Source organism: Bos taurus, chromosome 1 (assembly GCF_002263795.3).
Source record: "Bos taurus isolate L1 Dominette 01449 registration number 42190680 breed Hereford chromosome 1, ARS-UCD2.0, whole genome shotgun sequence".
Lineage (NCBI taxonomy): Eukaryota > Metazoa > Chordata > Mammalia > Artiodactyla > Bovidae > Bos > Bos taurus.
The window spans coordinates 1504016-1562783 of NC_037328.1; the positions used below are offsets into that span (position 1 = coordinate 1504016).

The following is a 58768-nucleotide window of genomic DNA, read 5'->3' on the forward strand; positions in this document are numbered from 1 at the left end:
GCAACTAGTGAAGCTGCTCTAAACTATCTCCACTTTAATCTTGTGTGACTTGGTCCAAATTTCTGGGCTTGGTCCTTCCTTCCTCCCTCCCTCCCTTCCACCTTTGTTTAATTTTAGTTGTGCAAGTGATACATACAGCATCCACACACCAACAAGGACTCAGGCCTCTCCCTAGAAGTCACCACTGTTTTTAGATTTATATAAATACTTCTGAAATTATTTCTATGTACTATAGAAGTATATGTAGTTGGATATGTATGTATGTACTACAAAAGTGCATGTATGAATGTACATACAAAAATATATAATAATGTTTTGTTTTGATATAAATGTATCACATTGTGTGCATCATTATGAAATTTGCTTAGTTTTCTCAAGGTTAACAGTATGTCTTCAAAAGCTCTCCAATGTCAGTATGTATAATTCTACTTCATTTTGTTAAACTGAGGCTCAGCATCACTAGACACTGTAATTTACATGTATCTTAACATATTTAATAATTCTTTTTTCTTTTTGTAATTGTGTGTGTGTGTATGAGAGAGAGAACCCAAGTACAGAAAACGAAAAAAAAAACAACAACATATGGCTTAATTGTTTAAGTGAACATCTCTTTAGTTCAAAACAGAATATTACCAGCCGCCTAGAAGTCTCCTCAATACCCCAATCATCATACCTGTTTGATAAGAGTAGCCATTATCCTGGCTTTTATGGAAGTCACTTCCTGAATTTTAAAAAGTTTTTAACCTCCTAAGCTTATATCCCTAAACATTATAGTTTAGTTTCACTTGATTTTTGAATTTCATATAAATGGAAATTTGTAGTATGCCTTCCTTTGCATTTGGTTTCTTTGTTTATGACAGTAATCCGTGTTGTTACATACAGCTGAAGTTCATTCATTTTCATTGCTCACTTTATTTTGTGAATATGTTCTCATTCAGTTATGCACCCCACTGTTATAGGACTTTTTGACTGTTTACAGTTTGAGGTTCCTGGGAACTTTTTCCTGGACATTCTTGTGCATACACATGTGCATGTATTTCTATTGGGCATAGATATAGGGATGGAACTGTAGGAATATAATGTGTGTGTACTTTCAAATTCAGAAGTAATGCTAACCTGTTTTTCAAAGTGGTTGCATTTATTCTTTTATTAGCAATGTATGAGAGTTCCCTTTGCTTTATTACTTCGCCAACACTTAGTATTATCAGTCTTTCTAATCGTAGCCATTTTGATGAATCTGTTGATTCTCACTGTGGTTTTAATGTGCACCTTTTTGATTTAGAGGTACATTGGCCATTTGGATTAATGTCTTTTGCCCATTCAAATTGTTTGCCTCTCAGTTATCTTTTTCTCATGTGCACATGTGCTCAGTTGCTAAAACTCTTTGTGACCCCATGGAATATAGCCTGCCAGGCTCCTCTGTCCATGGAATTCTCCAGGAGAGACTACTGGAGTGGGTAACCATTCCCTTCTCCAGGGGATCTTCCAGATGCAAGGATCGAACCCAGATCTCTTGCATTGCAGGCAAATTCTTTACCATCTGAGCCACCAGGGAAGCCTTTTCTTATTGGTTTATAAAAGTTGCTTTTAAGAAAAATCTTGAATGGTTGCTTGCCCTTTCTCTATGTTAATGGTATCTTTGGTTGAACAAAAATTCTTAATTTTAATAAAGTACAATTTTTTAATCTTTATTTTGATGGTTAATACTTTATGTGCCCTCTTTAGGAAGGTTTTTTTTCTCTCTCAAAGTAGGAAAAGAGTATACTCTATTATCAACTAAAAGTTTGGTTTTATCTTTCACATTTAGATCTAGAATACATCTGAAATTGAATTTTATGTATGATGTGAGATATGGGTTGAACTTTTTTCTTTCCATGTAGATACTCTTTGTCCTATATCATTTGTTGGAGAGAGCTGTGTTAAATACCCAGGCTCCAAATATGCATGAGTGTGTTTCAAGGTCTCTTTATATTGTGCCATTGAAACACCTGTCTACCCACCCACGAATACACAGTATTTTAATTAATGTGGTTTCATAACTTGATATCCAGTAGAGCAAATCCTTCTGCCTTATTATTCTTCTTAGGAAAGTTTTGCAATTCTCTGTCCTCTGCATTTCAATGCCACTAGATCTTTTTGACACATGGTATGATATTATTTATGAATAATGAGATTTTTATATTTTCCTTTCTAATTCATCTCTCTTTCATTTCCCTATCTTGTTTTCTCTACATTGGCTAGGAGCCCCAGCATAATGCTGAATAGGAGTAAGAGTGGACATTTGTGTCATATTAACATCTTCAAAAGGAAACCTTTTAACATTTCATCCAATAAGTATGATGTTTGCTACTGTGGTTTTTTTTCCTTAGATAACTTTTACCACCTTGGGGAAGTTCTCGTCCATTTCCAATTTTCTAAAACAAAATTTTATGGATGATAAATTTTATCAAAAGATTTTTTTCCAAATCCCTGAGGTAGTCATAATTGTTTTAATCTCTTAATGTAGCAAATTACACTGATTATTTTCTAATGTTATTCACAGAATAAGTTTAATTTAGTCAAGATATCATTTTTTCATAATGCGAAATTTGGTTGGCCAGTGTTTGGGTTTTTTTTTTTTTTTAGTTTTGTCAACTTTATTTATTTTTTAATATAAATTTATTTATTTTAATTGGAGGCAAATTACTTTACAATATTGTGTTGGTTTTGCCATACATCAACATGAATCCACCACGGGTGTACACATGGTCCCCATCCTGAACACCCCTCCCACCTCCCTCCTTATACCATCCCTCTGGGTCATCCCAGTGCACCAGCCCAGAGCATCCTGTATCATGCATCAAACCTGGACTGGTGATTCGTTTCACATATGATATTATACATGTTTCAATGCCATTCTCCCAAATCATCCCACCCTCTCCCTTTCCCACAGAGTCCAAAAGACTTCTATACATCTGTGTCTCTTTTGCTGTCTCACATACAGGGTTATCGTTACCATCTTTCTAAATTCCATATATATGCATTAGTATACTGTATTGGTGTTTTTCTTTCTGGCTTACTTCACTCTGTATAATAGGCTCCAGTTTCATCCACCTCATTAGAACTGATTCAAATGTATTCTTTTTAATGGCTGAGTAATACTCCATTGTGTATATGTACCACAGCTTTCTTATCCATTCATCTGCTGATGGACGGCTAAGTTGCTTCCATGTCCTGGCTATCATAAACAGTGCTGCGATGAACATTGGGGTAAACGTGTCTCTTTCAATTCTGGTTTCCTTGGTGTGTATGCCCAGCAGTGGGATTGCTGGGTCATAAGGCAGTTCTGTTTCCAGTTTTTTAAGGAACCTCCACACTGTTCTCCATAGTGGCTGAACTCGTTTGCATTCCCACCAATAGTGTAAGAGGGTTCCCTTTTCTCCACACCCTCTCCAGCATTTATAGCTTGTAGACTTTTGGATAGCAGCCATTCTGACTGGCGTGAAATGGTACCTCATTGTGGTTTTGATTTGCATTTCTCTGATAATGAGTGAGGTTGAGCATCTTTTCATGTGTTTGTTAGCCATCTGTATGTCTTCTTTGGAGAAATGTCTGTTTAGTTCTTTGGCCCATTTTTTGATTGGGTCGTTTATTTTTCTGGAATTGAACTGCAGGAGTTGCTTGTATATTTTTGAGATTAGTTGTTTGTCAGTTGCTTCATTTGCTATTATTTCCTCCCATTCCTCTCATTTCACCTTACTTATAGTTTCCTTTGTTGTGCAGAAGCTTTTAATTTTGATTAGGTCCCATTTGTTTATTTTTGCTTTTATTTCCAATATTCTGGGAGGTGGGTCATAGAGGATCTTTCTGTGATTTATGTCGGAGATTGTTTTGCCTATGTTCTCCTCTAGGAGTTTTATAGTTTCTGGTCTTACGTTTAGATCTTTAATCCATTTTGAGTTTATTTTTGTGTATGGTGTTAGAAAGTGTTCTAGTTTCATTCTTTTACAAGTAGTTGACCAGTTTTCCCAGCACCACTTGTTAAGGAGATTGTCTTTTCTCCATTGTATATTCTTGCCTCCTTTGTCAAATATAAGGTGTCCATAGGTGCGTGGATTTATCTCTGGGCTTTCTATTTTGTTCCATTGATCTATATTTCTGTCCCTGTGCCAGTACCATACTGTCTTGATGACTGTGGCTCTGTAGTAGAGCCTGAAGTCAGGCAGGTTGATTCCTCTGGTTCCATTCTTCTTTCTCAAGATTGCTTTGGCTATTTGAGGTTGTTTGTATTTCCATACAAATTGTGAAATTATTTGTTCTAGCTCTGTGAAAAATACCGTTGGTAGCTTGATAGGGATTGCATTGAATCTATAGATTGCTTTGGGTAGTATACTCATTTTCACTATATTGATTCTTCTGATCCATGAACATGGTATATTTCTCCATCTATTAGTGTCCTCTTTGATTTCTTTCACCAGTGTTTTGTAGTTTCCCATATATAGGTCTTTAGTTTCCTTAGGTTGATATATTCCTAAGTATTTTATTCTTTTCGTTGCAATGGTGAATGGAATTGTTTCCTTAATTTCTCTTTCTATTTTCTCATTATTAGTGTATAGGAATGCAAGGGATTTCTCTGTGTTGATTTTATATCCTGCATCTTTACTATATTCATTGATTAGCTCTCGTAATTTTCTGGTGGAGTCTTAAGGGTTTTCTATGTAGAGGATCATGTCATCTGCAAACAGTGAGAGTTTTACTTCTTCTTTTCCAATTTGGATTCCTTTTACTTCTTTTTCTGCTCTGACTGCTGTGGCCAAAACTTCCAAAACTATGTTGAATAGTAGTGGTGAAAGTGGGCACCCTTGTCTTGTTCCTAACTTTAGGGGAAAGGCTTTCAATTTTTCACCATTGAGGATAATGTTTGCTATGGGTTTGTCATATATAGCTTTTATTATGTTGAGGTATGTTCCTTCTATTCCTGATTTCTGGAGAGTTTTTATCATAAATGGGTGTTGAATTTTGTCAAAGGCTTTCTCTGCATCTACTGAGATAATCATATGGCTTTTATTTGTCAATTTGTTACTGTGGTGTATAACACTGATTGATTTGCAGATATTGAAGAATCCTTGCAACCCTGTGATAAAGCCCACTTGGTCATGGTGTATGATCTTTTTAATGTGTTGTTGGATTCTGATTGCTAGAATTTTATTAAAGATTTTTGCATCTATGTTCATCAGTGATATTGGCCTGTAGTTTTCTTTTTTTGTGGCATCTTTGTCAGGTTTTGGTATTAGGGTGATGGTGGCCTCATAGAATGAGTTTGGAAGTTTACCTTCCTCTGCAATTTTCTGGAAGAGTTTGAGTAGAATACATGTTAGCTCTTCTCTAAATTCTTGGTAGAATTCAGCTGTGAAGCTGTATGGACCTGGGCTTTTGTTTGCTGGAAGATGTCTGACTACAGTTTCAATTTCTATGTTTGTGATAGGTTTGTTAAGATTTTCTATTTCTTCCTGGTTCAGTTTTGGAAAGTTGTACTTTTCTAAAAATTTGTCCATTTCTTTCAAGTTGTCCATTTTATTGGCATATAATTGCTGATAGTAGTCTCTTATGAGGAGAAGGCAATGGCACTCCACTCCAGTACTCTTGCCTGGAAAATCCCATGGATGGAGGAGCCTGGTGGGCTACAGTCCATGGGGTCACTGAGGGTCAGACATAACTGAGCAACTTCACTTTCACTTTTCACTTTCATGCATTGGAGAAGGAAATGGCAACCCACTCCAGTGTTCTTGTCTGGAGAATCCCAGGGACAGGGGAGTCTGGTGGGCTGCCGTCTATGGGGTCACACAGAGTCGGACACAACTGAAGTGACTTAGCAGTAGCAGCAGTCTCTTATGACCTTTTGTATTTCTGTGTTGTCTGTTGTGATCTCTCCATTTTCATTTCTAATTTTATTGATTTGATTTTTTTCCTTTTGTTTCTTGATGAGTCTGGCTAATGGTTTGTCAATTTTATTTATCCTCTCAAAGAACCAGCTTTTGGCTTTGTTGATTTTTGCTATGGTCTCTTTTGTTTCTTTTGCATTTGTTTCTGCCCTAATTTTTAAGATTTCTTTCCTTCTACTAACCCTGTAGTTCTTCATTTCTTCCTTTTCTAGTTGCTTTAGGTGTAGAGTTAGGTTATTTATTTGACTTTTTTCTTATTTCTTGAGGTATGCCTGTATTGCTATGAACTTAGCTCTGCTTTTACAATGTCGTGTTTGGGATTTTTGCTTGTGGATTCTAGAGTATAATTGACTTGAATTTTCCTTTCTCATAATGTCCTTGTCAAGTTTTGACATCAAGGTTGTGTTTTACTCATATAACAAGTTTTGGAGAATTCCTCCTTTTCTATTTTCTAAGACCATACATATAAGACTGGTGTTATTTCTTCGCCAAACATTTGAATTCACCACTGAAGATTTCAGGGAACAGATTCTGACTTTCAGGACTGTGGAATTATGTAGTGACTGTTTGAGTTTTCTCAATTTAATCCACATGACATCATATCTGGACAATATTATTCAGAGTTTATATTATGTTAGTGAAAGAGTAATTGCAATTTTGGATTATGAATTTTAAATCATTGTAACTAGGCTCAAACACATCTTTACTAGTCAAAATAGGATCCATTACAATGAACACATTTTTGCCAATGAGAAATAATTTTGTTTATTCCTGTAATGTAAAAAAAGCATTTTTAGCATCCTGCTAACTGTGGAAGCACTTTTCTTACAAAAAGTTGTAGAGATGCTTGAAGAAGAGGTAGTTGGTTGGTGAGAGATCAGGTGACTATGACAGATGAAGCAAAACTTCACAGTCTAATTTGTTCAACTTTTGAAACTTTGGTTGTGCAACATGCTACGGTTGGGTGTCATTGTGGAGAAGAATTGGGCCCATTTCGTTGACCAATGCCAGCTGCAGGCATTGCAATTTTCAGTGCATTTCATCAATTTGCAGAGTGTACTTACCAGATGTAATGGTTTAACCAGGATTCAGAAACTTGTAGTGGATCAGACAGGCAGCAGACCACCAGACAGTGACCATGACCTTTTTTGGGCACAAGTTTGGCTTTGGGAAGTGCTTTGGAGCTTCTTCTCAGTCCAGCCACCGAGCTGGTGGTTGCCAGTTGTCATATAAAATCCACATTTTTGTCGCCCGTCACAATCTGAGAAATGGTTCGTTGTCGCACAGAATAAGAGAAGACAACACTTCAAAATGACATTTTTTTAAATTTCCAGTCAGCTCACCAGGCACCCACTTATTGAGGTTTTTCACTTTTCCAATTTGCCGCAAATGCTGAATGGCCATGGAATGGTCAACGCTGATCTCTTCAGGAGCATCTCGTGTATTTGTAAGAGAATCAGCTTTGATGATGGCTCTCAGTTGATTGTTGTCAACTTCTGATGGCTGGCCACTACACTCCTCATCTTCAAGGCTCATTTCCTTTGCAAAACTTCTTGAACCATCACTGACTTGTACATTTGTTAGCAGTTTCTGGGCCAAATGCATTGTTGGTCTTAAGAGTTGTCTCCGCTGCTTTAAGACCCATTTCGAACTAAAAAATAAAATCGCTCGTTTGTTTTTTCTTTTTCTAACATCATTTCTATAGTCTAAAATAAATACAAAATAAACATCAGGTAACAAGTTATTAGCGAAAACAAAGCTAGAAATGCACATTAAAATGATGTGTAACATAATCGCATATATTTTAAAATGTATTCCAGTATCAAATAGCAAATTCAACAAAAAAGGGAAATTTTCTTCATCCAGTTAAAAGTAATTTCTTCTGTTTGCTTAATTCTTCCTCTACAGTTTTTTAAAGTAAACTGTATAGTTAACCTTTTACTACATAAGCTTATTAAACTTATGCCTTAATTTTTGTGTCAACAGAGACTACAGTGGAGGCTAGTATGATGTTTGGCAGAAACCAACACAATTCTGTAAAGCAATTATCCTTCAATTAAAAAAATAAAAAATTTTAAAGGGTGATGGGTTTTTGTGATTCAACTAGGCCTAGTGCAATGGGACAGGCAAACCTATTTGGAAACTGCTGGAGAAGGAAAAACAAAAAGTCACTACAGAAAACATGAAGGAACTTTCAAAAACATTCTTATTTTCATCCTTATCTTAGTCTGTTCAGGCCACTAAAACAAAAACATCATAGCCTCATCTTCCCAGGTAGCACTAGGGGTAAAGAACCCAATGTAGGAGACGTAAGAGATGTGGATTCAATCCCTATTCAGTGCTCTATAGTGACCTCCATGGGAATGGAGTCTAGAAGAGAATGTATATATGCATACGTATGGGCTTCCCAAGTGGCTCTAGTGGTAAAGAACCCACCAGCCACTGTAGGAGATGTAATAGCTGTAGGTTCGATCCCTGGGTCAGGAAGATGCCCTGGAGGAGGGCATAGCAACCCACTCCAGTATTCTTGCCTGAAGAATCTCATGCACAGAGGAGCCTGGCAGGCTACAGTCCATGGGATTGCAAAGAGACTCAACGGAAGCAACTTAGCATGCACACATCGCTGATTCACTTTGCTGTACAGCAGAAACTAACACAACAGTCATGAAATTAAAAGACACTTACTCCTTGGAAGGAAAGTTATGACCAACCTAGATAGTATGTTCAAAAGCAGAGACATTACTTTGCCAACAAAGGTTCGTCTAGTCAAGGCTATGGTTTTTCCTGTTGTCATGTATGGATGTGAGAGTTGGACTGTGAAGAAGGCTGAGCGCCGAAGAATTGATGCTTTTGAACTGTGGTGTTGGAGAAGACTCTTGAGAGTCCCTTGGACTGCAAGGAGATCCAACCAGTCCATTCTGAAGGAGATCAGCCCTGGGATTTCTTTGGAAGGAATGATGCTAAAGCTGAAACTCCAGTACTTTGGCCACCTCATGCGAAGAGTTGACTCATTGGAAAAGACTCTGATGCTGGGAGGGATTGAGGGCAGGAGGAGAAGGGGACGACAGAGGATGAGATGGCTGGATGGCATCACTGACTCGATGGACATGAGTCTGAGTGAACTCCGGGAGTTGGTGATGGACGGGGAGGCCTAGCATGCTGCAATTCATGGGGTCGCAAAGAGTCGGACACGACTGAGCGACTGATCTGATCTGAACACAACAGTGTAAACCAACTATACTCCAGTTTAAAAATCAGTTTAAAAAAAGAACACTAATCATATTCACGAAGGATAATTAGGGAGTTTGGAATGGTCATGTACATACTGCTGCTGCTGCTGCTAAGTCGCTTCAGTCGTGTCCGACTCTACGCGACCCCATAGACGGCAGCCTACCAGGCTCCTCCGTCCATGGAATTCTCCAGGCAAGAGCACTGGAGTGGGTTGCCATTTCCTTCTCCAATGCATGAAAGTGAAAAGGGAAAGTGAAGTCGCACAGTCATGTCTGACTCTTCGCAACCCCATGGACTGCAGCCTGCCAGGCTCTTCCGTCCATGGGAGTTTCCAGGCAAGAGTACTGGAGTGGGTTGCCATTGCCTTCTCCACATGTACATACTACTATATTTTAAATGGATAACCCACAAGGACCTACTGTATGGCACAGGGAATTCTGCTCAATGTTATGAGGCAGCCTGGATAGGGGGGGATTTGGGGGATAATGGATACGTGTAAATATATGGCTGAGTTCCCTTGCTATCCACCTGAAATTATCACAACATTGCTAATCAGCTATACCCCAATATAAAATAAAAAGTTCCAAAGAAAAAAAATCTTAACAACAACAAAAAAAGCCAAATTATAGATCCGGGGTAGGGGGGCAGGGAATGGCTCATCAGTTGAAGAACTGAAGCCTCCAGCCAACAGCCGTGGGAGTAAACCGGGAAGCCAATCCTTCAGTCCTAATCAAACCTTCAAATGAATGCAGTCCCTGCTGAAATCCTGAGCCAAAACTACCCAGCAAAGCCGTTCCTAAATTCCTGGCCACAGAAATTGTGAGATAATAAGTATTTGTTGTTTTCACTTCAGTTCAGTCCCTCAGTCATGTCTGACTCTTTTCGACCCCATGGACTGCAGTAGCCCAGGCTTCCCTGTCCATCATCAACTCCCAGAGCTTGTTCAAACTCATGTCCATTGAGTTGGTGATGCCATCCAACCATCTCATCCTCTGTTGACCCTTTCTCCTCCTGCATTCCATCTTTCCCAGTATCAGGGTCTTTTCCAATGAGTCAGTTCTTTGCATCAGGTGGCCAAATTATTGGAGTTTCAGCTTCAGCATCAGTCCTTCCAATGAATATTCAGGACTGATTTTCTTTAGGATAGACTGATTGGGTCTCCTTGAAGTCCAAGGGACTCTCAAGAGTCTTCTCCAACACCACAGTTCAAAAGCTTCAATTCTTTAGAGATCAGCCTTCTTTATGGTCCAACTCTCACATCCAAAAATAACTACTGGAAAAACTATAGCTTTGACTAGACGGACCTTTGTTGGCAAAGTAATGTCTCTGCTTTTGAATATGCTGTCTAGGTTGGTCATAGCTTTTCTTCCAAGGAGGAAGAGTCTTTTAATTTCATGGCTGCAGTCACCATCTGCAGTGATTTTGGAGCCCAAGAAATAGTCTCTCACTGTTTCCATTGTTTCCCCATCTATTTGTCATGAAATGATGGGACCAGATGCCATGAGCTTTGTTTTCTGAATGTTAAGTTTTAAGCCAACTTTTTCACTCTCCTCTTTCACTTTCATCAAGAGGCTTTTTAGTTCCTCTTCACTTTCTGCCATAAGGGTGGTGTCATCTGCATATCTGAGGTTATTGATATTTCTCCCAGCAATCTTGATTTCCCCTTGTGCTTCATCCAGCTCAGCATTTCTCATGATGTACTCTGCATATAAGTTAAATAAACAGGGTGACAATATACACAGCCTTGACATACTCCTTTTCTGATTTGGAGCCAGTCCCTTGTTCCATGTCTGGCTCTAACTGTTGCATCTTGATCTGCATACAGATTTCCCAGGAGACAGGTAAGGTGGTCTGGAATTCCCATCTCTGTCAGCTTTTTCCACAGTTTGGGACTTCTCAGGTGGTGCTAGTGGTAAAGAATCCATCTGCCTGCCGATGCAGGAGATCTGGGTTGGATCCCTGGGTCAGGAAGATTCCCTGGAGAAGGAAATGGAAATCCACTCCAGTATTCTTGCCTGGAGAATCTTATGGACAGAGGAGCCTGGCGGGGTACAGTCTCTAGGCTCGCAAAAAGTGAGCCTGAAGTGACTTAGCCCTTAGCACAACTGAAGTGACTTAGAACAGCACAGCACAGTTTGTTGTGATCCACACAGTCAAAGGCTTTGGTGTAGTCAGTAAAGCAGAAATAGATATTTTTCTGGAACTCTCTTGCTTTTTCAATGATCCAACAGATGTTGGCAATTTAATCTCTGGTTGCTCTGCCTTTTCTAAATCCAGCTTAAACTGGATTAAACTTAAGTTTAAACTAAATCCAGCTTAAACTTAAAATGGAAGTTCTTGGTTCATGTACTGTTGAAGCCTGGCTTGGAAAATTTTGAGCATTACTTTGCTAGCGTGTGAGATGAGTGCAATTGTGTGGTAGTTTGAGCATTCTTTGGCATTGCCCTTCTTTGGGATTGGAATGAAAACTGATCTTTTTTTTTTTTTTTCTGTTTGTTGTCATTGTTTTCTTTTTTTTTTTTAACTTTACAATATTGTATTCGTTTTGCCAAATATCGAAATGAATCTGCCACAGGTATACCTGTGTTCCCCAGTCCTGTGGCCACTGCTGAGTTTTCCAAATTTGTTGACATATTGAGTGCAGTGCTTTCACAGCATCATCTTTTAGGATTTGAAATAGCTCAATTGAAAATTCCATCACCTCCACTAGCTTTGTTCATAGTGATGCTTCCTAAGGCCCACTTGACTTCATATTCCAGGATGTCTGGCTCTAGGTGAGTGATCACACCATTGTGATTATCTGGGTCGTGAAGATCTTTTTTGTATAGTTCCTTGTATTCTTGCCACCTCTTCTTAATATCTTCTGCTTCTGTTAGGTAGCAGAAAGATATTAATAAAGCATGTTTCTGTCCTTTATTGTGCCATCTTTGCATGAAATGTAACCTTGGTATCTCTAATTTTCCTGAAGAGGTCTCTAGTCTTTCCCACTGTGTTGCTTTCTTCTATTTCTTGCGTTGGTCACTGAGGAAGGCTTTCTTATCTCTCCTTGCCATTCTTTGGAACTCTGTGTTTAAATGGATGTATCTTTCCTTTTCTCCTTTGCCTTTAGATTCTCTTCTTTTCTCAGCTATTTCGAAGGCCTCCTCAGACAACCATTTTGCCTTTTTGCATTTGTTTTTCTTAGGGATGGTCTTGATCACCATCTCCTGTACAATGTTAAAACCCTCCATCCTTACTTCTTCAGGCACTCTGTCTATCAGATCTATACCCTTGAATCTGTTTGTCACTTTCACTGTATAATCATAAGGGATTTGATTTAGGTCATACTTGAATGGTCTAGTGGGTTTCCCTACTTTCTTCAATTTAAGTCTGAATTTTGCAATAAGGAGTTCATGATCTGAGCCATAGTCAGCTCCTGGTCTTGTTTTTGCTGATTATATAGAGCTTTTCCATCTTTGGCTGCAAAGAATATCTGATTTTGATATTGACCATCTGGTGACTTCCATGTGTAGAGTTTTCTCTTGTGTTGTTGGAAGAGGGTGTTTTCTATGACCAGTGCGTTCTCTTGGCAAAACTCTGTTACCCTTTGCTCTGCTTCATTTTGTACTCCAAGGCCAAATTTGCCTTTTACTCCAGGTATCTCTTGACTTCCTACTTTTGCATTACAGTCCCCTATAATGAAAAGGACATTTAAGTCACTAAAAAAAAAAAAGCAAACAAACAAAAACACTAATCATATTCACAAGGATTCCACCACAATGACTTAATTGTCTCCCAAGGGCCCCACCTCCCAATATACTGCACTGGGGATTATTAGGTTTCAACACATGAATCTTGGGGAGGACACAACCATTCCATCTACAGCAAATTTTTTGTTCACAAAGCAAGCTGCTATAAAAATGAAGAAGATATCTTAGAGGCTTTTTTTTTAAAGTACATCAAAATAACTTCAATGGGGATGCTGAATAGTATAAAGAACATATCTGAAATCCAATGCATGAATAACTAAAAAAAAAATTTCAAAAAAACAAAAGTCAAAGAAATAGACATTTTAAGACTAAGATAAGAAATATGAGGAAAGATCTAAGAGAGTCAGACACTTAAATGGGTTCCAATAGACAATAATTTACTTGGAAGAGAAGCCATAATCCAGTAAGTAATAAAAGAAAATTCCCCTGTGCCAAAGAAAGACTTGCATTTTCACATCAAAGGAACACAACAAACACAAGTCAGGAATACTAAATAGAAGACGGTCAACCGAAACTGCCATGGTGAAATGTCTTTCATTTCCCCCAGTTTCTTTGAGGGATAATTAACAAATAAAATTATACATATGTAAAGTATACAATATAATGAGTTGATAGATGTGTACACTGTGAAATAATTATTGCTCTGTCTTGGGTTTGGAGACAAGATCGTAAGGAGGCGAGAGAGAACGAACCAAGATAGAGTCTACTGCAATGATCCAAGAGATATGTGTTTTGGACAAGGATGGTGTTAGCAGAAGAAGTGGAGATTTACACTGAAGACAGAAACAACAGAATTTGCTGGTGTATTGAATGTGCAGGGTATAAGAGACAATACAAGTTTGATTCTCAAGTTGTTGACCTGAGTAACTGGATTAATCATTTAATTAATTAACATAAAAACTGGATTAATAAGGTGTCATTTTCTGAGATGGTGAAGAAGAGAGGAAGACCGAGTCTGGATTTGGTTTTGGACATGTTAAGTTTGAGATGCTTACTGAACATCCAAGTGGAGACGTCAAACTGGCAGGTGGAATTTAGGAAAAAGGTCAGGACTGAGGATACAAACTTCAAAATCTGCGAAAGATGTTGTTTAAAGCCATGGGACCGGGTGAGATCACTTAAAGTGTGAGGTACATGAAGACCAGAGGTCTGAAGGCTCACTCTTGTGGTATTCCAGTATTAAGGAGTTCAGAAGAGAGAATCAAGCAAAAGAGAATGAGAGGAAATATGCTAGAAGTAAGAGAACAGTGGGATTCTATGTTGTCATAGAAGCCACAGGAGGAAAATGACTTTAAGAAATCAATTCAGGGACTTCCTTGGTGATCCATGGTTGAGAAACTGCCTTGCAATGCAGGGACAAGGGTTCGATCCCTGGTTGGGGAACTAAGATCCCACCTGCTGCAGAACAACTCAGTCCATATGAGCCACAACTAGAGAAGTCTTCACACTGCAACAAAGATCTGGCATGCCACAACTAAGACCCAACATAGCCAAATAAATAAATAAATGTTGAAAAAAAAAAAGAAATCCGTACAAAAAATCATTGACAGTGTAGTTACACGACTTAATTTAATATTGTTTGAAGGAGGCTTGAAATAGAAGACAGTGTTTTTTCAAAAAATTTTCTGAACAGTCTGAGGAGTAGTTTGCTGCTGCTGCTGCTGCTAAGTCGCTTTAGTCGTATCCGACTCTTTGCGACCCCATAGACAGCAACCGACCAGACTCCTCCATCCCTGCAATTCTCCAGGCAAGAGTACTGGAGTGGGTTGCCATTGCCTTCTCTGGAGGAGTAGTTTGAGGTGGTAGTTAAGAGCTTGGGGAAAATGAGACAAGGTGTTTAAAACAAACAAGGTACCTGGCACGTGACACTCAATAAGTAATACTTATATTTCCACTATCATTATCAGCTACAAAATCTAGGTTGTAGAGAGGTGAGTAGGGAGAATAAGAACATTAAATTCTCAGACTGTGGAAATAAAGAAAGGAAGGTGATTTATAAATGCTATTTAATTCTTGATGTTGATGGATAAATGAAATGTGGCTTAAAATAGGTTTGTTAAAAACTTAGAATATCTAGGGACTTCTCTCGTGGTCCAGCAGTTAAGAATCCAGCTGCCAATGCAGGGGAGAGGGGTTCAGTCCCTGGTCCAAGAAGATCCACATGCCATGGAACAGCTAAGCCAGTTCCACACAACTATTGACCCATGTATCCTGGAGCCTGTGCTCGCCAACCAGATAGGCTACCATTGTGAGAAGCCTGAGCACCGCAACTGGAAGGGAGCCCTCGCTTGCTGCAGCTGGAGAAAGCACACATGCGGCAACAAAGACCAAGAGGGGCCAACATTTAATTAATTAATTAAAATTTAAAATACCAAAGAATAAAATTTTCCCCCACCTTTTTAACATTTTCTTTTCTTATTTTTATTTAAGTTTTATTGTGGTTGTTCAGTCCCTAAGTCATGTCCAACACTTTGCAACCCCATGGACTGCAGCATGCCGGGCTCCTCTGTCCTCCACTATCTTTGGAGTTTGCTCAAACTCATGTCCATTGAGTCAGTAATGCTATCCAACAATCTCATCCTCTGCTGCCCCATTCTCCTCCTGCCCTCAATCTTTTCCAGCATCAGGGTCTTTTCCAATTAGTATTTTTGCATTAGGGGCAAAGTATTGGAGTTTCAGTTTCAGCATTAGTCCTTCCAACGAATAGTCAGTGTTGATTCCCTTTAGGATTGGCTGGTTGGATCTCCTTGCAGTCCAAGGGACTCTCAAGAGTCTTCTCCAACACCACAGTTCAAAAGCATCAAGTCTTCGGTGCTCAACCTTCCTCATGGTCCAACTCTCACGTTTATACATGACTAGTAGAAAAACCATAACTTTGACTATACAGAGCTTTGTCAGCAAAGTGATCTCTCTGCTTTTTAATACCATCTAGGTTGTCATAGCTTTTCTTTCAAGGAGCAAGCATCTTTCCATTTCATGGCTGCAGTCACCATCCAAAGTGATTTTGGAGCCCAGGAAAATAAACTCTGTCAATATTTTCCATTGGTTCACCATTTATTTGGCATGAAGTAATGGAACTGGATGCCATGATTTTAGGTTTTTTTAATGTTGAGTTTCAAGCCAGCTTTTTCACTCTCCGTTTTCACTTTCATCAAGAGGCTCTTTAGTTCCTCTTCACTTTCTGCTATTAGAGTAGTATCATCTATATATTTGAGTTTATTGATATTTCATCCGACAATCTTGATTCCAGCTTGTGCTTCATCCAGTCTGGCATTTCACGTGATGTACTCTGCATATAAGTTAAATAAGCAGGGTGACCATATACAGCCTTTCTTAATTTGGAATCAGTCCATTGTTCCATGTCCAGTTATAACTGCTGCTTTTGACGTACATACAGATTTCTCAGGAGGCAGGTCAGGTGGTCTGGTATTCCATCTCTTTAAGAATTTCCCACAGTTTGTTGTGATCCACACAGTCGAAAGCTTTAGAGTAGTCAATGAAGCAGAAGTAGATGTTTTTCTGGAATTCTGTTGCTTTTTCTATGATCCAGCATTTGTTGGATATTTGATCTCTGGTTTCTCTGCCTTTTCTAAACCCAGCTTGAACATCTGGAAGTTCTTGGTTCACATACTATCGAAGCCTAGCTTGGAGAATTTTGAGCATTAGTTTGTTATCATATAAGATGAGTGCAATTGTGAAGTAGTTTGAACATTCTTTGGCATTGCCTTTCTTTGAGATTGGAATGAAAACTGATCTTTTCCAGTCCTGTGGCCACTGCTGAGTTTTCCAAATTTGTTGGCGTATTGAGTGCAACACTTTCACAGCATCAGCTTTTAGGATTTGAAATAGCCCAACTGGAAATTCCATCACCTCCACTAGCTTTGTTCATAGTGATACTTCCTAAGGACCACTTAACTTCACATTCCAGGATGTCTGGCTCTAGGTGAGTGATCACACCATCATGATTATCTGGGTCATGAAGATCTTTTTTGTACAGTTCTTCTGTGTATTCTTGCCACCTCTTCTTTATATCTTCTGCTTCTGTTAGGTCCACAACGTTTCTGTCCTTTATTGTGCCTGTCTTTGCATGAAATGTTCCCTTGGTATCTCTAATTTTCTTGAAGAGATCTCTAGTCTTTCCCATTCTATTGTTTTCCTCTATTTCTTTGCATTGATCACTGAGGAAGGCTTTCTCATCTCTCCATGCTATTCTTCGGAACTCTGCATTCAGATGGGTATAGCTTCCCTTTCTTACTTCCCTTTTGCTTCTCTTCTTTTCTCAGCTGCTTGTAAGGCCTCCTCAGTTAACCATTTTGCCTTTTTGCATTTCTTTTTCTTGGGAATGGTTTTGATCACCACCTCCTGTACAATATTACAAACCTCCATCCATAGTTCTTTAGGCACTCTGTCTATCAGATCTAATCCCTTGAATATATTTGTCACTTCTACTGTATAATCAAGGGATTTGTTTTAGGTCATACCTGAATGGTCTTTCCCTACTTTCTTCAGTTTAAGTCTGAATTTTGCAATGAGAAATTCATGATGTGAGCCACAGTCAGCTCCCGGTCTTGTTTTTGCTGAGTGTATAGAGCTTCTCCATCTTTGGCTGCAAAGAATATAATCAATCTGATTTCAATATTGAATATCTGATGATGTCCATGTGTAGAGTTGTTCCTTGTGTTGTTGGAAGAGAGTGTTTCCTATGACCAGTGCATTCTCTTGGCAAAACTCTGTTAGTCTTTGCCTTGCTTCATTTTGTACTCCAAGGCCACACTTGCCTGTTACTCCAGGTATCTCTTAACTTGCTACTTTTGCATTTCAGTCCCCTGTGATGAAAAGGACATCTTTTTTTGGTGTTAATTCTAGAAGGTCTTGTAGGTCATCATAGAACCGTTCAACTTCAGCTTCTCTGGTATTAGTGATTGGGGCATAGACTTGGATTACTGTGATAATGAATGGTTTGCTTTGGGAATGAGCCAAGATCACTCTGTCATTTTTGAGAATGTACCCAAGTACTGCATTTCAGACTCTTTGCTTGATGATGAGGGCTACTTCATTTCTTCTAAGGGATTCTTGCTCAAAGTAGTAGATATAATGGTCATCTGAGTTAAATTCACCCATTCTGGTCCATTTTAGTTCGTTGATTTCTAAAATGTTGATGTTTACTCTTGCCATCTCCTGTTTGACCACTTCCAATTTACCTTGATTCATGGCCCTAATATCCCAAGTTCCTATGGAGTATTTTTCTTTACAGCATCAGACTTTACTTCCATCACCAGTCACATCCACAACTGGGCATTGTTTTCACTTTGGTTCCATCTCTTCATTCTTTCTGGAGTTATTCCTCTGCTCTTCTCTAGTAGTAGACTGGGCATCTAGGCACCTACCAACCTGGGGAGTTCATCTTTCAGTGTCCTATCTTTTTGCCTTTTCATACTGTTCATGGGGTTCTCAAGGCAAGAATGCTGAAGTGGTTTGCCATTCCCTTGTCCAGTGGATCACGTTTTGTCAGAACTCTCTACCATGACACATCTGTCTTGGGTGGTCCTACACAGCATGGCTCATAGTTTCATCGAGTTAGACAAGGCTGTGGTCCATGTGATCAGTTTGGTTAGTTTTCTGTGATTGTGGTTTTCTGTCATATTTATTTACATACTATAAAAATCTCCTTTCTAAAGTTTACAATTCAGTATATTTTAGTAATAGTCACAAAGTTGTACAACTGTTACCATTATTTTACTATAATCACCACAAAAAGGAACCTCCATACCCCTTAGCAGTCCAGTCCCATTTTCCCTTCCCCACAGCGGCCTATCCCTGACAATCACAAATCTTCTATTTATCTCTGGATTTTCTTATTCTGGATATTTTATATTAATGGATTCATACAACTTGTGGTCTTTGATATTTGATTTCTTTCATTTAGCATGATGCTTTTAAGATTCATCATGTGGTATTATGAATCATTACTTCATTCCTTTTATTAGCGAAATAATATTCCATTATATGGATATAACACATTTTGTTTATCTGTTCATCAGTTGATGGGATTTTAGGTTGTTTTCACTTTGTGTGTGATACTCTGAACAACGTATGAACATGAATGAACATTCATGTAGGAGGATTTGTGTGAACATATGAGGTCATTTCTCTTGAGTATGTATCCATGAGAAGAATTTCTGGGTCATATGGAAACTATATTTAACTCTTTGGTGAAATGTTAAACTCTTTTCCAGAGCAATTGCACAATTTTGTATTCTTGTCAGTAATGTAGGAGGAGTTTAGTTTCTCCACATCACTGTCAACACTCATTATTGCCTGTCTTTGATTATAACAAACCTAATGAGTGTGAAACAGTATCTTATTGTGGTTTTTATTTGCATTTCCCTAGTGATTAATGATATTGATCATATTTTCATGAGCTTAATAGCCATTTGTAATCTTCATTGGAGAAATATCTATTCAATTCTATTCCCACTTTTAAGTTGGATTATTTGCCTTTTTATTGTTGAATTTTAAGTTTTTTCACATTCTGAATACTAGACCTTTATCAAGTTTATGATTTACAAGTATTTTCTCCCGTACTGTGGCTTGTCTTTTCACTTTCTTGATAGTGTACTTCAAAGCACACATTTTTAAATTTTTTTTTAAAATCCAATTTATCTATTTTTCCTTTAATTGCTTGTGGTTTGGTGTCATATCTAAGAAAAAGTTGCCTATTCCAAGGTCACGAAGATTTACACCTATATTTTTTTCTAAGGGTCTTCCCTGGTGGCCCCGATGGTTCTAAGAGTTCTTCAGTTTTAGCTCTTATACGTAAGTCTTTGATTCATTTTGAGTTAAATTTTGAAGATGGTAGGAGGTAAGAGGTACAATTTCATTCTTTTGCACTGTGGATACCCAGTTGTCCCAGCATCATTTTGTTGAAAAGATTATTTTTCCCTCATTGAATTGTCTTGCAGTGCTGTTGAAAATTAATCAACCGCAAATGTGTGGGTTTATTTCTGGACTCTCAGTTCTAGTCCATTGTCTACATGCCAGTACCACACAATCCTGACTATTGCAGCTTAAGTTTCAAAGTTGGAAAATGTAAGTTCTCCAGATTTCTTCTTTCTCAAGATTGTTTTGGCTATTATGGATCCCTTGTATTTTCATATGAATTTTAGGACAACCTTGACAATTTTTTCAAAAAGCAAAAACTTGAACTGTGATAGAACTGTGTTGAACCTGAAAATCTCTTTGGGACGTATTGCCATCTTCCTATCTGTGAACATAGGGTGTCTATTTATATAGGTCTCCAGTTTTTTTCACCTAATATTCTGTAGTTTCTAGTGTACAAGACTTGTACTTCTTTTTTTAAATGTATCTTGTGGATGCTATTGTAAGTGAAATTGCTTTCTTAATTTCATTTTTGGAATGTCCATTGCTAGTGTATAGAAATACAATTGGTTTTTGTATACTGATTTTGGTTTTCTTTTTTGTAGATTCCTTAGGATTTTCTATATATAGAAACTTTTTCCTTTTAGTTTGTTAGCCATAGTTTCCTTCAGCTTTTTAGAACATATTTAACAAGACTGACTTACTTTGCATGGTAAATCCAATATCTGTGCTGCCTGAGAGACTGCTTCTATCAACTGCTTTTCTGCCTATGTGAGATATTTCCTTGCTTCTTTGCATGTCTCATAATTTTTTGTTAAAGATTAAACAAATAAAATAGCAAATTGATTGCTAATAAAACTGAACAAATTGTTAAACAAATTGAACAAATCGATTGTTAATAAAATTGAACAAATCTGATTTTCAGATTCCATCCCAGGTTTTGTTGTTGTTGATGTTGTTTGTTGTATGTTTGTTGAATTTTCTGAACTAATTCTGTAAAGTGTATATTCCTTGTTGTATGAGAACACTGAAGTCTTTGATTAGTGGTCAGTTAATGATTCAGGAAAGGAGTATGTCAAGGCTGTATATTGTCACCCTGCTTATTTAACTTATATGCAGAGTTTATCATGTGAAATGCTGGGCTAGATGAAACACAAGCTAGAATCAAGATTGCTGGGAGAAATATCAATAACTTCAGATATGCAAATGACATCACCCTTATGGCTGAAAACAAAGAAGAACTAAAAAGCCTCTTGATGAAAGTGAAAGAGGAGAGTTAAAAAGTTGGCTTAAAACTCAACATTCAGAAAACAAAGATCATAGCATCCAGTCCCATCACTTCATGGCAAACAGATAGGTAAACAGTGGAAACAGTGAGAGACTTTATTTTGGGGGGGGTTCCAAAATCACTGCAGATGGTGATTGCAGCCACGAAATTAAAAGATGCTTGCTTAATGGAAGAAAAGCTATGACCAACCTAGACAGTGTATTAAAAAGCAGAGACATTACTTTGCCCACAAAGGTCCATCTAGTCAAAGCTATGGTTTTTCCAGTAGTCATGTATGGATGTGAGAGTTGGACCATAAGGAAAGCTGAGCACTGAAGACTTGATGCTTTTGAACTGTGGTGTTGGAAGAGACTCTTGAGAGTCCCTTGGACTGCAAGGAGATCCAACCAGTCCATCCTAAAGGAAATCAGTCCTGAATATTCATTGAAAGGACTGATGCTGAAGCTGAAACTCCAATAATTTGGCCACCTGATACAAAGAATTGGAAAAGACCCTGATGCTGGGAAAGATTGAAGACGGGAGGGCAAGGGGATGACAGAGGATGAGATGGTTGGATGGCATCACCGATTCAATGGACATGAGTTTGAGTAAGTTCTGGGAGTTGGTGATGGACAGGGAGGCCTGGGGTGCTGCAGTCAATGGGGTCGCACAGAATCCCCTATGGGTATCCATTGCCCAGATTTTCCTTTTAAGCTTTTTGGTTAGCCTCTTGCTTGTCCCAACTCTTATTCTACCACCTCAGGTGATCATGCTGTTCAATAATTGCCTCTGATTGTTTTCAACACACACCTCTGTGGAAAAGACTGTTGGCAGTAGACGAACTCTGAATGAGAGAAAATAAAGACAGTCTCACTAGGTGGGGGGCTCTCCCAAAGAATTATCAGACAGGTCAATTATGACATTACTCAAAGGATGGGGCTTCGAAGGAGCTTCAACCCCATTCTGCTCCCTCCAGTAGCTGTTGGGTTGCTGGTTTTCACTGTGATTTCAGGCTGTTGGATTTTGAGGCTGCTGTGGTGCTGCGGGTGGTGGTGGGGGCGGGGGGGCTCTAATGGAATATGACAAGAGAAAATTACACAAAGCTCATTGTTCCCGCCAGGATTCAGCTATTTTTCTTGAACAAATGCTCCCAGATTGCTGCAAGCTTCTGGTTAATTTCCAGAGTTCTGAAAATGTTGATTCTAACTTTTTTGCCAGCATTTTTGTTGCTTTTATGGAGGAGAGAATTTTTGGAGGTCCTTATTTCATCATTTTTTGCTGGCATCTTAAAATGCAATTTTGATGGAGACCTTCAAACCTCTAAAAGTATGCTGTCTGGTACTGTAGCCATTAGCCACATGGGGCGATTGAACCCTTAAAACATGGCTAGTGCAAATTGAGATGTGCTGTAAATATAAAATACATACTGAATTTCAATACAGTAAAAGGCAATACAATAAAAAAGAATTTTAAGTATCTTCTTAATGACTTGTTACTTTGAATATATTTTTTAAATTGGAGAATATCTGCTTGACAATGTTGCATTACTTTCTGCTGTACAACAGTGTGAATCAGCTATAAGTATACACATACCCCCTTCCTCTTGGACCTCCCTTCCACCCCACCCCCACCCCACCCGTCTACGTCATCACAGAGCACTGAGCCGAGCTCCCTGTTTTATACAGCAGCTTCCCACTAGCTACCTATTTTGCACATAGTAGTGGAGAAGGCAATGGCACCTCACTCCAGTACTCTTGCCTGGAAAATCCCATGGATGGAGAAGCCTGGTAGGCTGCAGTCCATGAGGTCGCTAAGAGTCGGACACGACTGAGCGACTTCACTTTCACTTTTCACTTTCCTGTATTGGAGAAGGAAATGGCAACCCACTCCATTGTTCTTGCCTGGAGAATCCCAGGGACAGGGGAGCCTGGTGGGCTGCCGTCTATGGGGTCGCACAGAGTCGGACACGACTGAAGCACCTTAGCAGCAGCAGCAGCAGTGTATATGTCGATGCTACTCTTTGAATTCATCCCACCCTCTCCTCCCTGTGCTGCGTCCACAAATCCATTCTCTACATCTGCATCTCTATTCCTGCCCTACAAATAGGTTCATCAGTACCATTTTTCTGGATTCCATATATATACATTAACATGTGATACTTGTTTTTCTCTTTCTGACTTACTTCACTCTGTATAACAAACTTTAGTTTTGTCTACATCACTGCAAATGACCTAATTCTATTCCATTTTTATGGCTGAGTAATATTCCATTATATATATGTACCGCAACTTCCTTTTTTTTTTTTTTTTTAAGTAATGATTCCATTTAGCTTGCATAATTGTCAAGCCCAAAGAGACTTACAGGTGTCCTGATCAAACAAAAAATCACAAAGAATCAAATAAAATGAGCAATAACTCCCATGTCCCTCTGTGATTCACCTGTATGTTTGGAATTCAGCACCTGCTACCCTCGTATTCATAGCATTGCTGCATCTCTTTGCATACATCCACGAAGACTCAAGACAAGGCGCATACCACAACTTCTTTATCCATTCATCTGTCAATGGACATTTAGGTTGTTTCCATGTCCTGGCTGTTGTAAACAGTGCTGCAATGAACTGCACTGGGGTACCTGTGTCTTTTTGAATTATGGTTTCCACAGGGTACGTGCCCAGTAGTGGGATTGCTGGGTCATGGGAGTTTTATTCCTGGTTTCTTAAGGAATCTCGATACCATTCTCTACAGTGGCTACATCAATTTACATTCCCATCAACAGTGCAAGAGGATTCCCTTTTCTCCACATCCTCTCCAGCATTTATTGTTTGTAGATTTTTCTATGATGGCCATTGTGACCAGTGTGAGATGACACCTCATTTTAGTTTGATTTGCATTTCTCTAATAATGAGAAATGTTGAGTATCTTTTCATGTGTTTGTCAGCCATCTGTATGTCTTCTTTGGAGAAACGTCCATTTAGGTCTTTTGCCCACTTATTGATCAGGTTGTTTGTTTTTCTGATATTGAGCTGCATGAACTGCTTGTATATTTTGGAGATGAATCCTTTGTCAGTTGCTTATTTGTGATTATTTTTTCTCATTCTGAGAGTTTTCTTTTCATCTTGTTTATAGTGTCCTTTGCTGTGCAAAAGCTTTTAAGTTTCATTAGGTCCCATTTGTTTACTTTTGTTTTTATTTCCATTACTCTAGAAGGTGGGTCAAAGAGGCTTTTGCTGTGATTTATGTTAAATATATGTTGAAATAATATATTCATTATCTTGGATTAAGTAACATATGTTATTAAAATTAATTTCATATTTTAATAAACCATTTTTAATGTGTGTGGGAGTCAGAATTCTCAGATGATCCCCAATGAGTCATGTCTTCATGGCTGCTAGAAAATTTTACATTACATATGTGGCTCTCATTAGCTTTCTATTGGAGAGTGTTGTCTGGAATGAAAAAAGCACAACGAAAACTACTAATCTGGTAAAATGAAACAAAAAATCTATTAAAAATTAGAAGGAAATAGCAAGAAAGAATACTAAACAGAAAACATGAAACATGGCTACAGGAATGAGACTAAACATATTTGTTAGATTCTGTATGATGCAAGGAAAAGTGAAAGTTAGTCTCACAGTTGAGTCTGACTCTGCTATCCCATGGACTATAGCCTGCCAGGTCCTCTGTCCATGGAATTCTCCAGGCAAGAGTACTGGAGTGGGTTCACATTTCCTTCTCCAGGGGATCTTCCTGACCCAGGAATTGAACCCAGGTTTCCTGCATTGTAGGCAGATTCTTTACCAACTGAGGTACTAGGGAATTCCTAGTATGATGGAATACTCCGCGGACATTGAGGTGATAGGCATTGTCTTGACTGGTTCGTGGGACATGGACTCTGAGATGGAGGTTTGGAGGCTGGAGCTTTGCTGGGAAATGCCCTCAGAGACAACACCTGTACAGGAGTGAAAGGAGCAGGAGGATATAAAAGGAGAAATTCAACTGAAATACAGGTGGACCAGGAGTCTCAGCTGTACCCACTGGAGACTCTGACGCTGGGAAGGCCTTTCAGAGTGAAGGCTGAGCCTTTAGAACCCTGCATTGACCAGCCCCTGGATGTGATCTGTCCCCTGGGAGAACGGGTCACTTTGAACAAGAGCAATTCCAGGGCGAGGACTTAGCTGTGATCTGTCACCAGTGAGCTTCCAGACAGCTGAGGCAATGAGTGTCTCACTTTTGAAACAGGACCTGGGGAGCACACCACACCATCCACTGTAGTGTCGTACATTAAGTGAAAATAAGCAGATTTTACATACCGGTTCATATGTTAAGTATTAAAAAGTATGTTTATATGCAGGCAAATCACTAGCAGAGACTGTTTTGGGAGAGCTAAAGGAAGAGCTTCTTGATGTGGGTGAAAGAGGAGCGTGAAAAAGCTGGCTTAAAACTCAACATTCAAAAAACGAAGTTGGTGGCATCCAATCCCATCACTTCATGGCAAACAGATGGGGAAAAAGTGGAAACCGTGGCAGATTTTATTTTCTTGGGCTCCAAAATCACTGCAGACAATGGCAGCAGTCATAAAATTAAAAGACGCTTGCTCCTTGGAAGGAAAGCTATGACAAACCTAGACAGCATATTAAAAAGCAGAGACATTACTTTGCTGACAAAGGTCCATAGAGTCAAAGCTATGGTTTTTCCAGGAGTCAAGTATGGATGTGAGAGTTGGACCGTAAAGAAGGCTGAGGGCAGAAGAATTGCTCCTTTTGAATTGCAGTGTTAGAGAAGACTCTTGAGAGTCCCTTGGACTGCAAAGAGATAAAACCAGTCAATCCTAAAGAAAATCAAACCCAAATATTCACTGTAAGGACTGATGCTCCATACTTTGGCCACCTGATGTGAAGGCTCATTGGGAAAGTCCCTGATGCTGAGAAAGGTTGAGGGCAGGAGGAAAAGGGGGAAACAGAGAATGAGATGGCTGGATGGCATCACCAACTCAATGGACAAGGGTTTGAGCAAACTCTGGGAGATGATGAAGGACAGGGAAGCCTGGCATGCTGTAGTCCATGGGGTCACAAAGAGTCAGACATGACTTAGTGACTGAACAACAACAAAGGAAGGGTTGGCAGGGGCTATGATGGGGAAAAAATTCATACTTTCAGCTATTCTAGTTTTTTATAATCTTCATAAATTATGGGGATGCATGCATGTGCACTAAGTTGCTTCAGTCATGTCTGACTTTTTGCAACTCTACGGACTATAGCCCATCAGGCTCCTCTGTCCATAGGGATTCTCCAGGCAAGAATACTGAAATGGGTTGTGGGCCCTCTTCCAAGGGAATCTTCCCGATCCAGAGATCGAAGCCACACCTCTTACATCTTCAGCACTGGCAGGTGGGTTCTAGACCACTAGGGCCACCTGGGAAGCCAATGGTGGACAGTGAACAGATGGAAATAAACAGGTTTCCAGTACAGGTATCCCCTGTGGTGATCAACTGTGGGTCAGGATTACAAAGCTTCCAATTAGAATTGCCTTCTGAATTTTGTCTCCAACGTGTCCCAAGACTCAAAAAATAGACAACAGCCCAGGTAGTTCTGACATTAAATAGAATGATCCCATCTTTACTGGCCCTTCTGGGCCAGAGGACAGCTGCCTCATTGTACAAAACTCATCTTTTTTAGGCCATATGTCTTCTTATTTTATTATTTCCGTGACTTTCTTACTGACCCCTGAAAAAAAAAAAAGGCTAACATCCCTTCTGGACCTTGTCAGGGTCTTTTCTCAACTTGATTTTCTCAATCATCTAAACAAAGACAACACTTAGGGAGTCCTTTCATCCTGAAAGAACCATGGAGGCTTTTCCAAGCAAAGGAATGCATGGCACCTGATGCCACACCGAATGACAACTATTTAATGACTACTTGCCCCAAACAACAGCAATTTAATGATCAGTGTAATAAAAAGCATTGACCAATTAGAATGAACACAGACCCTTGCGGACATTGGAAAGTGTCCAGTCAATGGTTATTTGGCAACCAACATGAAAGTAGTTCAATATTTTAATAGACTGAGCTGAACATGCCAAATATCAGTCCTGACCACGGGTGCAAATGCAGACACATGACCAGGAGTGGAGGTCAGTTAAGCTTACTGGGTAAACGAATGGTCTCAAATCCACAGTGGCCTCATGATCCTTCTAATTAAGTCCAGGAACATGTCAGATGGACAGGAAAGCACACGCACGTCATTCACTTATGGCTCGCCCTCCTGGTTCCCCATGATTTAACTTGAGTCACCAGCATCTGCAGGTCTGTCGTGCACTTCAGTTCAGTAAAGATGGAGGAGCCCAAATACAGGGCGAATAGTCTTCATTCATGGAGAAGGCAACGGCACCCCACTTCAGTGTTCTTGCCTGGAGAATCCCAGGGACGGGGGAGCCTGGTGGGCTGCCGTCTATGGGGTCGCACAGAGTCAGACAAGACTGAGGCGACTTAGCAGCAGCAGCAGCAGTCTTCATTCGATAGAAAGTCCATGTGTGCGCTACCGGCTCCAACAAACCAGGATTGGGAGGCAGGAAAAGGAAAGGGGAGGGCAGCTATTACACTGTAAAATTCCTCCGGACCTGGGGTAAATTGAAACATTGTTTTAAGGAATTGTAGGTATTTCCAGGCAGGAGAAATATGAGATCAGCTCCATCGAACTAATGTTGACTTTAATTTTAAGTAGTGTTCCTTGGGCAGAAATCTAAAACCATTGTGGACAAATGGTTGTTCTAAAACACCTCACCGTGGGCAGAGCACTGAGGGTTTAGGACATGCTGTTGCTTTTTACTAAATTGAAGAACTGCACAAGCTGTCTCTTTCCATCGCCTCTGAACTTGGTCCTTTGACCCCTGTATGGGTCAAATCAGGTGATGAGCCTCTCCAAAGTCTCATCTCCCTACTCAGCCCAAATTGCCTCCCTGGGTATCCTTCTTCTCTCTGAGTTACAACCTTCTCCTTGCATACCATCCTCCCGAGAAGGTACACCCCCCTCCCTGAGTCCCAACCTCCTCCCAGGCTCCAAGTCAATCTCTGGGTGCTCATCTCCTCACTGGTGCCATTTCCCACCAAGGACAAATGCTCTCTCATTCTGCCTGAATGTGTATTGCCTCCCAACCAAGAATAATTATCACCTGCTTCCGTGTGGCCTTGGCAGTGGACCAAGCACATTCATTCACAAAGTCTCTTGGATCCTCTTCATCACCCTGGGAGGAAGTCAGGGTGGTAGAACCTTCCGTTTGACAGATGAGGAAGTGAGGACATAGCGAGAGTAAACAACTCCGCCCTCTTCCCCATCTTCAGACCCTGGTGCCCTGGTCTTTCCATGGTGCTCTGCGGCATCACGGCGCCCGCCGGGGTGTAGACTTTGTTCCACCTGAAGAGGACACGTGAGTGCCCGTACCCCCATGAGGCTGGCACATTCCAGAACCACAGGGCCAGGCTCTCAGGGTGTCTAGTTTGGGAAATGATGGGGAGGTGTGAGCGCCTGAAAGAAGTTGCCCTACTGTTTCCCGGCCTCGCTTCCAAAGAAGCTGAGAAGATCAAGAGATGATGCAGGTCAAGCGTGTATTGTCAAGACTGGTCCAACAAGAGGCCGGCGTTGTTGCGAGTTTGGTAGAGACAAGGCTCAGGAGGAAAATCTCCTTGTAAACCCTGCGCAGCCCTTTTCCCGCCAAGGACAGTTACCCAAGCAGTTCCACAGCTCACTTGGCAGTGTCAAGCCTGGGGCCCTGTCCAAATAACTTCCTTTGCAAGGCCATGCACCACACCTCCCAGGAGGCTTCCACTTTTGTGCAAGCTCATGCTCATACCACATGCCGTGCTCACATTCCAGAGCTTTATGACTGCGCAGCAGGGAGAGGACTTGTCCTGCCGTGTGCAAAGAGGGTGCCCAGGCCAACATCCGGCCAGGCTTGGCATGGGAGCCCCATTCAGTCACTGCTGAGGGACCATCCAGGACTGAGATCCAGGATGGATCCAGCCCCCTGATATTTTACAAGACTCCCCTTGGCTCCAAGGGGTCCCAAACGACAGCCAGGATCTTGAGTTCCAAAGGTCATCAGAACAGCCAGCAGACCACCGAAATATACCAGGGTTTATACGGATGTAAGCTCAGAAGCTCCAAAGGATGTACTGAATTTAAGACGGGCTCATAGGAAAGATATGGCTTAGAAGGTTACAGTCTATGCAGGTACTACTATGTGGGTATTGTAAATGGAAAGGGATGGGAGTAGTGTTTCAGGAAGCTGACAGGCCATTAACAACAACAAAAAAAAACTCAGTGATCTGAATGGGCTTGAGGATCATGGGGGGATAAACCAGCTGACCCCCAAATTCACACCAGATCTCTCAGGTGTCAAAACTGGGCTCGCCAAGATTGCATCTAGAAAACAATTGCCTCTTTGTTCTTGAGTTTAACCTCAGAAAACTACCAGAATCTGGAGAGATCAGGGTTGGAAGTGGTCCTGGCGAATTTTCTATAGGTGAAAAAAAAAAGCGAGAATAACAGTGACAACAACAAACACCAGCAGATCTGGCAGGATTTTCCCTCCCTTCCCTGCGGCCTTTTCTCTGAGTGTTTTATCAACTACTGTTGTGGGAGGCATCTGGGCTACTGGTGTTTTTCTACTTAAAGGAGCAAGAAAATTCCATTCACTGAAGAATAACATGGTTGACTGCCCCAACGGGAAAGGCATTCAGCGTGCTGCGTTCTTGCTTTCTGGGTCGCTGTCAGGACCCCGAGGTCCAGACTGGCTGGCTCCTGTTCCCTGGGTCACCCAGGCCTCTGGGGTTGTGACTCCCACCCACAGAGAGAGTACAGTGCGTGCTAATGGGGCACACAGGGACAGAGGGAAGAGGGTGGGAGGCAGGTGAATTATTTCCTTTTCAAGAAAAATAAATAAATAAAGACAAAAAAATCCTTGCATAAATCTGTCCTAGAGCTCACACTGTGGGCTCTGGAAATACAATCAGGTCCTGGAATCATCCAGAAAGCATCCAGGAATTGACTCCCACCCATCTCAGCAATCTCAACCTTATTATTTTTTGTGTGTTTTTTAAAAGAGGATCAACTATCAAGTGTGTTGGTGGATATATAAAATGGTATAGTCACTATGAAAACTGGACATTTTCTATAAAGCTAAACACACACCTGCTCTATGCCACAGCAATTCCATTCTGAGGTATATTTACCCAAGAGAAATGAAAACGCACGACACACAAGGACCTGTGTAAGAACACGCCTAGCAGCTTGATTCAGAAGAGCCCCAAATTAAAATGTATCACGAAGTGAATCGATAAATCCACTGTGATAAGCACCTCTGTCCATGGAATTCACCAGGCAAGAATACTGCGCCCTTCGCCAAGGGGTCTTCCCAACCCAGGGATTGAACCTGGGTCTCCTTTGTTGCAGGCAGATTCTTTACCATTTGAGCCACCAGGGAAGACAGGTATAACCATACAATGGAATAATAATAATTTCCTGTTGCTAGTATAACAAATTCACACAAACTGGGTGACTGAACACAGACTTATTCTCCGATAGTTCTGGAGGTCAGAAGTCTGAAATCACTTTCACAGGGTTAAATATCAAAATGTTGGCACAGCTGGTTCCTTCTGGAGGCTCCAGGAGAGAATGTTTCCTTGCCTTTTCCAGCGTCCAGTGACCCCTCCTGTATCCCTTGGCTGATGGTCTTTTCACAGTGTATCACTTCGATCTGTGGCTCTGGTCACATTTCCTTCTCATCCTCTGAGGTCAAACCTCCCTCTACCTCCCATGTATTTGTGACTACACTTAGGACTACTTGGAAAATCCAAGCTAGTCTTTCCATTTCAAGTTTTTTGCTTAATCACACCTGCAAAAGTCCTTTTTGTAACATAAAATAAGATCCATAGGCTCCAGGAATTAGAACCTGGATATCTTTGAGGCCAGTATTCAGTTGACCACAGGAAAATACTACCCAGGAGAAGAGGATGAGCTGCTAACACAGGCACCATGAGTGAAGTTTGCAAACAGGATGTTGAGCGAAAGAGGACAGACCAAAAAAAGAGAAAACATGTATGATTCAATTTATATGAAGTTTCAGAAGAGGCATAAGTAATCTATGCTGATAGAAATCAGAACAGTAATTGCCTAGAGGTAAGGTAATTTACCGGGAAAGGACACAGAGAACTTTCTTGGGGGATGAAATGTTCTGTATCTTGACTGGCAAGTGTACAGGAATGTGTACATTTATCAAAACTCATGGAGCTGTACACTCCAGATCTGCACATTTCATAGTGTCTAAATTGTTCCTTGGGCTTCCCCAGTGACTCAGTGGATAAAGAAATCCACCTGTGATGCAGGACATGGTGGAAACTCAGGGAAGGGGGAAATGGCAACCCATCTCAGCATTCTTGCCTGAAAAATCCCATGAGCAGAGGAGCTTGGTGGGCTGCAGTCCCAAGGGGTCACAAAGAGTCGGACACAGCTGAGTGACTGGGTACAAACTGTTCCTTAATGGTAAAAAAAAAAAAAAAAAGAGTGTAAACAACAAGGAAAAAAGGAAGAAAGAGGGCAGGCAGAGTAAAGCAAAGCTCAATGCATATTTTTTAGGGAAGTTTAATTTTTTTATTTTGGCTGTGCTGGGTCTTTGTTGGGCTTAGTTGCAGGCTTAGATCCCGCTGGAGCATGTAGAATCTTAGTTCCCTGACCAGGGATCAAACTCACGTCCCTTGCATTGGAAGGGGGATTCTTAACCACTGGACCGCTAGGGAAGTCCCAAGACCAAAGTCTTTAGGACACATTTTCCTCCCTCACTGTCACCAAGACAAGCTCTTGTAGTAGAAGGAACCTGGACTCAGAGGAGGGAGGACCTGGGATCTCACGCACCTGAGGTCAGCCAACCTCCTGCAGCTTGTAGCATTTAAGGTACCTGAAGTCTACCTTGAATAAATTTACAAGACAAGACACCCAATGAAAAACCTTAAATATACTGAAAACCTCCTTCCTCTCACAAGTGAGAGAATAACTATTTTTTACATAGCAACGGTTTTCACTTTCTTACTCCCTTCTAGAACTTTTACACAGTTCCGTATATTTTCTAGATCATTGTTATCATGCCAGACGGATCATTTATTCTCTGCCTTTTTCATTCAACATCACATAAAAAGATGTTTCTGTTTTGCTAGAGAGTCGTCATAAACATCCTCTTTGATCACTGGATGATATTTCAGTGAGGTGACTGAAATCATAATTCAGTTAGCCTTTTCCTTTTTATTGGATATTAGGCTATTTTTTTTTTTTTTTTTTTTTGCTCCCTGTGGAAAAATAATGGAGCTCTGGTTGACTTTGTTCTTCTTTTGAATTATTTAAGAAATGAATATTGGAATAAGAAATCAAGAAGAGGAGAAGGAAGCAGCAAAGAAACCTGTAGCACAGAATTCAGAGCTTAAGGGACCTCCAGAATCATCTAGTCTAAAATCCTAATTTTACAGCAGAAACCAAGGTCAGGGCACATCTGAAGTCCAACGCTCCAGTTGAGGCACAGAGTTAAGACCCAAGCTCAGAAGCCCTGAATTTAATTCAAACAAAATAAGCACAAGCTATGATCTCTGCTTTGCCTATACAGCAAGCATCAACAGGGACAAATTTCTCCCATCTAACCTTGTCTTAAAGTTGTGTCTATCAGATAAATTGTGAGAGAAGTTAATTTAAACAGAAAAGAATAGTTGATTAACAGAGACACAGTGTCGTACACACATTAAATAAACAACGAGGGCCTACTGTATAGCACAGGGAACGGTATTCAGTATCTTATAACAATCTATACCGGAAAAGAATCTAAAAAAGAATGGATATATATATATATAACTGAATCACTGTGCTGTACACCTGAAACAATGTAAATCAACTCTACTTCAATTTTAAAATTACTTAAATAAAAAAAAGAACCTATAATGCTGGCCTAAGATTAGAATTTAAGTTACCCTTTAGTTCAGCTGGTAAGGAAAATACTACATCTGAAAAATGGAAAGAAGAGACTTGTCTTTGCCTTTGTGTGTCTGGGAGATCCTCTGATTACATGGGTGTTGATGTGAAAGACAGTTGGCTCTCAATTAACTGGACTAATAGCAGGAAACCCTGCGGTAGATCACAAAAAGGAGAACCAAAGGCAAAAATAATTTGCAAGTGCCTTACATAATTTTCCAGCAACAGATTCACCTTCTTACATTTGCCACAAAACTTGGGTTCCTAGAATATTCATCAGTTGGAGCATAGAACGTGGCTTGATTTAGATCTTGTTAGGAGGAGGAAGATAACAGCTATTTACAATGTGCCTACTTAGTGCCAGGCAATAAACCAGACACTTTTCATACCCCCCCTGGTGGATTTTTATCCCCAGTAAGTAGGAATCTGAGCCTAGGCTACAGTAAGTAACTTTCCCAAGGTCACTCAATTACAGTATCAAAGTTGCAGCCCCGTCTGAAGCTGAAACCCACATTTTCAACCCAACCGGAAAAATCAGATCACATTTTGTTCAACAAATATTTATGGGCCAACTATGTTTCAAATCCTGCTTGCTAAGTAGCAAGGGTATAAAAATAAATAAGAGAAATAGCATTCCTAGTAAAGCACAATCCAGCAGGTGAAAAGAGAAGCAGTGACGCATAGTAGATTCTACATAAATATTGGATCAAAGAGGGAATGAGTCCTCTCGGGTTTGTGAAGCTGTTCATATCTGTCCGGTGGGTCAATGACAGACTGGGGGATTTTTTTTAATTTTATTTTTTTCAAGTATAGTTGATTTATGATGTTGTGTTAATTTGTGTGTACAGTAAAGTGATTCCGTGGTACATATATATACCTTTTTTAACATATGCTTTTCCATTGCGGTTTATCACAGGGCATTGAATATAGTTCCCTGTGCTCTTCAGTAGGACCTTATTGTTTATCCATCCTGCATATAATAATTTTGATCTGCTAATCCCGAACTCCCAATCCATCCCTCCCCCTTCACTACCCCTTGGCCACAAGTCTGTTCTCTACACTGTGAGTCTGTTTCTGCTTTGTATGTAGATAAGTTCATTTGTGAATGACAGGCTTTAAAAAATGCCAATTGACATAGGCATATTCTTGATTGTTTCTTACAGAATGTGAATTTCATGCAAATATTCAATCTTACTCTAACTCCGACACAAAAGTATTTTGATTCCCACTTCCTAGTGTGTTGTAAAACATTATCCAAGTCTGAGTTTCCTAAAACCCAGACCAGTCTTCACCTAAAATAAAATATAATAATCTAAAAGGGTAATAACTTGTTTAAACAATGTAACTAAATTCATGATTTTTAAATGGGAATATTTTGTGTTGTTAAGTTTAAAAAAAAAACAATTCACTAATTTAAAACAGTTTAGTAATAGGAAAATTTGTTATTTCTCTTTAAGAAAAAAATCTAGAAAAAGCACATCCCCAGCTTGATTAAACTGGCTATTTGTGATGTCATCAAGGACTTAGTTTCTTTGCATTCCCCACCCACCCTGCCCCCAAAACTTTCATCTTTAGCTTGCTAGATTAATTGCCTTCATGGTTTGCACTGCGGCTGCCATAATTCCAGACATCACATGAATGGCTTTTCAACTCCAGCTCCCAAATACCTCTCCCCAAACTGCAATGGTCCTAGTTCACACTGTCGCCATTTTGATCCCAGACAATTGTAGGAGTTTCCCATAGTGCCCAGCTGTGGAAACCCAGATATTATTGTCATTTTCACATTAAACATTTCGTTTGTCCTTATTACCCTCGAAAGAAAATCCAAACTCTTTAACTTGGTTTACATGGCCCTTCAGGATCTGGCCCAACCTACCGGCTAGTTTCATATCTCCATATCTCAGCTTTCCAGGTGGCTCAATTGTAAAGAATCCATCTGCCGATGCAGGAGACATAGGAGATACAGGTTCGATCCTTGAGTTAGGAAGATCCCTTGGAGTAGGAAATGGCAACCCACTCCAGTATTCTTGTCTGGAAAATTCTATGGACAGAGGAGCCTGGCAAGTTACAGTCCATGGGGTCACAGAGTCAGACATGACTGAGCGCACACACACACAGGTTAATGCTCCAGCCAAACCAAATGCTATAGGGTAAATGGTTGTATCCCCCCACCTCAAATTCTTATGTTTAAATCTGATCCCCAGTGTGATGGTATTTGGAGATGGGGCCTTAGGGAGGTGGTTTGTTATGAAGGTGAAGCCCTCAGGAATGGGATTAGTGCCCTTATAGAAGAGACCCCAGAGAGCTCCCAGTCCCTTCTCATGAAGACAATATGAGAAGATGGCCAACTGAGAACCAAAAAGAGGGCCCTCACCACACATCAAGTACGCTAGCAACTTGGCATTGAACACCCAGCAACCAGATCTGTGAGAGACAGATGTCAGTGGCTTGTAAGCTCCCTAATCTAGGATACTCTGTTATAGTAGCCCCTACAGACCAAGACACCAAACCCATCTGTGCTCTACAGCTCCTGATCCTTGCTTATGCTTATTCCTCACCTAGAATATTCCTTCCTGTTCATCTAACACTTACATTTCCCAATAATTCATTCAACAAACATCTGCTGAGTGCCTTCTCTGCACCATGAACTAGTCTAGGTACTGAGAATAAGGATACTGTAGGGAACAAAAGAAAGTATCTAAATTTATGACCTTATATTTTGGTTGAGGGAGACAGACACAAAGCATAAACAAGTAGCCATGTAGTGTGTGTCAGATGGTAATAAGCGCATTAAAGAAAAATAACGCTAGATGGGGGACAGGGTGTACAAGAGGCTGGGCTAACTTTTTAAGTAACGTGGGTATGAGAGTCCTCACCCAGAAGATGACAGTTAAGCTCAGCTTGGACATTCCTTCTTCCTAGAAGCCTTCTTGAAATTTTCCAAGTCCAGGTTAAGTGCCATATTTATGAACTTCCACACGATCTCTATTTCCCCATTATAATACTTCACATGTCATAGAGTATTTTTCTGTTTATTTGTGTGTGTCAATTGTAAACTCGGGGGCACAGGGAATTGTAGATATTCATGCTGTTTGCTGAACCCACAAATGAAGTGACCACCTACATTATTTATAAGTGCTACAGATAATTTATGTAACGTTTATGGCAGTAGTGCTGTGTTTTTACAAGGCACTCCTGCACACTTGGCCTCATGCGAGACAGGCAAGTGGCATTGTCCCCTTTTAACAGACTCTCCAAAAAGTTACATTTCTTGCCCAGGGTGTCACAATGAGAAGAAATTCCAGCTCAATCCCACCCCTCACATCTCCAGAACCAATGTGCTTTCCAGAAAAATCCCACTGCCTTCCTGAAGCATGTTCTGTAAAAACACGAACCACTCACCCAAGCACACTTGGCGTGCTCAGCCAACGTCTATTCACTTTTTATCACGAAAAGACCTTGGCTCTTCCCCGGGGTTCCCATATTCCCACCCCCTAGGAAGCTTTCACCAAATGCTAAAGCCACGGTGTAAACCCAGAGGTAAACCTTCAGGAATTCCTTGATGGAGCTGCTGCACGGTCTGCCTGCCTTTTCACACTATTTTCCCAAATGTTTACTGTAAGCGTACTCCTCCGAGTATGCTTCTAGCAGATCCAATTCAGACAATCACAGAGTGGGGATCCACTGAAATACTCTCACTGCTGGCACTTTTCAGCTGATGTTGCCTTTGCGATGTGTTAATTAAAACATGTGGGGTTCATAAAAGCTGCAGGCAGAATCGCAGATGGGAGTCATTTAGCAATAATGAACACCCTCCGGCCCCAGCCTCCCCACCCTGCTTGCTGACAAACTGTCACTACGTTTGGACAAGAGGAACTGAGAAGGGGCTGACTGGGCAAAAAAGTCAGTGTTTGGCAAAATCTCTGCCCCTTAGAGCTGTCCCATGTCAAAGAAGCACAGGGGAGGGAAGTGAACCCAGGCTCCCCTCATTTCAGAGAAGTGATTTAAGCGGCAGGCAGGGTTGAACAGTTCTTGGTAGTTTTCCACTTGCTGCTCACAAGTCCTGACCCTCTTTGGTTCTTTGTCACTTGGCTCCATAAAAACACCCACTTCAGGGAACTTGAACACTTGCTCACACCACCCACCGCCCCACTGGCATGTGGGGAAGAGGGTTAGAAGTTCACATACTCTCACGCCATTGTTTTCTTGCGTGGTTCTCTGGACAGGCACCTCTAAACGAGCCAAACGCTTGTCACTGTTGCCGCATGATTTTGTACCGGTGGCTTCCTTCCATCCTCCCATCCTCCAGGCAGGTGGGCAGCGGGAGAGAGTTAACTATTTGATGAACAGTTTACAAAATGAGTGGGCACGGACAATAAAGCAAGCCTGGATGCTCTGAAATGGGCCGCTTGGTAATCAGAGGGCTTCTTTCCACCTGCAAGACTTCTTTGCAGTTGAATAGACACGGCACAGAATAAGCACTCTTATCTTTCTTGGGGAAATAAATGTTTTCTCAGGGAGCTGGAAAATTCTCCCTAAGTATAAACATTTAGAGGGGGAAGAAAAGAGATAAACTCCCTAATTCTAGTAACTAGGGGTAACCTATTGGATCATATGTTCTCGCCTCCATCACTGTTTATGTCTAAGGTCTGTGCAGCCTGAATTCCGCCCACGTTAGCTTTCAAGAAGGAAGAAGCAATCCTTCCATTCCTTTCCCTGCTTCCAACTCAGAGTGTTCAAACAGCTGGACGCCTTTGAAAAAAATGACTGTAATCATGACAAAAACATACTACTTGCAACACAGAACTGAGAGAGAAAAGAAAAACATTTTCTGTGATCATTTTTCCTTTGCATTTCTGAAAAGTGAGGGAAATTTTCATTTAAAAAAAAAGGCCATAAAACTGTCTCAGGATCCCCTCCGCATAGATGAGAGAAGACAGCCATGAAAAGAAATTACAGAATGAGAAAACAACACTGTTCTGATCCTCCACTGCTTCTTTTCAGAAGTGAATCTTTCCAGAAACTTCTAAACATCTAATAAAAAACCAAATCTTTTTAAGTCATGAGTGACTTTTCAGAAAGGTGTCCCATGGCCTCAATTATATGACCAACAAAAATGAATAAGGTAAATCCGAATGGAAGCAAGAACTCAATCAAAATGAATCAGCTTCTTTCTCAGCTAGAGATTCGTCTAAAGGATTGTGTTGAACCATTATTCTTGATGATTGTGGACTGACGTTTCTGGAAATATAAGTGTCCTGGCCAAATGGGAGACAGAGAGTGTGGTCAGAAGAGTTCCTTGGAGTTTGTACTCAGTTCAAATACAGACTGAGTCATTTCCTAACTGTGTCCTCTTAAGCAAATCACTTGGCTTCTCTAACCTGAGTTTCCTCATCTACAAAACGGAAGTAAAAATAAATACAGCCCCGTCCATCATAGGTTCTCAAAAAGATGAAAAGATAAGACAAAGTGCTTCAAGACACTAACTTCTTGAGATGGCACCTGGTATCTCTTATGCAGTTGTTAAAAGAAAACCTCCATTATTATTACCATATGGAGGAGTCACAAAGATGATTAACTGCTGCTGGTACACCTGACTTCTCCTCCTGGGTACAAGAACTTGAAGCTAAAGCAAACCGATGGAGGTTTTCCCATATAGAAGCATGTTTAATGTAGACTCAAAACCAGACTGAATCATATTTGCAAAATCAGCTAACAAACTTCCATCATGTCAGGTCCCATGGGGAGGTTCCCAGGGATGAGAAGAGAACTAAATTTTGTCCTCCCAGAACTCATATGTTGGCTACTGAGTGAAGTAAGTCAGACAGAGAAAGAGAACTATTATATGATATGCCTTATATGTGAAAGTTTCCCAGTCGTGTGTGACTCTTTGTGATCCCATGGACTATATAGTCCATGGAATTCTCCAGGCCAGAATACTGAAGTGGGTAGCTGTTCCCTTCTCCAGGGGATCTTCCCAGCCCAGGGACTGAACCCAGGTCTCCTGTATTGCAGACCGATTCTTTGCCAGCTGAGCCACAGGAGAAGCCCAGATTCCCTTATAGATAGAATCTAAAAAGAAATGATACAAATGAACGTATTTACAAAGCAGAAACAGACTTACAGACTTAGAGAACAAATTTATGGTTACCAGGGGGGAAGGTTGGTGGGAAGGGATAGTTAGGGAGTTTGGGATCAATATATACACACTGCTGTATTTCAAACGGATAACCAACAAGGACCTACTGTATAGCACAGGGAACTCTGCTCAATGTTATGTGGCAGCCTGGATGGGAGGGTAGTTTGGGAGAGAATGGATACACGTATATGTACAGCTGAGTCCCTTTGCTGTCCACTTGAAATTCACAACATTGTTAATTGGCTATACTCCAATACAAAATAAAAATATTTTTAATTTAAATTTTAAAAAATTCATATGTTGGATGTCCAAACCCCCAAGTGATTGTTTTAGGAGCTAAGTAAAGGTTATATGAGTTCACGAAGGTGGGGTCCTAGTCAAATAGGATTAGTGGCCTTCCTAGAAGGTACCGCAAATGGTGCCCCAAATGCAGGCAGCAAAGAAAAGCCATGCAAGGACAGAGCAAGAGGGTGGCCATGTGCAAGTGATGAAGACAGCTCTTACCAGGATCTGAACCAGCCAGTATGTTAATCTTGGACTTCTCAGTCTCCAGAACCAATAATGAATGCTGTTGTTCAAGCCACCCAGTCTGCAGTACTCTCTGTTTTTTATGGGAATTAGAAATAACTAAGAGAGAAAGATGTCACTTTCTTCTTTCCCCACCAGCAATAAATTGGAAGTGTGCCTTAATGAATACAGAATGCCTCCTTTCCCAAATAGCTCTGTCCTAGTCTTGAAGGATGGCTGGTGTATGTAAAATTTATAATGGTTTTATCTAATTTTAGAAGATAAATACATCAAATACCATATTTTAGGTGAAGTAACTTTCACATGGGGAAGAAAATTCACCTCCCACTGGAGAGCTATGATGTACACAACTGTCAACTGGAGAATATATTTTGTTGCACGATTTGAAACTCTTGGCAGGACTGAGCAAGAAAGCCACTCCCGACGACTTTTGTAAGAAACCTCCTTGAAGCTTGGAGGCTTAGTTCTCTGCTGACACACATTTCTGCAACCGATTCACATGTCTGAAAACAGATGTTATCATCAGTTATGGAAATTATAGTTTCCCCAAGGGAGCGGGCAGTGTACCAAGAGATGAAAATATAGATAGAGGATGAGTAAATTCTAAAATGTTCTAGTAATTTCTGCAGAAACAAGTTAGGTGGCCTCCAGCTCTACTCTGAGCAAAATGTTGCACAGTCCTTTGAACCCTCAATGGGTGGCTGGTGCCAGATAGTGGCAAAGATTCTGGGCCGGGAGCCAGGAAGTTCCAGTTCAAATCCACTAGTTCGATGACTATTCATTGAGGACCTAATACACATTATGGTAAAGTGGAAGGGAACAGAGACAAAACAAAACTAACAGGTCAAGTCCTGGCCCTGCCCTTGACCAGGGCCAGGTGACCTTGGGGGAGTTGGTCTCTCTTCCTGTGCCTTAGTTTACCACGGTTGATGGGACAGACTAAGAACAGTATCTGCACATCTTCAGAGGCCCCATGTGTGTTTGCTGCCATCATCACTGCCACTTGAGCCAGGGTCCATCCCAGGTTCTGGCCTTGCCACCCCCTTTCCAACACTTCAGAGCTCTGTGTGACTTTCCATGAAACATTTAGTCTGCCAGTGCTTCAGTTTCCTCATTCGTAGATTGGAGAAGGCAGTGCAGATGAAGTGAAATAAACTATGCAAAATGCATGGTATAAAATGATTGTAAGGTTAATATTGGAAGGAAATCCAAAAAGAGAAGATGTACGTACACATAGAGCCAATTAACTTTGCTGTACAGCAGAGACTAACACAACATTGTAAAATAACTCTATTCCAATAAGCACTTCCCAGGTGGCACTAGGGAGTAAAGAATCCACCTGCCAATGCAGGATATGCAAGAGACGCAGCTTTGATCCCTGGGTTGGGAAGATCCCTTGGAGTAGGAAATGGCACCCAACTCTAGTATTCTTGCCTGGAAAGTTCCATGGACAGAAGAACCTGGCAGCCTACAATCCATGAGGTAGAAAAGAGTCAGACACGACTGAGCACAAATACTGCAATAAAAATTAATTAATAAAAATAAGGTTAATATTCTTTTTCTGTTCCTTTCCACCTCCCTCACTCTCCCATCACCACTGAATTATTCACCACAGACCAGGCTACAGACAGACCCTGATAATGTCCGTGGGTGAGGGAGGGCATTGTGATTCCTTTTGTGAGCTTTGTCTCTTTGATCATCTGTAGTCAGGGTCTTACACACATAGCACACAGTGGAAATAGAAACAATTGTCTAAATCAGGGGTCTGCAAACTTTTTCTGTAACGGGCCAGACAGTAAATATCTTCGGCTTTGTGGGACACGTGGTCTCTGTCACAACTATTCAACTTGTGGAATGTGTGAAAGCAGGCTTAGACAATCTGTAAACAAATGAACACAGTTGTGTTCTAATAAAACTTTATTTACAAAAACAGGCAGTGGGCCAGATTTGGCCTGTGAGCTGTACTTTGCTACCCCTGATCTAGACTCATCCATTCAACAGATACTGTGTTCCTCATACATGAAAGATACTGTCCCAGGTGCTGGGGATACTGCTGAAAATGAAATAATGTCCTTGCCCCAGCCATATCATCAAGGTATTTATTCTTGTCCATTTCTCACACTGAGGAGACCAAGCGAAGACACTTTTTCCAAAAAGGAATCATCATCTGTGTAAGAGGCTACTAGAAGTGTGAATGAACTGAGGACTGAGAAGTGACCACCAGATTCAATAAGGAAGAAACCGTCGGGTGACGAGAGCGTGTCCCTGGAACAGTGGAGATGGAAGCCTGTTGAGTGAAATCCAAGGGGACAGAAGGCAAGGAAGTGAGGACAGGGCAGAAGTGGGCTGTAAACAGAAGCACGGGGCGGGGTGGAGGGCATCGGGGACTTGGGCGCAGGGAGGATTTTTTTTTTCTGGCTTGTGCTGGGTCTTCACTGCAGCATGTAGGCTTCTCATTGCGATGCCTGCTCTAGTCGCAGCACACGGGTTTAGTTGCTCTGGGGCATGTGGGATCTTAGTTTCCAGACCAGGGATCAAACCTACATCCCCTGCATTGGAAGGCAGACTCTCAACTACTGGACCACAGGGAAGTCACATGTTGTTTCAAGATGAGAACCTTTGGGCATGTTTGTACAGAGCAAGATGCAAAAGTCATGTGTGACTCTTTGTGACCCCATAAACTGTAGCCCGCCAGGCTCCTCTGTCCATGGGGATTCTCCAGACAAGAATACTTGAAGATGTTGCCATGCCCTCCTCCAGGGGATCTTCCCAACCTAGGGATCACACCCATGTCTCCTGGCATTGGCATGTGGATTCTTTACCATCTGAACCACCAGGAAAGCCCTGAGGGAGATAAAAACATTCAAGACAGCCATCTCAGAGGGTAGGAGAATGTGTGGATCAGTGACAAGGAACCAGCTTGCCAGGCAGCACTGAGGTCCCTCCAGAAGAGTGGCCAGCCAGCAGAACTATTGACCCTCGTGAGAAGAATCGTCCCACTAGGACCCTTGCCAGACCACTGGCCAGCCTACAGAGTGTACCCCTTCAGGTTGGATGTCTACTTCTGGTGCCATCAGTGATGGCCTTGGGGCAGGAATCGCAGGCTGCTCCCTCTGCTTGACTGTCCATGACTCTTCTGTGTTGAGTGGGGGTTATTTCCCAGAGGGATCTGTAGACATCAAGCCCTAGAAGTGGGTGAGAGTGGATAACAGTCTGGGGTTAGGTCTGGGAATATCCACTTGGCATCATGTGACTTTGATTTAGCCCATGACAATGAAATCCAGAAGTTGTACAATACTCAGAGTGTCCAAGACAACACTCAGATCCTGCTCTATTTTTTTCTTAATTCTTGCATATCTGAGGTGGGAGGCAACTCCAGTCTTGTACTACCATCTATTCTGTCCTTAATAGTCCTTAATATGCACCAGACATTGTGCTTATAACCATTAAAATATGTTCTTTCAAGTCATCCTTAAAACAATACTGTGGTCAGAAGTGCTACTGAGTCCATTTCACAGATGAAGTATCCAAAGTTGAGTATGCTCAAACGCACATGGCAGAACACATAACCAGGCCAGGCAGACCTCAAAGTCTGTGCTCTCAACCACAAGCATCAACTGAATATACCTCTCATTCAGTTAGATACGGGATTTGACTGCAAGTAGCAGAAACTCCCAAAATATCAACTTAAACAAATTAGGGTTATTTTTCTCCCCTCATGTAAAAAATAAAATTCAGTGGTAAATAGTGCAGGGCTGGTAGAAGCAGTACAACACCCTCTAAGTGTGACATTTCTCCTATCTTTCTGTATGCCTATCCTCAGTTTGTGAACTTGGCACTCATGATCTCCTCTTGGCTACAGGGTGGCAACTCCACTTCCAGCATTCCATCAGCATTCCAAGCAGAAGAAAGAGATGGACAGAGGACAAAAGGTGTATGTCAATTTATTCCCTCCCACTTCACCTTTCTTTCTGTCTTTTATAGAGTTTACCTGGAAGCCCCACCCCACAACATCTGCCTACATCACATTGGCTGCAACTGTCCCCAGCCCTCTCTGGCTAGTCCAACCCTAGCTAGTCCAACCTTAGCTGAGTCCAACCCTAAAGAAAGATGGTGCTCTGCTGCCACTTCCATTGTTTCTCCAGCAAACCCCCTTTGCCAGCATTGGTGAGGCACTATGAATTCTTTAAGATTAAAAAAAAGCCATGTAGTTATCACCAGAATGTTTCTATAAGTGTGCAGTGTGGTTATGTCACAGAGAAGCTCTTACTGATCATCTGTAGGAAATACTGAACTTCTTCAGAATGACTTACTGGCCCCCATGAGGAACAAGGTACCAAGAACAGCCCAACTGTCAAAATTCATCCACTGATTTCCCAAAGCATGCCCCAAGGGTCTGGATCTTCACAAAGGGGACAGGCACAACTCTTCCAGGCTCACGGCACCAAGTCTTTAAGAGCTAGAAGAATTTCCTTCTCTTTCTTCTTGGAAAGAAGACTCCTCCCCTTTGAAAAAGAGACTAAGGAATTTATGCTTGCAAGGAAACAAGATGCTCTTAAATCAGTTCCATGTGTATCTGGAGGGTTGACGCTAATGTGTTTAAGGCTTGATGATAACATCTTGCATTTGTGTGGTCCCTTTATTACAACTGATGAGCCAATGTTGATACATCATTATTAACTGAATTTCATAGTTTACACGAGGGCTCATTCTTTATCCGTACTTTCTATGTGTTTGGACAAATGTATAATGATACGTATTCACCATTGTAGTACCATACAAAGTAGTCTTTTCACTGCTCTAAAAATCCTCTTGTGAGCCAACTTTTTATCTCACACTTCCCCCAGCCCTTGAATGCCACTGACCTATTTACTATCTCCATAGTCTTCCCTTTTCCTCAATGTCACACTGTTGAAATCAAATAGAATGTAGCTTTTTCAGATTGGCTTCTTTCACTTAGTGATACGCATTTAGGGTTCCTCTATGTCTTGTCATGGTTTGATAGCTCCTTTCCTCTAACTGCAGAATACTATTCTATTGTCTGGATATACCACATTATTTATCCATTCACCTACTGAAGGACTTCTTGGTTGATTCCACTTTGGGGCAATTAATGAATAAAGCTGCTATAAACCTACCTGTGCAGGTTTTTTGTGTGGACATAAGTTTCTAATTCCTTGGAGTAAGTATTAAAAAGTGCTACTGCCAGATTGTATGCTAAGAGAATGTTCAGTTTTGTAAGAAACTGTCAAACTGACTTCGCAAGTGGCTGTACCATTTCACATTCCCATCAGCAGTCAATGAGTGTTCATTTTGCTCCAAATCCTCCCCAGCACTTGCTGTTGTCAGTGTCTTGAATTTTAACCCCTTCAGTATTTTTAAATTCATTCATTCAATAAACACTTAATGTGTACCTACTGAGTGTCATACATTAGATAGAGTCCTCTCTTCAGGTGCTCAGAGCTCAAAATACTTTTAGCTTTAAGGCTGAAAGTTTGGGAGAGTCCTGCATCTTTTTGATTAATGGTTTCAAAGCTTTATCTGGCATCTGAATCATTTAGAGGGCTTGTTAAAACATAGATTGTAATGGGCAGGGGTAGGAGGCAAGGCATACATCCAGGGTGTCTGATTCAGTAGGTCTGGGATAGGACCCAAGAATTTATATTTCTAACAAGTTCCTAGAGGTTGCTGATGCTATTGGTCCAGGAGCCACACCTTGAGATCACTAATCTAGATGCTTCTTGATTTAAAGAAAAACATCACGTGAGACAACCACAACCTCCATAGTAAACTCTATTTTAAGACTTTGGGGACACACCTGGTCCCAGCAAAAGTTCATGACATCTATGCTTCACCTGCCCCTAAAAGTTCTCAAGACTCTCTGAAGCACCTTAGTTTAAATACTGTTTTCCTTCCAGAACAGAAAACATTTGATAGGCTCATCATCACTGTCAGGGGAAGCAGCTCTGTGGTGGAAAACCCTAGCACGAAGATTCCTTCTGGAACATCAAGCATACATTGACATCGGAGGCTATGTTAATGCATCCTGATAAGCATAAATCACAGAGATGGAGGTGGGAGAAAGTGGCAACAGCCGTCTCGTCCCCCTGGTGCTAAGTTTTGTGCTGAGCCCCCATTCGCCAGGTGACCCCAAGACCTCCGTCACTGATGGTTCACATCTCAAAAACAGTGTCATCTGCAGGACAGACCTGACTGTGACCCCAGGAGTCAGACCATTCTGCAGCCACTTCTTGGGCTCTGCCTTTACAGCCTGTTTTAATCACAGCCTCGTCTGCATCTCTGTCCTAAGAATCAGTGTCACACTCAAGGTGATGCTGCCTCCAGAGGGAATCCAGTTTTCATTGTCATTCTGCTTGCCAGCATTTGTTGTTCGTGACTGTGCCAGACACTGTGCCAGGCACTCCACATGCCTTCTGCTGAATCTTCCCAAAGGCCTCCAAAGGTGGGTCCTATTGGCATCACCATCCCCACTGTGAAAACACAGGCTCCAGGCCACATAGCTAATAAGTGACAGAACCAGAATTTCAACTCAGCTCAGGCTGATATAACAGACCGTAATGTAGAAGGGCAGATATGAGCCAAGCTACTAAGATATGGACCTAGAAGATAGGAGGTAGAGTCTAGAATCAAGAACAGAGACTTCCGTGAAATGGATCTCCAACTGGAAATGGCCTTTCGCCTCCCGGTTGCTATGGAGCTCTGTGCATACCCAGGGACAGCCCTTCTCTTGGGCCACGCAGAATAGAATTGTTTACACTTCATTTGTCTCTTCTGCTCTGGAGTCTTGTCCAAAGACGGCACTGGGAAAGGTATATCCTTAAGAAAGGGATGGATGGATGAAGAGTGGTCAAACAGCACATCTAGCCCTGAGGTCTTGGTTTCTAAAGCTGTTCTCCAATATAAGTCTCCAGGGCTCCTTAGAGAAGTGGCTGACTGTAGGACTGGAGCAGGAAATGTACAAGATGAGCCTAACGTGGGATGCAGTACCAGAAAGTAATATGAGCAAATAGGGTAGGGAGTCCCTGGAAAAAGAGAAATGGGAATGGATTTCTTGACAGAAGAGAAGCCATTTTTGCCTTAAGCCATTCTGTGATCTAAGCTTGACCACAGTGCTTGCCCTTGAACAGGTCTCAGTAGTTACTAATTGTAGAGGAACAAAAGAATATAGAAATAAAACTACTGGTTTCAGGCAAGAGAAGTAACCATAGCTTAGATAAAGTATCAGTTGTAAAGACTCTCCAGCTTCCCAAGTGGCTCAGTGGTAAAGAATCCGCCTGCCAATGCAGGAAACCGGGATTCAATCCCCATGTCAGGAAGATCCCATGGAGAAGGAAATGGCTACCCGCTGAAGTATTCTTGGAAGTCCCATGAACAGAGGAGCCTGGTGGGCTATAGTCCATGGGGTTGCAAAAACGGTCGGACTTGACTCAGCAACTAAATAACAACAAAAACTCCCAGTTCTGTTTCAATGCTAAATATTAGCCTGTAGGCTCAACCACCAGATCAGCTGGAACTTAAGGGATGATGGTGTTGGCCTTTTCTGACCCTCACGACTTCAATCCACTAAAGCTTGAACTCTGTCAACAACCCAAGCCTGTTCATGAATATGCATATACCCTTAGCTTAAATGGAGAAGGGAATGGCTACCCACTCCAGTATTCTTGCCTGGGGAATCCCATGGACAGAGAAGCCTGGAGCGCTACAGTCCATGGGGTTGCAAAGAGTCGGACTCCACTGGACTAACACTTAGCTTAAAACTTTCCCAGTTTTCTGTTCAGGGAGACACTGCTTTGGGAAAGATCTTCAGTGTTTTCCTTACTTACTGAAAGTAATAATAAATCCTTCTTTCTCCTGATCTTTGGCTTGGTTGTGTTTTTTGGCTGAACAACCACCGAGAGGCAAACTCAGTTTTGGGGTAACATGGGGGAGGAGGGGATCAGTACAGGAAAAGGAAAGCATTTAAAGTTCACAATATGAATATTTTCCCATGAAAGATTCATGTTATAGATGGATCGTTGCTCTAATAATTGCTGTATTTTCCTGACCATATTACTTCAGTATAGCTAAATAGTATAAGTCAGTACAACTATCCCAAGGCATACACCTTTCCTTGGAAAGAACCAGCATGGCTTAATATAGAGCCTCCATCCCAGATTCACAATCCCTGAGCAGAGGAGGATCTCTGAAAGTTGTGGTCCTTTTCTTAGAGGCCCTAGTTATGTTTTTAACTTCTATCAGAACCGCCACACTGCCCCAGGCAGCCACAACAGGTGGATGATGCCAAGTACCGTGGTTATTCTATGCAGTGGGTAAAGGTCTGCACTTGCTTTGTCTGTATTGATGATCATGGCATATCACACTCAAGCAAATAAACGATTCAGAAGGAAAGTTGCCCTACTGCGGTTGGCCGAGAGGCTGGGCCAGAGTTCCAACAATTCAGTGAATTCCATGTTTGACAGCAAGGAGTCAGTCCTGCCTTACTCCCAGCAGAGTGACGCGTCCATCCACTCCTCCTTCCCCTGTATTGATCACATGGAAATGAACCTCTGTCGATTGTGTTTTCCAGGCTTCCTGGCTGAAGGACAGCATTGGAAAGAGACTGAGGAGAAGGAGGAAGGGAGAACCCAGGGGGCCACCCTCTTTCTCTCTCTGCTTCATGGGCTGTCTCAGCAGCTGCTGCATCTCCAGCATGCCTCCAGCTCCCACCAGACACGCCCACCATGGGTGCTGAGTGACTCGGCTCCTGACTCTGCTAACACCCTCCTTCCTGAGTCCCCAGCCTAGGGGACTGGGGGCCTCCTGCTCTTGCTGATTTTTGGATTCCTTCACTTCCCGTTGCTTGGCTTCTCAGAACTTTCATCAGCTGTGTAACCAATTTCCTGTATTAAACATCCTCTATTTTAAATAGTTAGAGTGGGACTTCACTGGTTGTGCAGTGGTTAAGAACCTGCCTGCTAATGCAAGGGGACACGGGTTCGATCCTGGTCCGGGAGGATCCCATATGCCGCAGGCAGCTAAGCCTGTGTCCCACAACTACTGAGCCCATACCCTAGAGCCTGCTAAGCCTCAACTACTGAGCCCACATGCTGCGACTACTGAAGCGCGAGCACCCTAGACCGCGTGCTCTGCAACAAGAGCAGCCGCTGCAATGAAAAGGCTGTGCACCATAACTAGAGAGTAGCTACAGCTCATAGCAACTAGAGAAATTCCACATGCAGCCACAAGGACCCAGCACAGCCATAAATAAATAAAACTTTTAATAAATAAATTTTTAAAAGACTCAGAGTAGATTCTGATTTCCTGATTAAACTTTGCAATGTCTAAGACCTGATATTTTTCATTTTAATCCAGATCAAGTAAAGGAAACACATACATTTTGAGATCACTTTTCATCAGCCCTGGACACTTCATATCATTTATTTCATAAGTGTTTATTTGAACGAGGTGGATCCCCATCACTGTGACGGAGTAATAAGAGGACCTGAGAGAAGGGTGCAGAGAAGGCAATGGCACCCCACTCCGGTACTTTTGCCTGGAAAATCCCATGGATGGAGGAGCCTGGTAGGCTGCAGTCCATGGGGTCACTAAGAGTCAGACACGACTGAGCAACTTCGCTTTCACTTTTCGCTTTCGTGCATTGGAGAAGGAAATGGCAACCCACTCCAGTGTTCTTGCCTGGAGAATCCCAGGGACAGGGGAGCCTGGTGGCTGCCGTCTATGGGGTCACACAGAGTCAGACACGACTGAAGTGACTTAGCATAGTATAGAATAGCATAGAGAAGGGTGCAGAGAAGCTTGGCTGGACTTTATAGAACCTCCTGGCCAAACAACTTCAGCAAAATCAATGTATCTCCTCTAAAACTAATAAATTTGTGGGCTATATACTTTCAAGGGCTTCTCTGGAGGCTCAGACGGTAAAGAATCCACCTGCGATGCAGGAGACCCAGGTTCAATCCCTGGGTCAGGAAGATCCCCTGGAGGAAGGCATGGCAACCCATTCCAGTATTCTTGCCTGGAGAATCCCCATGGACAGAGGAGCCTGGCGGGCTCCTGAGCAGCTAAGCACAGCACAGCACACACTTTCAGGACTCTCCAAAGTCACACAATGAAGGAAACAACATTCTTCTTTGCTTGCTAGGTTGTCCAGGACACCACCTTGGTGTTTCTAGGTTAACTAGACAAACTACAAAGAGCTTCCTTGATGGCTAAAAGATTCCTCCGTTCATAAGAAGAAAGATGTAGTTTTGGCCTAATGTTGATGTTTTCATTTTGTCTCATTGACTCCATGTGGCCAGTCCCTAGATGCCATGGTTTGGGATCTGTTAGAGAACTAGAGTGGTTTTGCAGTAATTAAGGACTATTTGTTTGAAGAGCCACTTGTTACTTTGTAGGGGAAGGGTTATTTGTTTCCATTGCTGTCTAATGCAATAGGCCTTGCCTAAGCTAATCAGACTATGCCAAAGCCTTTGACTGTGTGGATCACAATTAACTGTGGAATATTCTGAAAGAGATGGGAATACCAGACCACCTGATCTGCCTCTTGAGAAACCTATATGCAGGTCAGGAAGCAACAGTTAGAACTGGACATGGAACAATAGACTGGTTCCAAATAGGAAAAGGAGTACGTCAAAGCTGTATACTGTCACCCTGCTTATTTAACTTATATGCAGAGTACATCATGAGAAATGCTGGGCTGGAATAAGCAGAAGCTGGAATCAAGATTGCCAGGAGAAATATCAATAACCTCAGATATGCAGATGATACCACCCTTATGGCAGAAAGTGAAGAGGAACTAAAAAGCCTCTTGATGAAGGTGAAAGCAGAGAGTGAAAAAGTTGGCTTAAAGCTCAACATTCAGAAAACGAAGATCATGGCATTTGGTCCCATCACTTCATGGGAAATAGATGGGGAAACAGTGGAAACAGTGGCTGATGTTATTTTTTGGGGCTCCAAAATCACTGCAGATGGTGATTGCAGCCATGAAATTAAAAGACGCTTACTCCTTGGAAGGAAAGTTATGACCAACCTAGATAGCACATTCAAAAGCAGAGACATTACTTTGCCAACAAAGGTCCGTCTAGTCAAGGCTATGGTTTTTCCAGTGGTCATGTATGGATGTGAGAGTTGGACTGTGAAGAAAGCTGAGCGCTGAAGAATTGATGCTTTTGAACTGTGGTGTTGGAGAAGACTCTTGAGAGTCCCTTGGACTGCAAGGAGATCCAACCGGTCCATTCTAAAGGAGATCAGTCCTGGGTGTTCATTGGAAGGACTGATGCTAAAGCTGAAACTCCAATGCTTTGGCCACCTCATGTGAAGAGTTGATTCACTGGAAAAGACTCTGATGCTGGGAGGGATTGGGGGCAGGAGGAGAAGGGGACGACAGAGGATGAGATGGCTGGATGACACCACCGACTCGATGGACATGAGTCTGAGTGAACTCTGGGCGTTGGTAATGGACAGGGGAGGCCTGGCATGCTGCGATTCATGGGGTCAGAGTCGGACATGACTGAGCGACTGAACTGAACTGAACTGAAAGGTAACCAGATAGCTTAAAACTAAATTTTTCCTAACATAAGCAGTGCAGATAAGGCTTCCCAGGTGGCACAGTGGTAAAGAATCTGCCTGCCAATGTAGGAGACACAAGAGATGCGGTTTCGACCCCTGGGTAAGGAAGATCTCCTAGGGGAGGAAATGGCAACCCACTCCAGTATTCTTGCCTAGGAAATCCCATGGACCGAGGAGCCTGGCAGATTACAATCCATGAAGTCACAGAGAGTTGGACACAACTGAGCAACTTGGCATAGCACACACACACACAAGCAATTCAGATCATCCAAACTTTATCAAAAAATTTTCGACTCCCTGCTACATTGATCTAACATGAGCATCCTTTCAGCAACCAAACGTCATTCTAGATTCAGGTATAGTGCAAACTCCAAAAAGCATGCTTTTTGAGGACCAAGCAACTCAGACTCTTGGATGATTATATGTGCAAGGATCTGCGTATGAATACACAGGCCCATATCCCTTCTATCATTAAGCTCCTGAACAGTAAGTTTCACTAAATTGCTTTTTTATCACTTGAAAACTGCTTGCTTCAGAAAAATGAGAAACTCAACAAAACAGTTTTATTGTTTTTCTCTTGCTTTTATCAACATGTAGCAATCACATATACTGAAGGACAAATTCTTTCCAGAAGAGGCACAGAAACAACTTCTTAGAAACACTGTATTTGGCAGATGGTGACCTATAACTGAGAAAGGACAAGATACACGCCATTAGTCAGCAAACACAAGACACATAAGGATCCCTGTCTTTTGTGGTTCAAAATTTCCCGTCAATGGACATACAAGTTCAAAATGAAACAAATGTCATTCTCTTTACATCCCCGGCTCACAAACTTCAGGGTATATCAGGATTGCCTGTGGGTTGGCACAGTGCAAGTTTTTGGCTCCAGTTCTCACATATTTGGTAGTTAGGAGCCCTCAAATCTAACTGAAACAGATCCCCAGGTTCTGATGCAGGAGGATCTCAAGAACATGCTTTGAGAAATGCTGAATGAGGCACCACTCGGAAGACACAGCCCCAATTCCTAAACAAAATGCATTTTTACCTTACAATTTCCATTTTAATCGACAGGTGCCACCAGCTGTTCACGCATGCTCAGTCACTAAGTCGAGTCCCACTCTTTGCAATCCCACGGATGGTAGCCCGCCATGCTCCTCTGTCCATGGGATTTCCCAGGCAAGAATACTGGAGTGGGTTGCCATTTCCTTCTCTGCGGGTCTTCCTGACCAGGGATCCAACCCATGTCTCCTGCATTGGCAGGAGGATTCTTTACCACTGTGCCACCTGGGAAGCCCCTGCCACCAGCTGTGCTGTAGTTGAATTAGCTGATGAGGACAGGTGTGCTAGGAATCAAACAAAACCTTCACTTGGTTCATACACAGAGGGTCCTTTCTCTTGTCTGAAACTCTTGTGGGGACACCAGAGGTACACCGAGTATTTTCACCCCATCTGCTCTCTCCCAAGGGGGGAGAGGTCATTTGAAGAGCAATCCACTTACCCTCCTCAACCGGATTTCCTTGGGAGACTCAGCAAGTATTATTTTAGAGCACGGCTCTCTGCCCAGACCTGGAGGTCCTCTCCTAATCAGTGCCTGGACAAGGTCTGACAGCCTGGGCCAAATTTGGAACAGGTTTCTGAAAGCCAGTATTGGAGTGTCTGTGATTGAGACCTGCCAAATCGTGTGTCAGGAATGTCTAGTTCCTTCCCCGTGAAGAGTGACAGTGTTTAATGAAGAAACACAGCTCTGAAAATTGAGACATTCCCTGCATTGTCCATATTCATTAAAACTGGAACAAAGCCCCAGGAGACGCAGACACCTCCTATCATTGACACCTCACATTTTCCAGTGGTTATTTAACATAAATGCCATGGAAGCTATTCTACAAGGACATACCACGTGGCAGCATCTGCCAGGCTGCTGTTCCCTCTCTTCTTGTCCAACCTGATCCTGGCAGGTGGCAGGAAGGGGGGCTGCAAATTAAATGAAAACTTTAAGAACAAGATTCTGGCTGCGACATCTACTCCACGGATTACCCAGGGGATAGGCATTTTATTTTGCTAAATGAAAGGGCTAGTTTATATCTTCCCTGGATCATTTTCTAACCTAACTGCAGTGAAAACATTCTCAGAAAGAAAGACTCACTTGTCCACTTGCCCTTTATATCGCCACTGGTCATCCCACTCGGGGAACTTGGGCAGGGATCTGCTGGGTCTGCTTGCGGACCAGGCCAGCAAACTCCTCCAGAAGGTGACTGACACCAGCATTTCACTGTATCCCAGTCAACCCAGAAGCCCTCAGCAGTGTCATGTGTGAGGGTAGATGGCGTTCCAAGCCCATCTTTCACGGAGGGACACGACTTGTTTCTGTAGCTCCTCTAGACAAGGACTCACATCTAACTCAAGCTGGACAAATTCTACAGACTGGGTTTTTTGCTTGCTGGTTTGAGGCTTTATTTTTGCTGTTAGGCATCTAGCGGTTTTCCTCTGAAAGAATTCATGAAAAGATGGTTTCCCTATATAGCACAGAGAACTATACTCAGTATCCTATGATAAACCATAATGGAAAAGAACACTTAAAAAAAGAATGTATATATATGTATAACTGAGTCACTTTACTGTACAGCAGACATTAATACAACAGTGTAAATCAACTATGAAAGTGAAAGTGTGAGTTGCTCAGCCATTTCTGACCCTTTGCGACCCCATGGACTGTAGCCCACCAGGCTCCTCTGTCCATGGAATTCTCCAGACAAGAATACTGGAGTGGGTTGCCATGCCCTTCTCCAGGGGATCTTCCTGACCCAGGGATTGAACCCGGGTCTCCAGCATTGCAAGCAGATTCTTAACCGTCTGCACCATCAACTATATTTCAATAAAAAATGAACAAAAAACAAAAGCAAACAACAAAACAAAATGAACAAAAAATAAAGGTGGCACTCCAAGAACCCCAGGGAATCCCCTGCGCCTGGTTCATGGTAGGAACACCCAAGCTTCCTTCTCAGAAGAAAAGCAAGGGAGTGGGCGTGGCCAGTATCTCCCTCCCTCCCCCGCCCCCCACCCGCGACTCCTTCTACTTTCCTGCTTCTTCCTCTGACAGCAGCTGAGTGGCAAAAAGAGACCAATCCTAGGAAGCATTTGCATCCCAACCCTCCAACCCACCTGACTGCCAGCCAACTTCTGAGCTGTTCTGAGCCACCTTGCCTCCACTGATAAAATCAGTGTGGGTAATCCTTCAAAGGGTTGGGGAATGAATACAGTGAGCTAGGGAATTAGAAAAAGGGACCGAAAGGCTGGGTCTTTCTGTTTGGTCTTTTTTCCGTGACAGGGGGAAAAGATTCGAGGGTTGGAGGAAACTGTGGTTGTTCATGGGGTCCTTGGAAAATCTCTTCCTTGCTGACACATTGGGGTGTCTCTGTTTCAACCACACAGCTGTAGTGATGCGTCAGGCGTGTCTCTGCAGAAACCTGCCCGTCTAGATCCAAGTGCACTGCACACAGTGTCCAGGGGCCTTCCATACAGCCTCTTAGATGACGATGATGAAGAAACCCTTTCCTGCCTGGAGGAACACGGTAATGCTTCTCACTAAAGGTGATCCAATGTTCATATGAACATTCTTCGTGTGTATGTTGAGTGTAAATGGAAAACCACCTTTAAAACAGTCATTTTAGAGTTACATAGCTGAGGCACGACTGAAGCAACTTAGCAACAGCAGCAGCAGCAGCTGAGGCTTTAAGGAGTCTTCATGTCTGAAATTATACGAATGTTTATGTGTACTGTGAATAGAATGATATTTCCAAAGAGAAACCCTACAGCTGTACTTCCAGTGAAAATATGTGTGTGTGTATGTGTGTGTTAGTTGCCCAATCTTTGCAACCCCATGGACTGTAGCCCGCCAAGCTTCTCTGTCCATCGAATTCTCCAGGCAAGAAAACTGGAATGGGTAGCCATGTCCTCCTCCAGGGGATCTTCCCAACCCAGGGATCAAACCCAGGTCTCCTGCACTGCAGGCTGATTCCTTACCATCTGAGCCACGAGGGTAACCTAATGTGGGCCAAACAGGTAGTTTAAAATTTTCTAGTAACCATGTTAAATAAGTAATTCAATCAATTATATTTTCTTTAACCTAATAATCCAATGTATTATCATCTGAACATGTCACCAATACAAAAAAAATTGTTAGTGAGATTTTACTTATTTCTCTCTCTCTCTCTCTCTCTTTTTTCTTTTTACAACAGTTCACATCCTTGTGTGCGTCTCGGTTCAGACTAGGTCTATTTCAGGGGCTTTACAGTCATATGTGGCTCTCATACTGGACAGAGCATCTCTGTACCTTTTTTCAGCTTTTCACATCCCATTGCTAACAGGGAGCATCACAACACAGCAGTCAACAGCAAAAGATTATCGCTGAAAACTCCAAAACTGAATTCTTGGTGGTCCCAGTAACAATTTACATTTCTCCTTATGAGCTCAAAAGGGCTTTCAGATAAATGATCTCATCAGATCCTCATAACATGAACCTCATAACATGAACAAGGAAGATGTCATTTCCTCATATTACAGCTGAGAAAACTAAAGCCTTAAAAATATTGAATAATTGGCCAAAACTCAAAGAGCTAGAGGTTGGTGAGTTAGGAACTTGAACTGACTCTTGGGATTTTAAATCCCTAGGTCTGGCTGAGAAGGAGGCAGCCGCCTCCCTCTGTCATCACACTTCTGTGGAAGGGACGTCTGTTTGCATCCCCGGCCTAAACATAAAGTCCAAGAAGGCAGGAACTGATAGACCCTATGCACAGTGCCTGGCATGAAGCAGAGACACAGATCATATACCTGAATTAAATCCAACTGAACCAAAAGAGTCATCCACACCAGACCCCTCATAGACATCGCCCAAATCACCCCATCTCTGAGAATTTTTGTGGAGCCCCAGCTACAAAAACCACCTACATGCTAAGGTCCTGAATTGACTTTGTTCACCCTTTGATGCCCCTTTATTTCCCAACACACAAAACAGGGGGATTTTTTTTTTCTGGGCTTCATGTGGCTCTGTTTTAATTCTCACTTTGTACTTTTAAATGGGAATTTACATCTCTAGTGGAAAATACACCTTGAAAGTAGATTCAAAGTTCCTTAAAAAACTAAAAATAGAAAGAACTACCATATGACTCAGCAATCCCAGCCCTGGGTATATACCCAGAGAAAACTGTACCTCAGAAAGACGCATGCTCCCAATGTTAACTGCAGCACTATTAACAACAGCCAAGACATGGAAGCAATCTGCTTGTCGGTTGACAGAGGAATGGATAAAGATGTGGCACATATATACAATGGAATATTACTCAGCCATAAAAAGAAATAATGCCACTTGCAGCAACATGGATAGCTCTAACGACTACCACACTAAATGACATAAGTTTGGAAAAGACAAATATCATATGATACCATTTATATGTGGAATCTAAAAAAATTATACAAATGAACTGATTTATGAAACAGAAACAGACACAGATTTTGCAAACAAGTTTAGGATTACCAAAGAAGAAAGGTTGGAGGGAGGGATAAATTAGAAGGTTGGGATTAACATATACACACATATAAAAAAACATATACACACATATATACACATATAAAAAAGATAACCAACAAGAACCTATTGTATAGCACAGAGAACTCTACTCAATTCCCTGTAATGACATATATGGGAAAAGAATTCGAAAACGAATTGACATATGTATATGTATAACTGAAGCACTTTGCTGTACATCTGAAACTAACACAAAATTGTAAATACACTTCAATAGAATTTTTTTTTAATTTTAAAAGAAAGGAGATTAAGTCTGACTTGTGCTTTGGATGCCAATCTCTACCCACCCAAGACCACCTGGAGGAGCCCAGCGACCACCCGTGAGCCTGGTGAGGCACAGCACAAGGGAAACACCTCACTGCCCCTCCACACTGCCAGCTGAGCTGGGCTGAATCATACACATTCAGGAGAGTGGTAAAACCCCTGACAAGCACTGTCAGAGGATAGCTTGAAACCTTGGTGGAGACATGAATCTGTTCCCAGCAGCCTCCAGCACAGTCTCCGGCTGGCCCCTGGCTCCCTTCTCTGCCTCTGTCAGCACCAGCCCCCTCCACTGAAGGTCCCTTGCCTGCCTGTGCAGCACCCTGGCATTTTGGGTGGCTGTGCCAGGGTTTCATGGAGACCCTGGGCCAGGTGCTGAGAGCTGCTATCTTCCCCGAGGTGTTAGGATGTCAGAAAGTGGCAGAGATCCAGGTCTGACCCTGTCTGCCCCACGCCTTCGTCAGCTGCTTCTTGCCACCTTGCCACTGGGCATGAGAGAGGAACTTAGAGGAGGAGGTTACAAGCAAAAGCTTATTCTGAACTTTGTGTGAGCTCCTTAAGTCAGACAGGCAAGCATTCCATAGCTCAGGACCTCACATGCGCCCCTACAAATGCAAACTGTGATCCAACTGAATCCCATACTATTTCTGTCAAATGAGTCTTATTTTTGTAATGCTTCTCCATGAACTAGTTTCTCTGGAAAACACCCAAAACCATGTTCACATTTTGTTTGAAATAATATTTTAAAAGCTTTGTTAAAAGAGCAAACCGAGCGAAGTGCACTGAAAGAGCTGTGATTAATTCCATCAATATCTGAGTACCTGTTGTTTCTGAACGTCAAAGTTTTAGACACTAGAGAGACCGAGGTGATTAAACCACAGAGTCTCTTGTGAAGGTTATAATCTAGTGGGCGAGGGCAGACAAAAAAATAAGAAAACAAATCAATGAGATCACTGTTATAATCACTGTTATAATGGTTATACAGCCAATGAAGAGCACAGAACAGGGTAATGGGGCATAGGACCACGCTGGGATGGGGAAGACCACTTAGAACGGTGGTCTGAGAAAAGCTTTCAGAGAACTTGACACTCAGGTTGTGGAATGAACGACTAGGGACAGATAGCCACATGAAGATCTGGGGAGGAGTGTGTTACACAGAAGGAATAGCCAAGGCAGGAGTGAGCTTGGAGCCTTGGGAGAGGCCAATGTGGCCAGAGTGGGGTGAGCAATGGAGAAAACGGTGAAGAATGATGTTGGGGCTCACTGGGGGCCCCATGATGACAAGTATGGATTCTACTATAAGCAGCAAGCAAAGTCATTGGAAGGCACCACAGTGGAGCAATGCAAGCGCAGTCAGGCTTCCTAAGACCCATCCCAGCTGCCACTGGGGATGGATGGTGGAAGGGGCCAGAAGGAGAGCAGAGAGCGGGGGGGGCCAAGCCCAAGATGGCAGGGAGAGCACAGCATGAGTTGACCCCCCTACTGATGTGAATGTTTGTTTCTGCATGACATTAGTCTGCTATCAAATAATCATTCTCATTCTCTCCATCCCCACAGAGGGCACAATTAGTATCTTCTAGAGGCTGATGGAAACAGTGACAGACTTTATTTTCTTGGGCTC

At 41.9% G+C, this 58768-nt stretch overlaps 2 long non-coding RNA genes across 2 annotated transcripts in view; one reads left to right on the forward strand and one right to left on the reverse strand.

Annotated features, from left to right (window-relative positions):
- The first annotated feature begins 19594 nt into the window (after positions 1-19594).
- On the forward strand, positions 19595-48365 carry LOC112447090 (uncharacterized). Its single transcript, XR_003035163.2, has 3 exons — positions 19595-19990; positions 43579-43648; positions 48304-48365. It is a non-coding gene; the product is annotated as an uncharacterized lncRNA (long non-coding RNA).
- A 2108-nt stretch (positions 48366-50473) lies between these two features.
- Positions 50474-58768, reverse strand: part of LOC112447091 (uncharacterized) — a 15562-nt gene continuing 7267 nt past the window's right edge. The window contains exons 2-3 of the long non-coding RNA XR_003035164.2: positions 53200-53276; positions 50474-51990 (exon numbers count right to left, since the gene is read on the reverse strand). This is a non-coding gene — a long non-coding RNA (uncharacterized lncRNA). The remainder of the gene's footprint in view (positions 51991-53199; positions 53277-58768) is intronic.